At 36.5% G+C, this 72,089-nt stretch overlaps 1 pseudogene; it reads left to right on the top strand.

Annotated features, from left to right (window-relative positions):
• The first annotated feature begins 17,307 nt into the window (after positions 1-17,307).
• Positions 17,308-52,018, top strand: LOC113925517 (annotated as a pseudogene).
• The last annotated feature ends 20,071 nt before the right edge of the window (positions 52,019-72,089 follow it).

Below are 72,089 nucleotides of genomic sequence, written 5' to 3'. Positions count from 1 at the left end.
TATAGCTCTTTAAGAGTGCTTATCAGCATTTTAGTATATTAATTATGTAATTTTAAGTTAATGTCTACTTTTTCTGCCTTATAATTCCATGAGGGCAGAGTCTCTAATGTCTTTCTTAGCAATATACCCTGCTTTGATATAATGCCTGGCAACTAATAGGTAGGTACTCAATAATTATGTATTGGTTGAAGAAATGAATGATTATTGAGTGCATATTGTGTTTTGAATATGTTTGCCTTACTGAGGATAGAGACACCACCAAACAACATAATCGGTTCACATTAGAATGCTGTAAGAGTTTATATGAGCACAACAACTTATTCAAAAATAGCATAACTTTTGTGGTGGTTTCTTTGAAGGGCCGTGACCATTATGCACCTTCAGTTAAGAAGACTTAGGGATTCCTCTCAGCTTATGAAATACCGTATCAGTCACCTGTATGACCATCATGTACATCACCTACAACAGAGACTTCTGTCAAGGACAAATCTGAGGTGGTTGGTTACTTTAGCTTTGGGAGTTTCTAGGTAAAGCAATTCAATTTCCCATCAAATCTTAAAGATTAATTGCCACAAATGGTAAGTTTCTTGAAGCCAGAGATTTCAAGTTTCTTGAAGTTTCCACTATAGTGTTAGCTCCTTGGTTTACACATAGGAGACTCAGTAAGATAAGTGTTAGTCTGCATGAAGACAGCTTACAGTACATGGAAAAAGCTGGATTATATATCGGAGTCTATTATTGCATTGACAGCCCTTGGGTGCTTGAATACCTGCAATTATTTCTTGAAGCGAATATTCTTTCATGATGAGGTGGGGGCGATACATATTATTCTAACAGATACTGTGAAGCGAGCAAGAGGGATGATAACTAGATACTTCCTTTAGTACAAACCCATGATCTCTTTTCCTGCCCTTGCTACATGGAAGATAATTTCAAAAAGAGAAAAACAATACTAAGCAAGCCTTCCAGAAATGTTCTAGAAAAAGAATTCTCAAAAGGAAGATAATCAGAAGAGAAATGATACTAGAAGAACACTCAACATAGAAAAACTTTTGCCCATTTTATTGTCCCACTAAATATCCCCATTCTTGGTTCTTGGCTGAGTCATTTCCCTGAATTTCCTACATTAGCTATCTTTCTCGTCAGTGGGGATCAAGGGATTAATCTTAAACTCCTGCAGGGGACTGGAGCCTAATAGTACGTACACTCTTTTCCAGCTCCAATACTCTAAAATCAGCAAATGTGGATCATTGCCTTTTCAAATTTGTCTATTCACTTGGCGAGTGAATACCGGCTGCCTACTTTGTGTCAGTCACTGTTCTAGGTGCTGAGGATCCACTGATGAGCTACACAAAATAGTCTGCTTTCATAGAACTCAGTAAATGTGATCTTTGACAACAAGGGCTTAGATGCTAGGCAAAGTGTTTTATGTCGATTATTTGATGGAATCCTTCAACTCCTTGGGGTAGGCACTGATATTATTCCCATGTTACAGATGAGGAAATTGAACTTTGATAAGGAGAGCTATTGCAAAAGTTGCATAGCTCGTATATATCAGGGTCAGGAACCAAACCAGTCAGCCAACAGAGTAGTCACTTAAAACAGCATTCTACATTGCTCCTAACGTATTTGAGAATGAGTGCAAAAGCAAATCTTTTGTTTTGTCTGATCTAAGAGCATCAGACTCTCCACTTTGAGCTCTATGGCTTTTTTTCTTTAAGAAAATAGCTGAAATTTTGGATAAAAGGCCGATTTCCTTACCAAGGAGGCCTTTAGTAGATTACTGACACTTGCCCAAACAATTACGGAAGAAAGAGCTGAAAACAAAGGGAACATGCTTCCAGAACGTCGTGGTGATCAAATGATTGGAGAAAGCTAAAGACCAAAAAATTGTATAGCTACTTGACAGCAATTTTAAGTCAGCGCTAGACACAGAGGGAAATGAAAATGCATTGTATTTTCAAGTTATTTTGGCAATCCGTGAAAATAACGGAATGATGGATGAAACATAAGTCATCAATAGTAAATATACTCATCGTCATCAGTTATTATTAATAGTATGTTTCTGTATACAAAAGTCAATTTCATCTTACTGTATCAAAGTTTACACATTCTTATAACATTGGGAAATAAGAATGTAATTTGGTTTGAGTGAATCGTTAGGTTTTGTGTAATATCATAAGCATCTCTTCTGCTTATTATCTCTCCTCGCCATGGTACCGAACCCCCAACAGAGCAGCTACTGCTTCACTCCTCATTGTCTGTATCTCTAGCATTATTTTTCTTGCATTTATATCACCACCTCTAAGGCAAACATTTTTTCTCTGGACCCCATCAGTCTTCCAATCCCTTCTGAGGTATGCCCCTGAAATTCAAGCTACCATCATCAACAGCCCCCCCCCCCCAAGTCAGTGTTCTCTATCTCTAGCAGCAGATAAAATTCTATGCTCCTTCAAAGGATCATCAGCCACAAAATTTTGGCCTCCTAGAAATGCTTCTAAGGCATTTAGAATTGCCCCCATCAATTTTCAAAATAAAAATAACAAGGTAGGTCACACCAAATAAAAGGAGGTTCATATGCTCTAATATTTGTGTTTCAGGGAGGCAAGAAGAAGAGCAAGGTTTACTCCAAACATGACAATAAATAACATTTTATTTAAGAATTATGTGTAAGCAAAAAATTATCCCTTATAACGTGCATGTGTTTCCTTTGCATTTTCTAACTAACCATAAGTTTCTTTCTTCATGCAAACCAGTCATTGGGAAAGCAAAACCAACAAAATTCAAAGTGGTCTCTGTGTGGATAGAGCCTTAGTCTAGTTTATAAGCTTGGACCCGAGGGACGTTATCTCAGATGCCTCTAGAATGAAATGGAATTAACAATTACACAGATCTCCTCCACTAGAATTGCATTAAAAATAATTTAACATACTTGTTACATATGCTTTAATCATATTATCCCATAAGTAACCAGCTGCTGATCTCAAAGGTCAGTATATAATTACAATGTATGTACAAGGGGGAATACAGCTCTAGACACTGGAATGTATTCTTGCCTCTACAATTCTTTCTTCCTTCCTTTCTTACACATTTTGTATGAGGAAGCTGTCTTCCTACCTCTCTTTGTAGAAAATATAGTCTTAGAGGTGAGGCACTCTAGACCTGGCACATTGCTTGAAATATAACAGTATGTTGTCTTCTTAAAGAAATAATATCATTAAAATAGCTTTGTTTCTGTTGTTTTAAATCTAGTATGTTCAGAGGTATTCATTCTACCATGGAATAAAGAATCTTAATTAGCCACATGTACATTAAACTTATCACCTTTGCCAGATATGCAAAAATAAATGTCCGTTTTTTCAACAATCTTGATTGTATGCTTGCATTGTAAACTGTACCGCATCTTCACAGATATTCTCAGAGTTATACCGTCCTTTTTGAGCATGGAATGGGAAAATGTCCTTTCTGTTAGTTACCTATCCAGGAATCTGTTACTGAAACTTATACCAAATAAGCAAGAAAATGATACAGCCACCTTATACTGTTCTCTGGAATTAAAAAATTAGTCATACATGTCCCTTTATAGAGTATAAGAAGCTCTATTACTGCACACAGAAAGCCAGAAATGATGTGATAGAAAATATAGCCTAACTTAGTCTCTGGCTCTTTCTGGCCCTTACTCTTGGCACTACCCAGCAAACAAGGCTTACTACACAAAGGATGAAGATATATATATAGAGAGAGAGGGCCTGATGCCACTACCTGCTATATAAAGCTAACTCTGAGCACCAAACAAAGAAATGCTAAATGCTTTACATTAAAAGCAACATTAACAAAAGTCAATCAATGCCTGTTGACCAAAAAATGGAAGCAGTGATGGGCCTAGCTTCCAAAGCTCAGTGAGAAGAAAACAGGAGAAAAACCACCATTCCCAGAGTGAATTTTATGGTGAAGAGTTCTAGTCAGTCATACATTGGTAATCTATAAACAATCAGATTTGTATCTCTCAGTGCTGATAATTCTACCCAAAACTCTCTCAAATTATGCCCATAAATGACTTACTTTGTAGCTCCTAAACTTCTGACTTTTTTTTCCAAATTAAATACGTCTCCAATTTTATATTCCTCAAAACATATAGATTTTTGTCTATTTAAGGAAAGAGATGATAGATAGATGATAGATAGGGCATTAATAAAAAACAGACCAGTAAAAATCCAGATTTTAAGTCAGGTTTGATCATTAAAAAAAATAGAACCTTGAGCAAAAACATTTAAATTTTTTTCCTTGAAAATAAGAGAAACATCTCAACGAATCAGAAAATTATATTATTATATAATTATTTCTTTCTCCCGAGTATACTGCCTTAATGATAGAGTAGCCATAGTAAACTCATATATTTTCTGGCTTTCTCCCCAGTTCGGACCATATTTTGACTAGCTGCTTGTATGTCTTTCACATGTATTATACATATATGTAATGGGTATCATTATACTTTATAATATGAAGAAATAGCCTATGTAGTTGTCTAATTCAGATTTCAAATGCTGTTTCTGTTTGTTTGTTTTTGTCCTTTTGAGTATCTGGCAGCCTGTTGCTCTATGACATTTCCATTTTAGGTTGCCCCATGTCAGTGTTAGTCATCCAAATGGTTTTAGCTGCTGTGAGTCACTGTTTGCCAGAGTTGCCTGTTACCACTACTCAAACATTATAAAAGAGATGTTGTTCTCATGTATGAACCTTAATGTTTGCAAATGCAATATTCTGATTGGCCATCATGAGTTCAAGACTTGACCCCCATGTTTAGGTTTTATGAGTTAGCAAAATATGGGATTGATGAGATCATTCTTCTCAGTTTTCTCAGTGGTTTCATTCAACTTTTCCTTCCCTCTCATTTCAGAGAACTTGTTTCCATGACTAAATTTGTAATTTGTACACTTGAGAAGATGCTTGCTCCCTTATTATTGGCTTTTTCTTCATCTCATTCTCTCAATTGCATTTTAAATCAGTCCTTCTTTCTCTACTAGATCTTCCCTCCCAGCTATAAACAAAGTCAAGCTTCCACATCTTGGGAAAGAAAATTCCATTTTCTACCAGCCATCATTATACATCTTGCCTGAACTATTACAATAGCTTCCAACTTGGTCTCTCTGCTTCCAGTCTTTCTCCCTGTGATACAATTTTAATACAATAATCATAATGATCTTTTTAAACTATATATTAGATTATTAGCTCCTTTGCTCCAAATCCTCCAGATGATTTTCCTTGATTTTCTCACATTCTCCAGTCTGAGTCAAGTGTCCCTACTTTGTGCTTTTATAATATTCTTGTATATTTCTACTATGCTATGCTGCAATAATTATTTTACTTGTGTCCCTCCTGCACTGAGATCCTTGAATTCAATTTATAGTATATTATCTGTTGTTGTATCTACAATACCCAACAATAATGAGTGTTTAGTAAATGTTTCCTCGAAGAGTGAAAGAATAAATGAGTATATTCTGAAAATGTAGAGCTCACAATTTTCTTTTACCAACACCTAATGTTACATTTACATGTTCTTTCTCCTTCTTTAGTATTCTCCGCTCTAAATACAGCTTTTCATTTCTTTCACATGTCATGCCATCAGAGCAAATGATAATCAGTCTTCAAAGATAGACAAAGATTGTTCAAGGGGAAAAAAAAAGCAAAAATTGGACTTAGAAACAAAAGACCTGGATCAAGTCTTTCAGGATTTGCTCATTGTGTGCCTTTTGTCATCTTAAATGGGATTATTTCTTAGTTTCTTCATCTTAAATGGGATTATTGACTTGTTAGAAGATTCAAATGATAATATTTGAGAAAACACTTTGTAAGTTGTCAACTTCTACATAAATAGTAATATATATAAGACTTTATAATTTAGGCAGCTGACACCATTAGAATGGTGTCAACTATTTTAACTTAGTTAATACAACAGCTTTACAAGGTGACATGTCCCCATCTAATGGGGACATCTATATATCCCCATTTTACAGATGAGTACATTGAGGCACAGAAATGTTATATGAAGCACTTATGAAAACACAGAAAATAAGTGACAAAGCCAGGATTTGATCCCGAGGGATCTGGCTCCAGATTCTGAGTTCTCAACCTCTCTTTCTTTTATTCACTGTACAGTGATGGCATCTATCTCTGCCAGAATGTACTAATGGGCCTTTGAGATTTCTGGCCCTTTTTTGCCTCTGTAGTGTTGTTTCTCAGGAACATCTCTGCCATACTTTTTGAGTCTTTCTATAAAGTAAGTTTGAAGAGTGAGATGAAATGATGAAAAAACAATCAAACAAAAAACCCCAAAACAAACAAGCAGAAGTTCAAGAGAAAGAAAGACTCAGAAACATCATGGCATGACTGTAACCTGCCTCACTGTCTGATTAGCCTGCTCTTCCTGAAAAGTATGTTTGAGGAAGGACAAGGCAGATTGAGGAAACCAAAAGTGTAAGTTATTTTTTTACACCTCCATGTTCTCTCTCTCCTCTTTCCCCATATCAAGTCTTCCTGGATTTTTCTTTTTCCTTGCAGTTCACAGAGACATTGGAGCCAAAGGTGAGTGGTGGGGCTGGAGCTTGGCAGGCAGCTGCTATCAGGGCCTTTGCCAGCAGGCAGCCAGGATCCCCGCAAGGCTGGACGCACATCCCACCTCACTGCAGGCACTGAGAGAAGCATACCAAGAAAAGACATGTCAGGCAGAAACTCATGAGAAGGACAGATCATCTCAAAACCTGGAAATAGTAGTGTGTAGTCACTTCCTGATACCCACCCCAGTGATGAATTCAGAACAATATTCAGCTCCCAGTTTTCACTGACCTGGAGCTCAACCCTTGTAAAAAGATAAGAGTGAGGAGACTTCTTAATTAGGCAACTTCTCAGCCACTAAAGAAAAATCTACTTTCATCCAGTTTTTTTTTTCCTTGAATGGTAGAGAGATATTTAGATATTAGTTTTAATTTATAAATTTTAGTACCTCATAAACTCAAGGATAAAGTAGTCAAGGCATCAGAAAGGAGTTTTGTATAATCACTTGGATTAAAATAGTGCTTCGTGCAGTAGTCCAATCCGACAAACTAAAGAAAAATAAATATACTTTAGCAAATGCAACACAACGGTTGATCATTTGAATTAAGAAACTAAATTTAACAGTTATATGGAAGGAGCAGAGGAGAATTAATGATGCATGTCCCACAGTGATATGCCACAGTTCTCACTAGACAACTTTATTCTGACTTTAATAAAAGAGTCACTAAAGGGGCGCCTGGGTGGCTCAGTCGTTAAGCGTCTGCCTTCGGCTCAGGTCATGGTCCCAGGGTCCTGGGATCGAGCCCCGCATCGGGCTCCCTGCTCCACGGGAAGCCTGCTTCTCCCTCTCCTACTCCCCCTGCTTGTGTTCCCTCTTTTGCTATGTCTCCATCTGTCAAATAAATAAATAAAATCTTTAAAAATAAATAAATAAATAAATAAATAAATAATAAATAAATAAAAGAGTCACTAAAATCTCATGGCCATTTTCAAGGACTGCAACAAGAAATACAATTAAAACTGCTCACTGGAATTTTTGTACTTTCTCTGTGATGTGTGGGTAAATACAGGTCCTAAAAGTTCTAGGAGGAAAGGGACGAAGGGGATACAAAAAGAAGAATTATTACTTCAATTTTCAGTTTGAAACAGAATTTGATTTGAAAATAAAATTTTCATTGTCTTAGATGTAATTTCTCAGTACAAAACAAAACAAAAACAACAAAGTTAAATATATTAAAATACAAGTCATTTAGAGCTTCCTAATGGCAAACATTATCTCATAGTAAGAAATCTTGGTTTTAAAATTTCTTGAAAGTAATTAATTGCCAAGAACGTATTTCATTCTTTTAACCCAAAGTACTTCAGCAGGGGGGGTGAGAAAGAGAACAGGGATTGCCCCATTATTTTCCTTGATATAATTTCTACAATTTAATCTGTTTGCTATGCATTACTTCTATAAGATACATACTCGCTCAATGCAAAATAATAATTCTAAAGAAATCTTATTTTTCGGTGGTGTGCATGAAAAGTATCCATAGTTTCCAGTGTTAATGGTGAAAAGTTTGACTGTGGTTATAGAAATGGCCAGAAATTCAGAAGCAGAATTAAAAATACATTGAAAGGAGCAATGACAAGATAAAATAGTGTCAAAAGCTTATCACAGTGAGCAAAATATTAAATACACGAGGATAATAAAAAGGATTACAAGAGGAGCAGTCATTAAATATCACAGTATTATAGTATCCTAAGTAAAGAATAGAGTACAGATTATTATGAACATTTTCTACATCCAGGATCCAAATCAACATCGACAACTGAACATGATCAGTATCAGTTTGAGTTTTGTCACAGTTAACAAGCCAAATTGATGCAGATCAAAACACCTTTTTCATGTTGGGAATAGAGCTTGGTTGTCAAAAAAGCATAGTGATGAGTGACCGTGGGGAAACATCCTGGCAATAATCAATCGTCAATCAGTCATGGAAAGTGCTTATTCTGCTCTTGTACGAGCCTCTTCATTACTGGCTGTGCACCGATCTCAGGAGAGAGAAGATACAAAGGTTCCTTTCAATGAATAAAGCAATAGTTTCTGCTCAGAGAGAAATGGAGAGAGAAGCAACCTAGGATTGGGTTTAGAAATCACTTTTGCTTTCTAATTGTTTGGGTTTTTTTTTTTTTCCATTTAAAAAGATAGCTTTTTAAAAAGTGGCAATAGAACTAACTAAAACAGTGCTAAAATTTGCCTTCTTCAAAACCAGTAATTCATCATTTCCTTAAATAAATGTCATAAGTCAGAGATCTAAATCTGCACAGTGGGAGCTGATTAATTGGAGTGAATATGTTCTCTTTAAATGTATACATAAGAATATTTCTCTACGTGTATATGTGGGGAATGGAGTGATGGTACATGACAGCAATATCTTAAGAATATTAAAAGGTTAATCATAATATTAGTTTTAGGTAAAGGTTACATAGTTAAATAAAATGTGTACGATTCGTAAATGTAAATGCAAAGGCAGAACACTCAAGTGGCTTGAATTTACAGATGCCCTTTTTTGGGGATATTAAAATTCTGTCCTCTTGGGATCTGTACATAATAACATTGAATCCCACCAGAAGGCCCAAGGGAAAAAAAAAGTCATTTCTTCTCTTCTGCCTGTTTATTTTTGAAGCAGATGCATTCTTTTTCCCTTAAGTGAGTCCACAACCGCTTTGGCACCTACCCTGAGCTACTAAGCATAACTGAATGCTTATGGTAGGAAAGATGGTAAGGGAAATAATTTTCAATGTATTTTCATAGTGGAAAACAGGTTTGCCAAGATAGTTTGACTTTATGAAAGAGGAGAACAGCTGTATTTGGTTTATAATAAATCTTTCACAAATCAGTAAAAGCAAATAGACAGCACAACTGCAACCCATAAAAGTGGAAAATATTAAACAACAGGCAGTGAAGTTGTTAAACTTTCCCACAGACACTGCAGGTTCGGGGGGGTGCGGAAAGACCGTCTAGAAAATCCACACATGCAACTCACATGAAAAGTGGACCAAATCACATCAGAAGAGGAGAAGGAATTATTGCTGATTAGAGGAAAAATGCTGTTAAGGTGACTTTTCTGGGCATCAAGATAAAGGTGTCCACGGCAGTTTCCTTCTCCTATTACCGAATGTTAGTGCAGAATAATTACTTGCTTGCCCAAAATGACAGGACATTGACCCTGCAGACTTATTGAATTCTCATTGCTTGCCTCCAGGCCATGTCGGGGGTTATTCAATTTTGCCTGAGGAGGACAATCTATTATGAGAGATGAGTCAAGAAGGCAGCCTCCTTGATTGCCCACCAAAACCATTATCCCAGTACAGAGAGGGCATCGGCAGGGAGTGGACAGACAACACAACACTGATCTCGATTACCCAGGGACAAGATACAATTTACATTACTTGAAGCCACAGGACAGAGGGCAATCAGCCCTGGGAATAGGGCGGCAGCCCTAGCGTGAACAGGTATTAACAGCAGAGCGGCATCCGGGCTCCTTGCTTATGCTAGATGTGACCTTTAGCCTGACAAGGTAGGAACTGGTTTGATCTGTAATTATGTAAATAATTTTACATTTATAACCAGAATTGTTCTCAAAAGCTAGAAGCAAAAACCAGAATCCTAAAATATGAAAATCTATGGATCATATTTACTTTATCATGTCTGGCCTAGATTTTCTGTTCTAAGGCAATTTCATAGCCATAGGGTTATTTTGACCCATGGAACTTGTTGCAAACCAAATTGCCTTCTAGTAGAGAAAACAACAGCCTCAATCCTAATATGGTCACAATCCCCACAGCCTACAATCCCTTCTGCTGCTGCTGCTGCTGCTGCTTCTTCTTCTTCTTCTTCTTCTTCTTCTTCTTCTTCTTCTTCTTCTTCTTTTTTAAGTTCTGGATAATGAATGAAAGTATGAAAATATCCTTTGAGCATAAGGCCCCTGTGTGCAATGTGCTGGGAGGGACGTTGTAAAATTTTGATTTGAGATTCTGCTCAATAAGCCAATTTTACGGGGCTAATGATAACATAGAAAGAAATCAAGTAATGTTTCTCTTTAGACTTGATCATCAGCTAAATCTTACTGGATCCCAATATCTTGTTAACCTATTCTACTAAATTGGAAAATCGTACACTATTTTTATTTCAATCAATGAGAAATGCTTTATTACATGTTCTGAAAAATGATTTAATTGAGAAAAACAAATGCTTACATTTTTCTGTGGTTATAAGGGTCAGAGACTATGGCAGGGTTTCTAAATGTAATGATATGTTCAATTTAACATATTGGAATAATAGTATGCTCAAAAGACCTAGTAATGGGTAGATTTTTCTAATCTTGGGAATTCCTGTCAGCACGAGATAAAATTCCAATAGAAACAAGGGTTCACATTTTCTAGATAATTATATAAGAATCCATGGGAAACTGCCTCAAATATGGAAAATAACCCATGTTATTTCAGAATTCTCCTGCTATGCTATTAGTATATCTGCAGAAGCTGAAAAGCAAATAACCTCTCATTCCCCCATGAACACTGATTAATTAGGGCATGAAACCAGGGTGATTTGTGAAAGAGCTTTGCAAAACAAAAGCTTTGTGTGATTTTATGCTTGACTCCTATTCTGAATCAAGCCAGCAGCTAAAGAAAATTATAGTAAACCACTGACTTAAAAATTAGAATATGTGTTAGCAGAGGTTCAAAAATAACTGTCAGCCCCTCTTTTCAAGTTAGAATTTGTTAAAAGATCAAAATGCTTTCTTTGGGTTCAAGCCCTGCGTATGCACAGATTCATAGGCCCTCAATCCTGTGTCCAAGGCAAATGTGTCATTCAGTTTAAATGGTTTATGAAATTGGAATCTAGAAAAAGAAAGAGAAAAAGATACTACTGAGTTTGGCACGTAGGAGGCACTGAGTAAATGTATTGATTGACTGATTATACAAAACGTAGATTTTTGGCAAACCTTGTATTAAAGATCACAGTGTAATAAAATATATAGGTGGGCCTGCATTTTACAGTTGAGGAGATGAGTCCCTCGTATTAGGTCGGGAGGGCATGTACAGTTTAGGGGTTTAGGGCAAGTCCCTGGAGTTAGATATTTTGAGCTGGAATCATACTGTGTAGTTTGGGGTAATTTATTTAACCTCTTTGCACTTTACTTTTCTCATACACAAACTAGGGATAATAATAGAACTTACTTCGTGTGGATGTTGTGCAGATAACTGGACTAATACATTCATAAGAGACATTTATTAGGCACTTGGCACAAATTCCGCTCTTAATAAACTTTAGTGTTTACTGTTAACTGTAAAGCCAGATGTCATTCAGTTAGGTGAGGTTAGGCCATCAGTTGAAAAACAGGCTACTCTTTTATTAAAACACAATAATCACCTCTCCTGTGAGGCTTTTTGCCGTCGTTGTTGCTAATTGCATCAATTTCATACATCCAGTTTAGACAATATAGAAAATTCAGATCAACAAAACATATATATATTTTGAAATCATCCATAATCTCAACACTAAGAAAGAAGCAGAGTCAGCAGTTTGGCATCTGCTTTACCAAATAGATTTACTTGTATGTGATGTATATACAGTAAAACTCTGTCATATAAATGGGGTGTAAAATTTCCATTATATAAAATATGGATAGAGTTTCTTGCAAGATTAATGAGAAGACTAGGATGAACCTGCACAGCTAGATATCTGAACAGAAGAGCAAAGGATCTGGTGATCAACTGCCAATCACAGGGGCTTTATCACATTTATTTGACACACACACGTGGGTGTATATGTGTTTGCATTTTTATGCATTTGAGATCACACTATGATTTATACAGTTTGGCTACTCGCTTTTTTATTTAACAATAGATTATGAGCATCATTCCATGCCCAAACTATATCAAAACCAATTCAATCTTCAGCTCTGGATTCAGACAAATCTGGGTTCAACTGTTAACTCTGACACTAGCTGTGTATCTCTGAGGAAGTTACTAAGCCTCTATTTTTGCATTTGTAAAAAAAAAAAAAAAGATTTTAATCATCCCTACCCATGTTGGAATAATCCATACTAAACACATAGTACAATTGCATGACACTTAATAAGCTCTTCAAAAAAAAATTAGTTTTTTGAATTTTATCTCTATGGTAATCTTACATGCCTGTCTAGTAGTCCATTTTGTGGCTAGAACATTTTAATTATCCAGTCTAGTCCTCAAACCTTAGATGTTTAGAGTTTTCCTGTCTTGCTTTCATCCGTATCATAGAAAATGCTGTAGGTGGCCCTGCATTTTACAGGTAGGGAGATGAGCCCCTTGTGTTAAGTTGGCAGGGAGGTTGCAGTTTAGGAATTTTGAGTCACCTTATATATGCATTTTTACCATTTGTCAGATTCTTTCCCTAGAAGCAGTTATTAGAAGCAGGACTTCCTGGGTCAGAGAGTATAGGCATTAAAAAAATAAAACTTTGTATCATCTTTGAAATTGCTCTGAGAGATTATAACTACTCTATTTCTACCAGCATTATATAAGATTCCCATTTCCATATTGTCAATTTTCTAAATTGAGGTGCAATCTATACAATGTAAATTGCAAGATCCTAACTGTACAGTTTGTGGATTTTTACATATGAATACATCTGTGTAACCACAATCCCAATTAATACACAGAAAACCTCCAACACACCAGGATTCCTCTTACCTTTTTCCAGTTAATACATTTCCAACACAGAGTTAAATTCTATTTTGACTTCTAAAACTATAAAAGTCATTTTGTTTTGTTTGCATCTTCTTGAACTTAAAATAAATGGAATCATACAATATGTATTTTGTGTATGCCATCTTTTGCTCAACACATGTTTTTGGGATTCATCCTGCTGTGTAACAGCAGTGTCTTCTTTTTTATTGTAATACATTATTCCACTCTATAAACATACCTCAATGTGTTCATATATTTTCATAGGTTTGGACATTCAGATTGTTCCCAGTTTGGGATATTAAGAATAAAGCTGTTGTCAGCAGCCATGTATATCTCATTTGGTGGACCTATGCCCTCATTTAAAAAAAAAATTAATCTATGAGTGGAATTGCTTTTTCATGAGGGTGGACCTAAATTTGGCTTTGGTAGATAGTAACAGTTTTCCAAAATGCATAAAACAATTTGTACTCTCTTCAGCAAGATTCGAGAATTTTAGCTGTTCCACATCTTCATGGACAAACTGATATCATTCAGTCTTTTTAACTTTAGCCATTTTGATGGGTACATACCTCACTGTGGTTTTAATTTACATTTCTCTAACGAGTAATGGTATAAACACTTTAAAAATATGTTTTTTTTTGTAATCCTTTTATAAATTACTTATTCAATCTTTGCCCACTTTAATTAGATTGTCTTTTCTTATTGACTTGTAAAAGTTATTTATACAATGTAAATACAAGGCTTTTCTCAGATACATGCATATCTGACCCTTTCTTTATACATATTATGTATCTCTTTCCAGTTGTGGCTTCACCATTGTTTAAGTGATATGAAAAATGATATGTTTATATAGCAAGAATATTTGAAAAATTTATAAACATATTAAAGTAATATATGGCTCTTAGCAAGATCTCTAGTTTTCAGGTCAATATAGAAAAAAATCAATAGAATTTCTGTCAACAAAATAAAGAATTTGAAATTGAAATCTAAAGACAATACCAATTACAAAAGTCAAAAAAATATCAAATAACTAGAATAAATCTAAAGAAGAATATGGAAGACTTCACACTAAAAACTAAAAAAAAAATTGGTGAAGTTAAAGATGATTTAAATAAATGGCTAATTAGAATATTTTAACAGATTAGAAGATCCAATATTGTTAGTGTACTGATTTTCCATAATTGATCTAAATTTATTGATTTAGGGTCAATAAAATGGAAATCAAAATCACAGCAGGAATTTTAAATAGATAAGTTGATTTTAAAATCTATTTGGAAGTACTAAGGACTTACAATAGACAAGGCAATCTTTAAAGCAAAGTATAAAATTTAAATAATTATGATAGAACCATAGTAACTATGGGATTGTGATATTGGTGTAAAGGTAGATAAACAGACCAAGATAACAGAACAAAGAACCAAACTGTAGACTAGCATGTATGTATTCACTTGACTTATGACAAAGGCATCAACACCATTCAAAGAGAAAGGATTTTTTTTAATAAGTCACACTGAAGCAATAGGATATTCATAAGAAAAAAGAAAACCTTGATCCCTACCTAACAGGTGCAAAAATTTAATTGGAGATTAAGGGTTTTTTCTTATGAATATCCCATTCCTAATTTAATACATAAAAATGATGTCTTGGTGATACTTCTATTTGCATTTCCTTGAATACTAATATAGTTTAACTTCTTAAATTTTTACTTATATATTTTTTTCTTTATAATATTCCTCTTTGGGATTTTTTTGCTTATTTTTCTAAGACACTCATTAATTTTGTAAAAGCACTCTAAGAACTAAGAATATTAACCCTTTTTTATTATATGTGTGATTAATTCATAGTTCATGGTATTTCTGTGTCTCTAAAATTAACAGATAAATTTTATTTATGCAAATTTATTAATGTTTTTCCTTTATGGCTAATGTCATACATAGAGATCCTTCCTCCAATGTAACGGAGAAAGTATATTTTCTTCTTGTATTTTATGGGTTCATTCTATGCATTTAAATCTTAATCCAGTTAATATTACCTTTGGTATTTTATTTGAATTATGGCTATAACTTTATTTTTAAGTAATAGTTAGCCTGTTGTCTCACTTATTGAATGGTTAATAATTTTTTTCAATGTTTTGAGATGCTATCTTCATCACCTTCTAAAATTGTATGTATTTTTACATCTGTTTCAGGACTTCCTTTTTATTATTTTGATCTGTGTGTTTTTACCTGTGACAAGAGCATTATGTAAAACTATCTACTGTTTGAAGGGGATAGATAGAATTGTATCTAGCATTGGCTGGAATGTAAACAGAATGTTAATAAAATTGATAATAATGGCAATCCTTGCATCGTACCTGACCAAAGCTTCTAGAAATGATTAGAAGACTCAGATGACTGACTCAGACAAGAAAGAAAGAGAATCAAAAGTCCTGCTTCTTCTAGCACAACTTTATGGCAGCAGTGTGACCAGGAGAGACAATAGTTACCATATTAACAATAGTCGGCAAGTAAGAAAGTTTTCCTGTGGGTCTTCTACAATCTTTAAAATTTTACTGAAGTACGGTTGACATACAATATTACCTTAGTTTCAGGTGTACAACATAGAGCTTCAACATTTATATACATTACTAAGTGATCATCACAATAAACCTAGCTACTATCTGTCACCATACAAAGTTGTTACAATAAGAAACGCCAAAAGTTCGGACGCCTGGGTGGCTCAGTCAGTTAAGCAGCTGCCTTTGGCCCAGGTCATGATCCTAGGGTCCTGGGATCGAGTCCCACGGCAAGCTCCCTGCTCAGCAGGGAGCCTGCTTCTCCCTCTCTCTCCTTCTGCTTGTGCTCTCTCTGTCAAATAAATAAAATCTTAAAAAAAAAAGGAACACCAAAGGTACTATACATAGTTGAAACTTTGTTATAAAAACAAAATAAAACAAAAAACATTCCCTTAGTTTGTATTTTTCATACCACATTTTTCTTACTGTGATTCATAGAGCAAAACTGAAAAGTTCATAGTATGGATAGATATCTTCGTCCCTCAAAATGAACATAGTTAACATTTTAAAAACCAACGGTCTAGAATAACGCATGAATCTTTTGCTACTGATTCCCAAGAAAGGCAAAAGGGAATAGGAAAAGAGTAATTAAAATGATTAAAATTAAAGATACTTCCATACATTTAATTTTAAATTTCACTTATGGTTTTAACCCCATGGATAGTATAAAAAGGATAAAATACTAGGTTGAGTAATGTATTCCTGAATGGCAGGAAAAGGAGGAAATCCTTTAGCCTTGAAAGGATTTATTGTGATACTAATACAAGTACATTACATATTGAGAGGTAAATACACAGAATTCATTATTTCATGATGAGATTACAGATGCTAAATAGACAGGTTCTAACAGGGCCTTAAAAATTCAATAGTGAGATGTACAGAGTAATTTAGCAGTGGAGTATGGAAATGGTATTTTAAGCCCTTTGAAACCAACAGTTGGGAGGATTAAACCTTTGCTTTCCTCAAAATATTCTCTGGTACCTTCAGCAAGAGAGAAAACACTGAGATAAGAGGCATTGTCAGTGTGACAATCTAAGCATGTCCCCTCATTGTCCCATTCATTTCTGTAAGTTACTGCTTTTGATGGAATGAGATAGCATATGCTGCCTTATTTAAATTCCACTCTAAACTGAAGAACCGGGCTTATAGTCCCTACAGAGGGACTATAAGAATGGTATTACAAGTCAGCTCTCCCCAAAATGTCTGTAAGGTGGTGAAAAAAGAATGACCCTGTGGTTATACATACAATAATTCTTATCATACATGTTTCTATTTCTTTAATTTGTCTATTCAATTATCTATTCAGCAATCATTGTGGAGTTCTAGGCATATAAATTTGGCAAGGCTTTGGGGCTATCAAATACCTTTGGATTCAGGACTACTCTGGAAGAAGTCTACAGTCGAATGTGTCTTGTGACCAACAAAAATGAAAAATGTAGGTTCTCTCTTTCCAGACCTGGCTGAGTGGGAGAGCCATCATGGGAGTTGACACCTGCCACAACAAGGACCAAGAGTTTCCGTGCAACGAGCCCAAGAGCCAGGACATCTACCTGAGACTGTTGGTCAAACTGTACACATAGGTTTCTGGCCAGATGAACCAACTCTACCTTTAACCAAGTTGTGTTGAAGAGGTTGTTCCCACCAACCTGCTGCCTCTGTCCCTTTCCTGGATGATCTGGAAGATGAAGTTACCTGGTCAGGAAAACAAAACAGCTGTGGTTGTAGGAAGTATAACCAATGGTATGTATGTCCAGGAGGTGCCCAAACTGAAGGTGTGAGTCCTGTGCTTGAGCAGCTGGGCCTGGGTCTGCATCCTCAAAGCTGGAAGCAAGATCCTTACTTTTAACCAGTTGGCCCTGGATTCCCCCAGGGCTATGGCACCATCTTGCTCTCTGGTCCACGCAAGGGCAGAGAGGTATACAGGCATTGTGGCAAGGCCCCAGGAACCCCTCACAGCCACATCAAACCCTACGTGCGAGCCAAGGAACGGAAGTTCGACGGCACTGGAGGCCGCAGGTCCAACCGGGGCTACAAAAACCAACCCCAGATCCTGCCTTGTTACTATAAGATTTTGAATGCTGAAAAGAAAGGAAGGAAGGAAGGAAGGAAGGAAGGAAGGAAGGAAGGAAGGAAGGAAGGAAGGAAGGAAGGAAGGAAGGAAGAAGAAAAGGAAAAAAAGAAAAGAAAAAATAAGAAAAGAGAAAAGAAAAAAAGAAAAGAAAAGGAAAGGAAAGAATATGGTAATAAAGATAATGGGCAGACTAGGCACAGAAGATGGAATAATCAACATCACCTACGAAGGGAATAATTATAAATGGTCTTGGAACCAAAAAGGTCAGGACTTGCATTTTAGCTGTGCCATGAAATAGCTGTGTGATTGCGGGCACTACCAGCTTACTCCTCTGTGAAGTAGATCTTTACTGACTACTACCTCCTAGGACTCTTGGATGGACTCTGTAGACAGTACAAAGTCCTTAGCAAAATTACTACATGAAAGCTATTTTTAGCAATTGACAGTCCTCAATTTTAATTCATTTTTGCAACAATTTGACTCTGCTTATTTTATTCTGACAACCCCAAATTACTTTTTAAATATCCAAATGAACCATTGATGCCAAGACTATCAGTGGCATAGCAGGCCAATCAACCATTCCGTTTGTTTAGTGTTATCATTTTCCTCTGTTCAACAGTTTGATTAATTAGTTGCCTCTTTAATTATAAACTACCTTTGCTTTCTTACAAAAATGTTTAAAAAAAGAAAAAAATGTTTAAGAAGAAAAAAATGAAAGTGACAGGAAGGCATTAGCGATAAGCTGCTCATTCTCACAAAATTATTGTAATTTAGGCAAGTTTGGGAATTATTAGGATTGACAGAGAAGCTGACCTTTAATCTCAAATTGAAGTCTACTCTGCAAATTTGATGTTTTATAGATATTTTAGAAATGTGTCATGGACAGTAGGAAAATACTTGTCATATTGTAAAGAGTTAAAGATGATTTAATCATGAGAATGGGAATGTCATTTTAAAAAGAAAAGGGGGATCTATCCAGATAGAGGAAATGTGGGTAAAACCTTAAAGGCATGGGTCATTTACATCACATGTCAATAGAGTTGTGAAAATTCAGTGTAATGAGAACACAGGAAGCATGCGGGGAAGAGAAGAATATTAGTTTAGAGAGGGAATGGACAAGTTTATAAAAAAAAAAGTGTCTGGCTAAGGAGTTAGAATAATTTAAGAACATTTGAAGAAATGATAAAATTGGACTATTATATAGCTAGGATATTACAAAGAAACTTCTATTTGTGTCTATATATAGGGGACATGAGTAGGGGATAGTTAGACTCACAGGAAGGAAAGGAGGAAGGGATTGTGAAAAAGCCATGCTTGGTAGAGTAATTTTAGAACAGCCCAGAATCCAAAAGCTAGCATGGTACCTGGTTATTAATAGGCACTCAGTAAATTACAGCATGAATATAGAAAAGAGTTTAGAAATAAATTGGGGCTTATCTTTGATCAAATCCAGAAGCTATGATCTTACTAATTTTGCTGTGAACCAAATGTCTTGATTGTATTACTAGGGCATCCTTCCCCCACAATTAAAGTAAGAAGATGTTATGTATATACATAACTATTATAACTTTTCTAACCATAACTATTACAAATAAAGACCCTTGTCTTAAAGGGTCTTTAATTTACTTAATTTACTTTGAAGCTGAAGTAAATTAAAATCCTTCATTTCAAAGTTATGTGTTTAAGAAACATATTTTTTAAATGTTTAAAATATATTTCCCACTTCTAATTATTATTTTTTAAACTAACATATAATGTATTATTTGTTTCAGATCTGTGATTCATCAGTCTTACACAACAGCCAGAGCTCACCATGACACATACCCTCCCTAATGTCCATCACCCAGCCACCTCGTCTCCCCACATACCTCCCCTCCAGCAACCCTCAAGTTTGTTTCCTAAGATTAAGAGTCTCCTATGGCTTATCTCCCTCTCTGGTTTCATCTTGTTTTACTTTTTCCTCTCCTCCCTTATGAGCCTCTGCTTTATTTCTTAAATTCCTCATATCAGTGAGATGATATGATAATTGTCTTTCTCTGATTGACTTACTTCATTTAACATAATATCCTCTAGTTCTATCCACGTTGTTGCAAATGGCAAGATTTCATTTTTTGATGGCTGCATAATATTCCATTGTGTATATATACCACATCTTCTTTATCCATTCATCTGTCAATGGACATCTGGGTTCTTTCCATAGTTTGGCTATTGTGGACATTGCTGCTATAAGCATTGGGGTGCATGTGCCCCTTCAGATCACTACATCTGTATCTTTGGGGTAAAAATATATTCCCCACTTCTTTAAGGGTATAATTCCTTTGTATTCAACTATTAGATATATTTTTTTTCAGGTTGAGGTGCCATATTTATTGTAATTCTTGTGAATTTCTTAACCACTTAGCCAGTGTAAAAACTGTACTTTTTTTAAAATTAGGTTCCTGTCTTTTTTTTATTAGCTTCCTGTCTTTTTTTTATTATTATGTTATGTTAATCACCATACATTACATCATTAGTTTTTGATGTAGTGTTCCAGGATTCATTGTTTGTGTATAACACCCAGTGTTCCATGAAGTACGTGCCCTCTTTAATACCCATCACCAGGCTAACCCGTCCCCCCTCCCCCTCCCCTCTAGAACCCTCAGTTTGTTTCTCAGAGTCCATCGTCTCTCATGGTTCATCTCCCCCTCCGATTCCCCCCCTGCTATCTTATTCTTCTTGTTTTTTTTTTTTTTAACATATATTGTATTATTTGTTTCAGAGGTACAGGTCTGTGATTCAACAATTTTACACAATTCACAGCGCTCACCATAGCACATACCCTCCCCAATGTCTATCACCCAGCCACCCCATCCCTCCCACCCCCCACCACTCCAGCAACCCTCAGTTTGTTTCCTAAGATTAAGAATTCCTCATATCAGTGAAGTCATATGATACATGTCTTTCTCTGATTGACTTATATTTTTTAAAGACTACTTCTCAAGATCCACAAATAGCAAAGAAATTCACAAAACTAATACTTTGGAAACTTCCACACATTCTTTCAGAACAATTCTCAGTCATTCTGTGATTTGGGGCAAGTGATTTAACTTTCCTGAGTTTCACTTCCCTCTTTCCTTTGGTAGAAGTGATACTCTGTTTCCCAAAGACTAGCTTTATTAATTAGTTAATATTGGCAAAGATTAATAGTATGTGAAGATGTAAATTATTATTATTTTAATTTTTATTCCTGAATTCACATTTCTAGAATGAAATTTGGCTTGGCTAATTTTGGTAATTATAAAATTAAACTTTATTTTTTTAGCTATCATTTATTTAATTTCCACTATGTGCTGAACACGAAGTTAAATCTATAAAACAATTATCTACTAAAAAAATCCAGATAAGTAATATTCTCATTGTATAGAATAGAAAAAATGAGGTATAGAGGAATTAATAATCTGTTCGAGATTACACAACTGTAAATAAAGAGATTTAAGACCTCTGCTCAAAACTAACATATTAAATTAGCTATTATTAATATCTGATATTCTGTATCAATCATGAATATTAATGGATCTGCTGCCTCTCACAGTCTCTAAAAGTTAAAGCTTGGCTAATCAATTTAGTTTATTCCTTTTAATCAGATATCATGTAGGTAATATGCAATCACCCATTGCTTTTTTTTACTAAATTTATTAACTGTCTGCATATACCCCTGTAAAACTTGTTTAGTAAAATAAATCCAGTAAAGTAAAATAAGTCTTATTTAGTACAATAAGTTCAGTATCTTTATAGGTTCTTTATTATTTCCAAAACATAAAATAATTTTTATTATTACCAATACCACCCCCATTAATATTTCATTGCTCTAGGCCTATCAACTCATATGTTTGTTGAATATTACATGAGTGAATATACATAAATATTATTCATTTGATATCTCAATATGTAGCAATTTTTTATTTTAAAGAGTCCAAAATAGTCCCTGGTCCAAAATTTTAAAGGGCTAATGAGTTGAAATTGTCACCACCTATGTTTTAGTATATACCTACTACAGTCTTTTATTTTCTTCTTTTGTATCTTTAAATCAAAAGACTTTCCCCAATATTATATCCCCATTTTTAATATAACGAGCCACTTTTTTCCTTCTCTTCTATTTTTTGGATCTCATATACAACACTTATTCCTCAAGTTCAATTTCTTCTTAGTCTTCTTTATAGAGTATATTTCACCTACCAGTTTTGATATTCCAATTAAGGAAATGTTATCTTTCCATTTTTATTATGCTCAACAGGTCATATTCTCCATCATTTAGAAACATTTCCAGTTAATCTTTTTAATTTCCCATTTACTTTGTAGTTACTTATAGACAATTAAGTCCAGTATGTTAATATTACTTATCACTTATCTTATATTTCATCTTAGCTTGTAGAACTCCCTATTCTCTTCATTGTGCATGTTGAGATTATTTGGGCTAAGCAAAAGATCCTCCCTTAATACCCAATTTAAAGCCAACTTAATGAGCCCTGCCAGTTCCGAACACAACAGGGAGTTTGGTATCCCATCTGGTTAAGTGGAGACTACAATAACTTCCATGATGAGGACATCTGTTTAGAAAAATCAGAGTTCCATAAATCTAAAACTCTCCTTCCTGTACCACTAACACACCCATAATTTGTGCTTTATCTTTATTCTCCTTCATGTGTGATACCAAGGTCTTCAAGATGACTCCCTTTCCTCAATTCCCTTAACTAAACTTCTTGGTACATATAAAGTAAAAATAAAACAGCAAAGTTGAAATCATGTAACCGGTCCAGACTTGTTCTTTTCATCCACAATGTTTGTTTCTGTCAAATACATTTAGAAGATGATACAAATACAGATCTGCCGATGATGACAGAAACCATACTCAACATCTGTACAGTGTTCACTAAGTTAAGCCCTAGAAATTCCATATGCATTATTACCTTTAATCCTGACAATAACCATAAGAAGAAAGTAAATGAGTATTCTGATCACTTCTCCAGCACTCATTCCATTCCTCATCAATTCTGTAGCAAAAAAAGGACAATTGGAAAAAATACACTATAAAACAGCAGCAGCGACAACAATAAAAATAAATAAAACAAAGACAAAACTTTCTGCCTTCATGAAGTTTACATTCTCTCATTCTCCTGAAGCTTGAGCAACTGTGGACTCTGATGTATGAGCCAAGAAATCTCCTCATGTTATCTACTTAAATGTTATTGACACAATTTTACAGGGAAAACAAATAAGCGTTGTGCTTTAGTTAAATAGATATGGGAACACAATGAATACCTTAACCTACCAAAACCAAAACAATAAGAGATAACAATAACAACACCTTTAATGTGTCAGATACTATAATCATCACTGAAAACACAAATAAAGTGAAACCCATGCCCATGTTTTCAAGCAGAACACATAAGGTACCAGAAAACAATACTTACTTACTCTAAAGTAAGTAAAGGTGAGTAAAAACTTATCTCAAGAACCAACACGCATGAATATTACTCATTAACAAAAGACTCAGTCTCTCTCTCTCTCTGACCTTGTTTACCTCTATGTTACATATCATTTTAACCTCCAGAAAGCCGTAATGTCTAATATAAAAAGAAATTAAAAGAATCACTTGCTTATTTTAGTGAAAAGTGATTCTTTATAGCAATAGGAGAAAGGCAAACTTTAAAGGAAGATCTACATAGTTAACATAAAAAAAGTAAATGGAGAGACGTAACAGAGAGGCCAACAAATGGCAATAAACCCTAAGGAAAATACTCTTCTATAAACACATTGAATGATTAGTGGTGGTAGTAATTTCAAGTCATGTAATAGAGTGAAAATTATGACGAGTACATTACACTTAACAATTCAGGGGAGTATACCTTTTAAGTACATTTCTATTAAAATGAATTCTGTCTTTTTAAAGGATTCAGCTTAAAGGTGTTAATCATCAGTTTTCCAGCAAACCTGGTCATGCTAAATATAGGTAGGTTTATTTTTGAAACTAAAATAATCTCAATAATTGTGAGCAGTCCCCAATGGTATTATGTACCTTTGAAACCTTCACTCCACTTTCCTTCCCCACTGATTGTAAACATTTCCCAGGAAACCCTCAGGAGGAACCTGAGCTTTTACATCAATGCTTTTAGAAATTAAAAAAAAAAAAAAAAAACACTTTTTTTTTGTCCACATACATGTTCTTTCTTATAATCTTAACCCTTTTACTCTTCCTAGAAAGAGTTAGCTCTACTCACTATTTCTAGTTTTAATCTACATTTCCATTCTAAGCCTACGTCACTCTGGCTTCCAACCATTTTACAAAAGACATAAAGTACCGTGCATATTCTTTTCAGTTTTCATCACACTTCAACAGCAGTATTCCCCATGGTTGACCATGTCCTCCTTAAAATCTGCTATTCCTTTGGCTTTTGAGATACAGATTTCCCCTGCTTTCTGAAAGTAGAGCATTCCCCTGAAACCTTTTGTAAGTGGAAATTGCATAAAGCGAAGGAGAAATTACCATTAATTTATAGGGAAATTTTTTAATTAAGTTTTTTTATTTTAATTCCAGTATAGGTAACATACGGTGTTATATTAGTTTCAGGTGTCTAACATAGTGATTCAACAATTCTGTATATACGGAAAATTTTTAGCACTCCCAGACCCAGTAATCAACCTCTCCTAGATTTTTCTGAAATCTGAGGACACATCTTGTGAAGGAACGCACGGAATAAATTGAGATAAATCAAAGATGCTCACAGACACAGTTCAAAGCTGTGGTGGCTGGATGCTGAGTGTCGTTCCCAGGGAAGGAGTTTGGCGGTGCCACTCTCACTGCTTAGGGTGTGTGCTGCTTCAGTAATATCTCACTGCAACACACAATGCGGAATGCTATTTTTGCTTTCTGCCTTTTTTCATAAAAGCAAAAATCTTCTTTGGATTCTTTCAGTTACCAAAAAGGTATTGATGTAAGTCTTTCATAAAAGCAAAGTGGCCTAACGTGAGCTTTTGAAAAGCAGATACCTGTATAATTCATGTTTTTTTACCTATCTGGCTATTCTTCTCCTTGCTGGACTCAACCTCCTCTGCTTGTCTAGTGCATGTTAAATTCCTTGACCCGGAAATCTAATCCATCTCTACCTCTCATTCTACACTTTTCCCCCAGATGGTCTCATTCAACTAGATAGAGATGACCCATAAAATTTAACTCCAGGTCAGGCATCTCCTCCGAGCTTCTGACTCATAAGGTTTTCTAACGGTTTAACATTTCTTGACTCTCAAAAGTATCACAAATTCAACATAACCAAGACTACATTCATGATCTTTCCATGGCTTCCTTCCTCTAATCAATGACCGACCTCATGTTCCATCTAGTTATACCAGCTAAAAAACTAGGACTCATTTCTGAGATCTCCCTCTCCTTCAACATCCTAAACAATCCATTCATAATACACTCTGTCAATTTTACCTACTAAATATTTCTTGAATCTTTCCATGTCTTTGTTTCCCCTCACCACCTTCTTAGGGCAAGTTGTCATCCTTGTTCTGTTATATCCTACTAATTTGTTTATCTCTACTAACTTGTCTATCTCCATCTGTTTTGGTATCCCACCCACCCATTCTCCACAAGATAACCAGAGCAATCTATTCTAGAAGTAAATCAATTTATATCATCTTCCTACCTAAAACTCTCCAGTAATTTCCCCTTGCTCATAGGTAGGCACAACTGAGAATGGTCTATAAGGACTTAGGGGGTTCGGATTGTTATCCTACTCCAGTCTTATCTTGAACCATTACTAACTATCCTTCTTCCTGCCCTGTCATATTAGACTTCTGCTCGTTACTGTGTATATGCGCCACGGTTGGTTCTGTCAAGTGTTTTTATCTGTACTGTTCTCTCGGACTGATACACTATTTCCTCCCCTCTTACCTAGCTAAGTCCTATTTAACCTTCAGATGTCAAATCACACGTCCTTTCTTAAGAAAAAGCTTCCTTGGCTTCTCTGAAGATATTAAATCCCCATATATTATAATATCACTCTATTTTTAAAAGTACTTTCCCTGTTCAATTTTACATTTGTGTGTGTTTGATTAAGGCGTATGTCTCCCTCTAGAATGCACACTACCTAAGAACAGGGATTAGAACTAGTTTGACTCACTATTTAATCCCAAGGCCCAATAGAGTGCCTAGAGCAGAGTTTCTATTCAATAATCAATAATCAAGGCTGAATGAATAAATGAATGACTATCTTCAATCTCCTGCTTAGTCTGAATAAATGAATGCTTTATTGAGCTTCCACTTGTGCCTAATTTTCAATATCTTCTTCCATTTCAGATAATTTAAGCTGTAATGAACCTTAAGTAACTTAAGGAGCAAAATCTTGAGGAAAAAAATGACTTTATTTGGTTATATACTCTTTATATTCCTTATCACTTTTAATCTTGATTTTACCAATTTATATTTTCAGAAGCTTCTACCCCCTGTATTGTCCCAGATTAAACAGATATTTTTGGTGCATAAATGGTATCTCTTATTAAGTGACTTAACCACGATACAACTAAATTGTGGTGGATAACGGATCTAAAATGCTACTTATCTGACATCTAATTCCATTTTGTTTCCTCCAAATGGGCAGCTATGAAGTAGCCACTAAAAGAGAGAACAGACCATAAGAATTGCAGGTAATTCTTCTAAAATATTATGTAGGTCTATTTATCCTTTTCATGATCCACTCTTTCTTTCACTTATAGGAAACATGAAGACTGCCATTTTTCTACGAGATTTAGTTCAGGCCTACAGGCCCCCAAAAGATTTGACGAGATACTCTTGTGGCTTCATGAGAAGTTGTGTTGAATCTTAATGTCTGGTCCCATCCCTTCCTATTTTGGTAGTCCTGTGGGTCCTTTCCTACTTTTTAAGTAGAAGATAAAAATAGAAAATGCTAGCTTAGTGTGTGGTTTCCGAAAGATTGCTGATTCTTTGTCTATACCAAACTTCATTAAAGAAAAGATGTCCAAGAAAAAAGTGGTTCAAAATCATAGATTCATATCCAAGCACAGATACTTCAGTTAAAATGGTATTTCTCTTTGATGGAAATATTGTATCTAAAATACAGTATATATTGTATCTAAAATCTAGTGTATATATATAGTATATATTTCATGGTTTTAATAAACTATATTTTTCAAAATGGAATGAATTTTGGTAAATATTCTCATTATGAAAATCATACTGGTCCCATATAATTGGCATGGCACTTGGCAATTTTCAATGTTCTCTTTAGTATTTTCACTGCACTATCCTGGGATTTACAATGCTCTAAGATGGCATTAATATGTGAAGAATATTTACCCTTGACAGGATATAGACCTGGGTTATTATGGACCTTGAGACTGTTATACAAATTATACATATAACCCACCAGTCTTGAATAATATTGGGAATGGAATCAATGTTTGGAGTGATACATTCAGAAAATCCAAACTTGTGTCCATCCCTTATTTCTTGTTTGTTTGTTTGTTTTCCCTCAGTCATTTCTCCTATTTCTTCTGTTCCTATATTTGCTTTTATCCAGTTGTTTTAATATGGCAGCAACTGCTTTTCACTTCATAGTCACTAAAGAACAAAACCGAATGGTGGTAAGGGAAACTAAACAAATTCTGTGTGTTTTCCATTAATAATACTCATTTTTATAATGACACTACAGTTAGAGGCAAATTTCAGGGATTTAGAAAATTCATTCCCGATAATATCAAATGAGATATTATTATATGTTTATTCATATTATGTATGTTTACTCACATATTACTGAGCAGTGTTTCATAAATACTTTAATTCATTACTTTTTAGACAACATACAAATTCTATATCAAATTTGTTATTCTACTTGTTAAATATTGGAAAATATATTCCAAATGTAAACATATCATATATTCACTGTCTCTTACTCCTTCAGCCTCTGTTCCTTGATGATCACCGATCATCAAAAAACAAGCTTCTTTTCTTTTCTGGAACTTACCAGACTCCATTTTGTCAAACAGTGAGACATTAGGTGGTCCTTGAAGAATGGACAGGATTTCAAAGGGTGGAATGGTGGCAGATAAACATTTTTCCTGATGGGATCATGGCCCAAGGGAAAAGGGCTGTCATGTTTATCAAATGATATGGCTAGGGGCACCTGGGTGGCTCAGTCGTTAAGCGTCTGCCTTCGGCTCAGGTCATGATCCCTGGATCCTGGGATCGAGCCCCGCATCAAGCCCCGCATCAAGCCCCGCATCAAGCCCCGCATCGGGCTCCCTGCTCAGCGGGAAGCCTGCTTCTCCCTCTCCCACTCCCCCTGCTTGTGTTCCCTCTCTCGCTGTGTCTCCTTCTGTCAAATAAATAAATAAAATCTTTTAAAAAAATGATATGGCTAGAATGCAGGGTACAAGAATTTTATTATTTAAATGACTTCTCAGTATACTATGGAAATTGTTTTTGTTTCTTTTTTGTTTTTGTTAACAGTTTTAATGAGGTGTAATTGACATTTAATGAAACTTGTTTTCAGTGTACAACTCAATGATTTTTGGTGTACTTACAGAGTGTAATTATTACGACTATGTAGCTTCAGAACATTTTGAATTTGTCTTAGACTATTCTAAAGTGATTTAAGATAGAATACAATTTTTAAGGAGAGAAAAATCCCCCATAACATTAATATATTTCAAATATATAAAACAGCATCAGAATATAGATCCAGCCCGAGCTAATGACAAATTTTCTGTTTTTTAAGAAAGTCAGTAAAGTGGGTAGTTTGGATTTAATGTATTGTAATATCAGCCATGAACGACAGCATGCCCACTATTATCAAAACCATCATCCTACCATTCTTTTGTATAAATTAGATATGACAAATGAACTCTAAAATTGTTTTCCTTTAGATTTTAAGACTAGGTGTAAAAGCCAACCATCGAGGCATTCATGTGAAGTTCGTGTCTGATGAGGGTGTGAGAGTGTTTACACAATCAAAGTACTAGTAGTTGAAAACTTCCAGAGAAATAAGGGGAAAAAAAAGATGATATATGTGAACCCACAAGTGGCTAAGCTGATTTTAAAACACTAGAGACTTATCAGTGATATTCTTGTCAGTTATCAGGTGTTATTCTTCCTGAAGCTACAACTCCCAAATCAGTGGCAGCGTATTGAGACTTTTCTTCCCAAGATCCAGAAACATTCTCACTTGCCAAAATGGAGATAATCTCCCAAAAAGTGAATATTCAGGAAACTTCAATTACATGAATCTCATTTATATCCAAATCCCTATCATAAGAAATTAAGCCATATACTCTGAATGAGAAACTCTTTTGCGTTCATCTAATCCCAGTGTTTATCTGAATGAATTCACTGTCACCCCACTCTTTTACTCAAGGATTTGCAACGGGTTCTACATCATTCCCTAGGCCCGTTTTAAAGCCGATACGAGAGTATGGGTGCCTTACACTTGCAGGTCCACACACATTTGCATCTGCTTGTGCCTTCTAAAAGCTCTGAATCATTGGTTCTCAAATTTGGCTGCACATTGTCAGCACCCGCAGAACCTTAGCCGCAACTGGTGCCCAGGGTCTCTGGTTTTATTAGCATGGCAAGTTTTCATAGCTCTCCTGGGGATTCTAAGAAGCAGCAAAGTTTGAAAATCACCGCCCTCAACCACTGAGGGAAAAAAGGTAGACCATGCTCATGCCCTGCTCCTGGTACTAAGAACTAATTCTGCTCTGAATGCCATACTGAGCACATGGAAGAATATATATTCTTAGTCTGAATATGAGACACAAAAGCTTCCTGAAGCAACAACAGTCTTTGCCAACCTCTAAGTCTTTGCCAGAGGGACTGATACACTTTCCATTTCAAAATGTTTCTTCCTTGACCTTTTGCTGTCGACCAGATGCTTCGTTATTTCTTATTATGAGTTTTACAGAATCAGATGAGTGCTATTTGCATTGGCCTCCATCACTTCCTGGTAAGGGGCAGATTAAAATCCCTATACTACCTTTAGAAGAATTTCTCTGTTGGCACCAGCTATATTCAGGAGACCTTTTAAAAGTAAACAAGAAAACCTTTCCTAATATAATCTCCATGGAGATTATTTCAGAGGATGGGATTTGTGGTTGATTTCACTCACATTATTATTTAAAATAAATGCAAAAGAGAAGCCACAAAATATAGAATATTAAGACAAAGTTTAAGTATAAATTAAAATAAAAATTTGAGTTTTGAAATTCACTTATTTTGACTTATTTAACAATATTATTTGAAAGATCAGTAAAAAAAAAATACTTTTAAGCTGTTGAATTTTAAGTTTTTCCGAAGCATCTTTTTTTTTTACCCCCTGCCAGCGGAATTCTCTGAGGCAAATCGAGTGAAATATTTCGCTGGAGGGGATACTTTACTTTCAAGAAGCATTCTTTTGCATCATGAAATATAGCGAGGGAAGGAAAAAAAATCAAAGGCAATGCTATAATTTGTGGCAGGCAAGAAAAAATTAATATTAACATGGTCATGAGATCTCTTAATTTTCCTACAGCTTAAGTCATGATTTAAAAATCTGTTAATTATTCAGATATTAAAACATGCACCCACATAGTTTTTACTTCTTTCATTTAAATATTCGTTGTTTTTCCCTTTGATGGCATGTCAAGGGAAGAGAATGCCCTTTACGACTTATCTCAGACATCTGCTGCTGAGGAACCTTCTGTTAATTATCCTGACATATCTAACCTGTGAGGATTTTTTATTTTTATGAGCTGAAGACTAAAAGGTAAAGAGAAAATAAAAGAAGAACTACAGTTAAAGCATTCCATAATTGAATGATACACCTAAGTCATTTTCACATTATTAACTTGGTTCATACAATTCATAGTCTCTTTAACAATTTAAGATCTAAATATTCAGAACATGCTTCACGAGCAGTTGTGAGGCACGTGAGGTACAGCAAATGGATGTTCTTTTTGTGTTTGAGGCTCTCTGTCTAATATATTGTGTGTATGATTTTTTTTTTTTTTTTTTGCCATAGTTAGTACCTTATGCCCTTAATAGTGCCTTGCGTTGTTATTGTTAAGGAGGTTCTTGCCTGAAGGAAAAGAGAAGATTTATTCCTATGAGATTTTCTAAGATATTCTGTGGATTGCAGATGGCATAGTTTTACATTTATTGAAATTGTCTTTCCCTTGGGTCTTAAGAAAATGTGCCTAAAGCTATTATCGTAACTATCGACTCTTTGGGATTTCACGGACGCAGCTCTCTGTCCCAAGTGGTTCCAAAATGACCTTTATGAGCCAAAGTTCAAGCTGAGTGAAGGTTCTAAGATGGAGATTAGAGACCTGTCAGTTGTCTGAAAGGATAAAAGTGTAAAATCATATGTGATGCTCAGTTCAGCCACATCAAACACTAAGAAATGTTTACTGAATGAACTACACCATCTCTAATCATACTTTTCCCTTAAGTATCCACGTTATCATGAGCCCCAAACACGGAGAGAGGCTGCAAGTGAAGAGCTCCTAATAAGTATGCACCAATTAGAGTAGGCATGTGCTTGCACCTTAATTTCGCCCCGCAATTATTTTTACTGTTCAAATGAATTTGACTTGTTTTTAGAAACTCTCCATCCCATTCTGCCACTTCTTTTAATTAACTTTTCAAAATTAAGAGAGAAAAATCTGAGACATAATGACACATTAAATATGGTGGGGAAAGCAAAGGCAAAATACGTGTTTACCAGAGCACGATATGGAAAATCTCTCAACTGTGGTGCTTTGCAAGAATAAGTTCCCTTTGTGCATAGTTCTATACATCTAATTTCTAGTAGTAAAAAGAGGGGCGTCAGTGACAAATGCAAAGTAGGCAACTGTGAAAGTACGACTTGCAATTTCCGGAGGTCAAATACTAGTCTCCTGCTGCAGACACCACTCCCGGTGAAAATGAATCAAGCCGGAGTGGAAAGCCTCGGTAGCAATGCATCCCTCTCCCTACCCACCACCCATGGTGCTGCCACGATCTTTTAATTTGCCATATCTTGGTCGTAGTTTTCTATTCTCTGAACACCTGAACGCATATTGCATGCCTCATTGATGCATCATTTGGAAAAAATTAGCACTTATCATCTTGTTATATTACTAAGAGGCAATATTATAGTCATTTAGCTACCTGACAGGTACTTACCTTTGTTGGAAAAATAATAAATTAAACTAGTGAACTATTTGGGATAGTGATCTAACTACTGAAAAGACAAATACTAAGAGGAAAAAAAACGTTAAACACATAAAGCTGGACCCTGGAAGTTCTATTATTTAAACAGTTGCATATTTTTATTAGCTATTCAAAAGTAGTTTTACTGTAGTATTGTACATTATGTGTTTAGAGGTCCAAATATTTTAATGCATTGTTCTCCTCATGAAATAGCTGTCAGATTATAATTGGATTCAGTATTGCCTTAAAGCACATGTGTTTCCTTTAACATTTATCTTTAAACAGATTTCTACCTTATTATTAGTTCCTTTTTTTTAATGCTTACACAGAGAGCTGATTTCCCTAAGTTATAATTTAAATAACTCTTGGTCTTCACTAATTCCAAATTGTGTAACATCATAAAATAATCTAATTAAAAAAAGCAAAGGCCTCTACTTTACATAATGTATTCAACAACCAACAACTAAAAACTCCTGTGATTTTTTTTATCTGTAAGGGAATTATATAGACAAGAGCTTAATTAAAGTTGATCTCTCTCTATTTTATATCTTTACAGATAGAGGCTTGGAAGAATAATGCTTAAAATTTCTCCAACTAACATATCAATCTTCACCACCTCGAAATAGTTCTATTTTTTAAATGGAAGAAAGACAATTTAGAAATATCTTTTGTTATTCAAAACTGAATCATGAACACCATTTAAATGATACCTAGAATGCTTAAGCTGTTTAGAGCATCTTCGTATCTCCCATCAAAGCATAAATTTGTGACTTACCATTCCCTCTCCTTCAAAAAGGCCATGGACTTAAACAAAATATGGACTCTCTCCCTAACAGTAAATAGAATTATCATCAAAAATGAATTTTTAAAAATACGTAATAAATACTTGCAAATTTTTTTTCCGCTTTATCAAACTACAAAGTTACAACTTGAGGAATGTTATTACAAATCCTCACAGCCTAATGATCAATGGAAAATCCCCTCCTACTTCTGACAGCAGAAGAGGAAAAGTAACCATTCTGAAATATGCCCAGAACTTTCTGTTCTTAACAAGGCCTGCTCTTAAGGTAAACTATTTTACCAGAGCCTAACCAACTGAAGTTTTACCAAACCCTAAATGACCTGGAAAAGGAAGATACTGAACTCCAACCCCCTTTAGCCTTTAATGTGGAGGAAGAGAAATACCCAGCTTAGGTTCACTAGAAGATTGAGACCTAACGATAGGACCTTAGAGAATGCTTCCCGTGTCCCACACCTTACTACCACATTGATAGGGCTCCTGTGTAATCACAAGGATTAAAGCCAAAAGAACTGCAAATCTCAGTACCCAAGAAGGCTCTAGGGAAACTCAAAGACAACAGGGGAGACAAAAAAAAGGACACTAGAGGAAATTTTAGCCTGTGACACCACAACTACAGCAAACAGTGAACACAGTCTACTGCTAGCCATATAACCATAAACCTTACAATGAAGACCTATCTACCTCAGTTCCTTTCTCCTGATACACCATGTCTGACTTTGAATAAAGTCATGTTAAAAGGCAAAGACATAGTCTGAAGAAATAAAGCAAGTATCAGAACTAGACTCAGGCATGGCAGAGAATTTGTAATTATCAGACTGGGAATTTAAAATAACTTGATATGCTAAGAGCACTAATGGAAAAAGTAAACAGCAAAAACAGATGGGAAATGTAAGCAGAAGACTGAAATTCTAAGGAAGATCCAAAAGAAAAAGCTAGATATCAAAATCACTATAACAAAAATAAAGAATGCCTTTAATGGGGCTCATCAGTAGACTGGACACAGCTAAAGGGAGAGTCAGTGAGTTTGAAGGAATGTCACTAGAAACTTCCCAAAGTGAAAAACAAAGAGAAAGAAGAATGAAAAAATATATATGGAATAGAATATCCAAGAACTGTGGAACAGTTATGAAGAAGTAACATATAACATAGACCTAATGGGAAGAAGAAGAAAGAAGAAGAAATACATGAAGTAATATTGACTGAGAATTTTCCAAACTTAATGAAAGATCCAGTTATCTGAGGGAATACGAAGCAGGATAAATATCAAAATATCTGTCCCTAGGTAAATCATTTAAACTGCAGAAAATCAAAGACAAAGAGAAAATCTTGGAAGAAACTGGGGTAGGGATGGGGGTGGGGTATTACCCATAAAGGAAAAAGGATAAGAATTACATTGGACATCTTTTTAGAAATCATGCAAGCACAAAGAAAGTGGAGCAAAATATTTAATATGCTGATTGAAAAAAAAATCCCACCAACCTGGGATTTTATTCAGTGAAATTATCTTTCAAAAGTGGAGGAGAAATACTTTTTCAAACAAACAGAAATTTAGGAAATTTGTCACCAGAAGAACTGCCTTGCAAGAAATGTTAAAAGAAGTTCTTCAGAGAGAAAGAAAATAATATAGGTCAGAAACTTGAATCCACATAAGGGAGAGTGTTAGAGAAAGAATACATTTCTTTAAAAAATTAAAATGGGCAAAAGATTTAAATAGGCACATCACAAAAGAAATGTCTCAATGGTCGATAAACATAAAAAAAAGTTAACAAAGATATAAAGCTAAACAATAATGAAACAAAACTATATAACCCTCCAGCCAGTCACCCACTGACAAAAGCTAGAAGACAGAAATTATCAAGTGGTGGTAAGGGTGTGGAGCAGCTGTAATTCTATACACTGCTGCAGAAATAACAACTGGTATACCCACTAGGGAAAACCATTAGGCAGCAACTTTAAAAACTGACCATATCCACTACACTGTAGGACCCTCTAATTTCCTTCCTAAGAATATACCCAACAGAAATGCAAACATAAGTTCACCACAAGGCCTGTTGAAGAATGTTTATAGCAGCACTGTTTGCACTATCCAAAATCTAGAAATTATCCAAATGACCATCATCAATAGAATAGATACATTACTTGTGGTATAGTCACACAATAGAATATTATGAAGCAACGGAAAGGTACTTTACATAACAGAATAATATGAATGAATTCCAAATGCAATGCTGAACAAAAAACGCCAGATACAAGAGAGTGTATGCTGAATGATTCTGCTATGTCAAGTTCAAAAACAAATAAAACTAATCTATGGTATTGGAGATCCGGATAGTGATCATTTTTTGAGTAAGGATAGCAGTTGGGAAGGATATGACTGGGGCTTTTGGGATGTTGGTCAAGATTAGTTTCTTGGTCTGAATGTGTTCCAAATAGTAAAAATTCACTAATTTGTGCACTTATGTGTACTTTTCTATGTATGAATACATATATATATTCTGTGTATGAATATATATATACATATTCTGTGTAGATAGATATGTCAAGAGAAAGTTGACACAAATCTTTAATTTTTTAAAACAGAGATCTTTAAATAGACAGTGGTTTTCAAACAATTTAGCTGGAACTCTTTCTTTTTAATTAACATAAAATGTATCATTTGTTTCAGGGGCACAGGTCTGTGATTCATCAGTCTTATACAATTCACAACACTTCCATAGCACATACCCTCCCCAGTGTCCATCACCCAGCCACCCCTCCACTCCAGCAACCCTCAGTTTGTTTCCTGAGATTGAGTCTCTTATGGTTTGTCTCCCTCTCTGGTTTCATCTTGTTTCATTTCCCCCCCTTCCCCTATGATCCTCTGTCTTATTTCTCAAATTTCATATAGCAGTGAGATCATATGATACCTGTCTTTCTCTGATTGACTTATTTTGCTTAGCATAATACCCTCTAGTTCCATCCACTTGTCGTTGCAAATAGCAAGATTTCATTTTCTGATGGCTGCATAAAAATTCATCTGTTGATGGACATCCAGGCTTTTTCCATAGTTTGGTTATTGTGGACATTGCTGCTATAAACACTGGGGTGCATGAGCCCCTTTGGATCACTACATTTGTATCTTTGGGGTAAATACCCAGTAGTGCAATTGATGGGTTGTAGGGTAGCTCTATTTTCAACTTTTTGAGGGAACTCTATACTGTTTTCCAGAGTGGCTGCCCCAGCTTGAATTCCCACCAACAGTGTAGGAGGGTGGGGAACTCTTTTTTAAAATAAAAATTAGAGTGGACACCTAATATATATAATATATAATACAATATAATATATAAATTACATGGAAGTGGATAAACTCTGGATAAAATCAGAGGGCTTTAAACACTTAAGCATTAACCCAGCATCCGTATAATTTTCCCTCACCCCTTTACCCCATCCTACCCTTTTCCAGCCATAACGTTCTTAAAAGAACTCCAGGGACTTTGGAGAAAGCTGTTGAAAAACTAGTAGCGTATGGAAAGAGAGGAGTGCTTCCCCAAATCTAGTTGATCATTTGTCTTCTCAAGGGAGCTTGTTCAGGCATACAGGACTCATTCCAGACCTACTAATCAGAATGTCTAGGGTCATAGTAGAGGCTTGGGCATCTATATCCCTAATGAACAGTCCTGGCCATTTTTATGCTAAGGCAAGTTTGGAAAGTGCTGCTCTGGAAGCTGTCATAGAGCGGTGGTTCTCAAACTTCAATGGGCAGAATCATGAGTGTACTTCTTTTAAAAAGCTAATTGTAGAGCCCCATCCCAGAAAATCTAATTCACTACCATGGGGTGGAGTGCAGGAATCTGGATTAACATTTCCTTACTTGCAGAAACATGCCTTAGACACTGTATAACTATAGCCAAGGGAGGTCCGATCCTGAGATCAGGTACCAGGTAAGGTTATAAAGCCATGGAGGAGCCAAGAAGGGAGCTGAAGTCTCCTGACTCACAGTTCAAGACTCCTTGCCCATCACCCCTCTCTGTGGCCCATTCATTTTTATCCCCTGAACAGAGACTACCCACATGTCATACGTTCTCCACTTTTACTTCATCAGGAATCCCTTATGAGATCACATTTCACATTACTTCTTCAGACACACCAAGCTACATGGAGACACAGAACTGAGAAACAGTAAAAAACCCTTTGGACAATTAGGAAATGTATTACTTTCAGAGGCACTCTATGGATTATCCGTTTTCCCCTCTCTCCTGATAATGCCGCCATAAACATAATGGCTTCTGTGTGGTATCTTGCTTTTCGTATTATGAGAAAAGAATAGAGAGTTTATAAATTCATTAAGTCTCAGGTCAGAGGTGAAGTGGCTCTTAAAGAGAGATCATTGGCGTGCATATTATTTATTTTTTTCTGAGAAAGGGAAATCTGGAAAAGAAAATTCTCCATCAATGCCAATGGGGACTTTTAGGCCCACTATGATTAGTCATGAAGTTCATACCTACCAAAATGATGGGCAAAACTTTTTGTTACATTGGGATTCTGCTACATAAGATAGTTAAGTCATCTTTACTACAAAGATCTTTTACAAATATTTTTTCCCAGATACAAGGAGTGGTAACAATAAAAATGTGCAATCAAAACCAATATGAAAAAAAGAAGGAAAATACCAAATGTTGGTGGAGGAAATGGAGCTCTCATGCATTGCAGGTGGGAGTATAAATTGGTACAAACATGCTGTAAAACTATACAATTAGTTTTAAACATATGCTCACCTTATGGTACACAAATTCTGCTTTAGAAATATACCCCATGGAAATGCATATATGTGTTTACCGAAATACATGAGTAAGATATTCATAGTAACACTATTCATAATAGACCCAATCTGGAAACTATCCAAATGTCCATCAATAGTAAAATGGATAAATATGCTGTCCTATCATTACATTAAGGGATACTATCAACAATGAGAATGAGTAACAACAACTACACACAATAAATTGGCTGAAACTTGTGAAAAGTGAGGGTAAGAAATCTGACATGAATGAATACATACATTATGACTCCATTTACATTAAATTCAAGAATAGTCAAGGGCGCCTGGGTGGCTCAGTCGGTTAAGCGTCTGCCTTCGGCTCAGGTCATGGTCCCAGGGTCCTGGGATTGAGCCCCACATCGGACTTCCTGCTCGGCGGAGAGCCTGCTTCTCCCTTCCCCTCTGCTGCTCCCCTGTGTGGGTGCTTTCTGTCGAATAAATAAATAATATCTTAAAAAGAAAGAATAGTCAAAACTAACCTATAGTGTTCAAAGGCATGATAGGGATTACCTTTGGGGAGATAGTGCCTGCCAGGGGAGGATAAGGAGGTTTCTGGGTACTGGTAATGTTCTGTTTCTTGATCTGGGTGCTGGCTACATGGGCCTTTGGCTTGTGAAAATTCAAGGTGTTGTGTATTTATAAGTTATGCCTTTTTGTGTATGTATATCACACTTTGATAAGTAACTTTATAGGCGGATGATATACATATACTGTGCGTTACAAGCGAAAGTCTTATAAATGTGTTACTGAGATACTTAGTCCTACACAATTAAGGTTGATATGGGCCCTGATTCCATCTGAATGCCTGCCTTGTTTCTGGATGATCAGTTGGGATGTACATCCATATTTATAATTGCAGAAGGTGGGCTTAGAATCAGATAGACTGGTATAAATCCCTGTTGCATCTCTTCTTAGGTTTGTGATCCAGAGGAAGTTAGGATATTTAAACCTTAGCTCTCTCGCGTGTAAACTGGAGATAATACCACCAACCCTCTAGCATTATTGAGAGGGTTTATTGAAATTATCAAAGTATTTAGTATATGCCTGACACATAATAGGTGTTCAAAACTATAGTTATTTTGACAAGGAGATGCTTATGGAAGTATTTCTGTTTACCTGCTAATCTCTGCCCTGGATAAATACATTTACCTCAATTAGACATCCCTTACTTGAGGAAGGGCTCTTCTTGATGATCCCATACTGATATTCAACATTCTGACCTCCAGGCGGTTCTCAACTCTTATGTATTTTTGCACTTAGGTGGAAAAACTCTGTTTTTGTCTCTGAGCTTTTTTTCTCCTTTTCACTTTAGTTGTCTTTGCATTTACATTTTAAAAAATGTTTACAGTGCTAATTTTTTGCTTGGAGCCATCACTAATGAAATTACCGTTCCCCGGGACTCAAACACCCTCTCCCTGATGGTGTCCGCTTACCTAATGCTTCATAAACAACCTGTTGCCCCTGAAGAGAAAGAGCCTGAATTGCCCACCCCAGGGAACCACCCCTCACTCCAGAGTCTGGTCCTGGCTGCGTATTTGTTTAACCTGCTTCGCCTCAAATACTGTGTGCATTTCTGCCATCACCTAAATGACCTTTCTTATTTTTTTTTCACTTTTCATTGGTATTTTTAAAGTGCTTTTCAAACATTCACTGCCAAACCTCCCAGCAGTCAATAAAACAGGTCAATGTTATTAGCCCCATTTTACAGATGAGGTTAAGAGAGTTCCCAGAGGTCACAAGTGAGTTAGTGGGAAAGGAGCTAGCAATTGACATATTCTTGGATCCAGGGTTTTATGCATTCAGGATCCAGGGCTATCAGGAGAATGTTGTTCACTGCTCGGTGGGGTGGGGGGGGGGAAGCAGAATGGCCGAGGGTAAAACTTGACAGAACAGGAAGCTTTTCCTGAACACTTTTTGTTATAATGGCATTTGCAGTATTAAATTTCTAAGAAAAGTCTTATTTTTTTCAAAGATTTTATTTATTTATTTATTTGAGAGAGACAGCCAGACAGAGCATGAGCAGGCAGGAGGAGGCAGAGGGAGAGGGAGAAGCAGACTCCCCGCTGAGCAGGGAGCCCGATGCAGGACTCGATCCCAGCACTTTGGGATCATGACCTGAGCCGAAGGCAAATGTTCAACTGACTGAACCACCCAGTTACCCAGACAAGTCCTATTTTTATGATGTTCTACTACCTGTAGTTTTACAACTGAAATACCTACCAATCTGCCTATCTATCCATCAGCTAGCTAGCTATCCCCTTCCTCTCTCTCTCTCCCTCTAATATTTCAATCACTTTTGCTTTTTTCAATCACTTTTAAATTACAGATTACTCATTCAATATCATCTCAGCATTCCTAAGAACAAGTTGTAGGAAATTCTTTTCATATCTAGAGGGATAGCGTAAGTAATGAAGACTACTTGTTCTGAGCGACTAGGAGATTTTACTAAAAGGTCTGTGAAAGGGAAGGAGAGACTGGAAAAACAGCTCAGCTCTTCCCATCCTCCTGGGGGTGGCAGTTTCAAAGAGCATCTCTCGCTCCTCTTTCTACCCCAATTCAAGGTCACTGGGGACACCTGAGTTACAGGGAATGGGATTACTCTATGACGAGGCACAGGGAGACTATTGCTTGTTATTGCGATTTTTTTTCTAAACTAATAGTTGTGTGTTTCATTTAGTTACGTGCCGATTTAAAAGATGCTCGGTTGAGTACAGTGATTTCAAGCATTGCAGATTGAATGGAAGATGATGAACACAGAGTGACAAGTAATCTAATGTCCTTTCTTGAAGCTGCTTTAGATAACCACAGGAATAATACAAGTTTCAAAATCTTTGTCTGACATTTTATCCTCCAAATGTGCAAGTTAATTAATTAGTTAATTAAGTGTGAGGTAATAATGTCATAATCTGATGACAAAGCTCTAGGAAACCCAGCATGTAATGTAATGGTAGATTATATTTCTATGTAAAATAAGATAAACGATGTGTGTGTTTGGTGTGTGAGGGGTAGGTGATGGAAAGTGAGAAAGGAAGAAGATGGTCATTTATCTGAAAGAGGCAAATTATTTAAATTATTTTTGAGCTAATATCAAATGTGAAGCAATGGCAGTATAAGGCTCCCTAAGAAACAAGATTTAAAGTGGATTTCTAGATATGAAGATATGTAAAAATAAACAAATAACATGCCCACAATTTATTTGCTAAATTTGTATACAAATAGAGTTGTGGACTCAGTACGATACTGTGAAAGCGTATTGGAAGGAACACACATAAATAACACACTAATATTAACAGTTACATATCTTAACTACATATACATTAGTGCCAGATAACTAAAAATATAAATAAAATAAGTCTCTTTTCAACATATCCCCATTAAAACACTATCACGTTTCTTTAAATGTTAAAATTTAATATTTGTGTTTCATAAGATTAGGGGAAAGTAGTTTCTCAGCTTGTAACTTTTTCATAAAAACTGAAATTTTGTAAGATATGTACTTAAAGAAAACTTTCTGAAGATTTTTTAACTTGTAATTCAACAACAGTTGGAAGGTTTGCTTTGGGCTTAATCTAGGCCAGGATAAGCCATGCTAACTCTTCCATCATATGTTTCCAGCTCTAATAAAATGACTTCTTTTTCATTCAGAAGTCTTACTGCTTATATGGAGTCCTTTTCTATTTATACTATGACAGAAGCGATTAATTTTACCTGGGTACTCTCACCTCAGTGAATCCTCTTAGTTTATTCATTCTAATTTTTGTAGAGGCACAAAATATTCTATGAATTGATGTCAATAGGCTGTTTCTCTTTGACAGCATGAAAGGGTAGGGGGAAATCCCTATCAAAAATTAAGTGATCTGCAAGGAAAACTTTTGGGAAACCAAACGAGATTTTCCTTGCTATTTTGTCTTTTTTATATTAGTTTCTAGTCATGTCAAATTTGTTTTCTGATTTCTCTAGATTTAGGTGGTTCTTTTTATTACTTTTTTTAAAACTTAAATTCAAAATTTAAATCATTAGTTTCAGGTGTAATGTTCAATGATTTATTGGTTGTGTATAACACCCACTGTTCATCACATCACGTGCCCTCCTTAATGTCCATCACCAATTACCCCATCCTCCCACCCTTCTCCCCTCCAGCATCCCTCAGTTTGTTTCCTGTAGTTAGGAATCTCTCATGGTTTTTCTCCCTCTCTGATGACTTCCCATTCAGTTTTCCCTCCCTTCCCTTATGATCCTCTGTGTTGTTTCTTATATTCCATATTTTAAAACAAAATTCTATTATCACCCCTTTATGTGGAATTGCTCTTATCATTATATATTAAAATATAGATATTTCCTAATATCTATCTTCAAGACTTGCTGAAAATGACCACCATTTCTAATAATATGAAAGTTATACAGTTATAATTAAAACTTTGCCTTCTTCTGAGGTTTAGGCGCTAAGAACTAAAAATATTAAAAAATGTGAGTTACCAGGGCCTACCCTTGAAGCCCCAGGCAGTTATTCAACTATGACAAACCAGAGAGACATAGATGGTAATGTTTAGAGTGGCCTTTCAGGAAACCGAACTGGCACGGGAACTAATTGGTATGTGGACAGCTGCACATGCAGGTGAAGATTCAGAATTCCATGAAGAAATTGTCTGTGTTAGTTTGCCAGGGCTGCCATAACAAAGTGCTACAAACTGGGTGGCTTAAAACAACAGAAATGTACTGTCTTACTGTTCTGGAGGCTAGAAGTCAGATAACAAGGTGTTGTCAGGGTCATGCTCCCTCTGAAACCTGTAGGGACATTCTTCCTTGCCTCTTTCTAGACTTTGGTGGTTTTCTGGCCATCTTTGGCATTCTATAGCCTGTAGATGCATCACTTCAATCCTTGGACTTCACATGGTACTCTTCCTGTCTATTTTGACATAATATTCCTTCTGTGTGTATCTATATCCAAATTTCCCCTTTTAAGGACACCGCCATATTTAGATTAGGGCTCACCTTAATGTCCTCACTTCAACTTAATTACCTCTATAAAGACCCTCTTTCCAAATAAGTTCATGTTCCGAGGTACTGAGTATTAGGACTTCCATATATCATTTCAGAAGGACATGGTTTAGCCTATAAAACTCATAAAAGGAGTCCTGGGGAAACATGAGAGCCATGGTTCAACATGTAGTTGTAGAAGCAAGATTTTGAGAGCTGAGCGAAGAGAAACAGCTTGCAGAAATGTTTTGTGGAATAAGTATTCCCAGAGGGGAAGCAAGTTTTTAAAGACACACACCAGGGCACAATCCTCTCATTTCAGTGAGCAGTACTATTATGGCACAATAAATATGACCACAAGTCCTTGGCAGCTTCTCCTGACAAGAGGTAGAGTTCATTTTCCTGACACTTGAATCTGGGTTGGGCTTATCAATGGATTCTCAATAGGCTGCAGGGGAAATAACATTGTCTGAGTTCCAGAGCTTAAACCTCAAGAGACCTTCAAACATTTACCTTCTTTTTCTTGGAAATTGCCCTGAAACCGCCATGGAAGGAAGTCATTCCAGCTTTTTAGAGGATGAACAGACATATCGAGAAGAACGGAGGCATCTTATGTGATAGAACCAACTGCCAAACATGAGTGAAGCCATCTTGAACCTTTCTGCACAAGCAGCCTGCAACTAAATATAATCACATGGATAACTGCAAGAGAAACTAACAGAGAAACCACCCAGTAACCCACAGATTCATGAGAAATAATACATCTTTATTATTTAAGCTAGTAAACTTTGGTACAATTTATTACACAGCAATTGTTAACTGATATAGAAATGTTTACTGAAAGAGGGGTGTACTATATGTTAACTAACTGGAATTTAAATAAAAACTTTTAAAAAAGACCAAAAAAAAAAAAAAGAGAGAGAGAGAGAGAGAGAAGATCCTCAAACATGTGGCACTGGCTCATGAGCAGCAGTAGCAGTTGGAAAGATGGAAAAAATCTGTGAAGTGGGAAAATAGAAAAAGGACTATTGGAAACTGGAGAAAGAGTGACTTGTGTTATATAGTACAGAACAATTGAAAAATTGTCACCTGTGGTAATTTGGAAGACAAGCAGTATACCTAATAAATTTCTGGTTCATTCTTCATTTCACAAGCCAGGACGTCTTTATATGGAATCTTGAAAGTGGCAATTGGATCGTCTTAGCTGAATAGGGTAAGATGCAGGAAGAAACAGATGAGCTAAAGGAAAACTTGTTCAGTGTGCAAAAAAAATTTAGGGAAAATATAGAAGGCCCCGGGACCTATGGAGCTTGAAAATAAGTCTTTCAGACCCTGCCTCCCCAGCTGGTAAAAATTCTTAAAGGAAAATAATGCTTGGGAGCAAAAATCAAATCAAGGGTGTGTTGAGAGCTGAGCTACCAGAATATCAAATAAGACAATAAGCCAAAACTTGGTTCAACATCCGCAAATCAATCAGTGTGATACAATACATTAATAAAAGAAAGAACAAGAACCATATGATCCTCTCAATAGATGCAGAAAAAGCACAGCATCCTTTCTTGATTAAAACTCTTCACAGTGTAGGGATAAAGGGTCCATACCTCAATATCATAAAAGCCATCTATGAAAAACCCACAGCAAATATCATACTCAATGAGGAAAAACAGAGCTTTTCCCCTAAGGTCAGGAACACAGCAGGGATGTCCACTATGACCACTGCTGCTCCATATAGTACTAGAAACCCTAGCCTCAGCAATCAGACAACAAAAAGAAATAAAAGGCATCTGAATCAGCAAAGAAAAAGTCAAACTCTCACTTTTTGCAGATTATGTGATACTTTATGTGGAAAACCCAAAAGACTCTACCCCAAACTGCTAGAACTCATACAGGAATTCAGCAAAATGGCAGGATATAAAATCAATGCAAAGAAATCAGTAGCATTTCTATACACCAACAACAAGACAGAAGAAAGAGAAATTAAGGGGACAATCCTATTTACAATTGCACCCAAAATCATAAGATACCTAGGAATAAATCTAACCACAGAGGCAAAGGATCTGTACTCGGAAAACTATAGAGGACTCATGAAAGAAATTGAGGAAGACACAAAGAAATGGAAAAATATTTTATGTTCATGGATTGGAAGAACAAATATTGTGAAAATGTCTATGCTCCCTAGAGCACTCCACACATTTAACACAATCCCTATCAAAATACCACCCACTTTTTTCAAAGAAATGGAACAAATAATACTAAAATTTGTATGGAACCAGAAAAGACCCTGAATAGCCAAAGGAATGTTGAAAAAGAAAAGCAAAGCTGGTGGCATCACATTTCTGGACTTCAAGCTCTATTACAAAGCTGTCATCATCAAGACAGTATGGTACTGGCACAAAAACAGACACATAGATCAGTGGAACAGAATAGAGAGCCCAGAAATGGACCCTCAACTCTATGGTCAACTCATCTTTGACAAAGCAGGAAAGAATGTCCAATGGATAAAAGACAGTCTCTTCAACAAATGGTGTTGGGAAAATTGGACAGCCACATGCAGAAGAATGAAACTGGACCATTTCCTTACACCACACACAAAAACAGACTCAAAATGGATGAAAGACCTAAATATAGACAGGATCAAAATCCTTGAGAACACAGGCAGCAACCTCTTTCACCTCAGCCACAGCAACTTTTTCCTAGAAACATCACCGAAGGCAAGGGACGCAAAGGCAAAAATGAACTATCAGGACTTCATCAAGATAAAAAGCTTTTGCACAGCAAAGGAAACAGTCAAGAAAACCAAAAGACAACTGACAGAATGGGAGAAGATATTTGCAAACAACATATCAGATAAAGGACTAGTATCCAAAATCTATAAAGAACATATCAAACTCAATACCCAAAGAACAACTAATCCAATCAAGAAATGGGCAGAAGACATGAACAGACTTTTCTGCAAAGAAGACATCCAAATGGCCAATAGACGCATAAAAAAGTGCTCAACATCACTTAGCAACAGGGATATCCAAATCAAAACCTCAATGAGATACAACCTCACACCAGTCAGAATGTCTAAAATTAACAAGTCAGGAAATGACAGATGTTGGCGGGGATGTGGAGAAAGGAGAACCCTCCTACACTGTTGGTGGGAATGCAAGCTGGTGCAGCCACTCTGGAAAACAGTATGGAGGTTCCTCAAAAAGTTGAAGATAGGGGCGCCTGGGTGGCTCAGTTGGTTAAGCGACTGCCTTCGACTCAGGTCATGATCCTGGAGTCCCGGCATCGAGTCCCACATTGGGCTCCCTGCTCAGCAGGAAGTCTGCTTCTCCCTCTGACCCTTTCCCCTCTCATGCTCTCTCTCTACCTCATTCTCTCTCACAAATAAATAAATAAAATCTTAAAAAAAAAAAAGTCCTTAAAAAAAAAAAAGTTGAAGATAGAGGTACCCTAAGAACCAGCAATTGCACTACTGGGTATTTACCCCAAAGATACAAATGTAGTGATCTGAAGGGGCACATGCACCCCAAAGTTTATAGCAGCAATGTCCACAATAACCAAGCTGTGGAAAGAGCCTAGATGTTCATCAACAGATAAGTTGATAAAGAAGATGTGGTACACACACACACACACACACACACACACACACACACACACACACACACACAAAATGGAATATTATGCAGCCATCAAAAAATGAAATCTTGCCATTTGCAATGACATGGATGGAACTAGAGGGTATTATGTTAAGCGAAATAAGTCAATCAGAGAAACACAAGTATCATATGATCTCACTGATATGAGGAATTTGAGAAACAAGACAGAGGATCATAGCGGAAGGGAGGGAAAAATGAAACAAGATGAAACCAGAGAGGGAGACAAACCATAAGAGACTCTTTACCTCAAGAAACAAACTGAGTGTTGCTGGAGTGGAGGGGGATGGGATGGATGGGGGCTGGCTGATGGACATTAGGGAGGGTATGTACTATGGTGAGTGTTGTGAATTGTATAAGACTGATGAATCACAGACCTGTACCCCTGAAACAAATAATACATTTTATGTTAATAAAAAACATAAAAAAAAAGATAATAAGCCAAAACTAAAGGAACAGTCAAGACTTCTATCATTTACTATGGATCATATAAATAAGAAGCTAAACAAACAGAATAAAGTACCATCGACCTCAGTGTTCCAGTTTTCCAATATTCCCAATTTTTCCCATGGTGTGATTCTGGCTGAGGGTCAGGTGATTCTGGGAGGTGTAAGGGATCATCTCGCTGCCCAGGGAGCCCAGAGTAACACTTCTTGCTATTTATGAAACTGAGTGTGGAAGTGGAAAAGTACTGAGTGCTGAATTACAATAGAGAAAACTGCTTTCGAGATACTTCTCTCTCCCTAAAAATAAAGTCTCAGCAGAGATACCTGTGGAAGGAATGAGCTGAAGCTCCTGATAAAGAGGCCTCCTCCAAACAGAGGCATCTAGGCTAAGATGCAGATATGTGTAAGAGTGTGAGCAGCCAGGGGTCCCAGGTCCTTCCATGATGGCAACTCCCTTTAGAGACTGCAGTGTGATTGCTGTGCCCCAAGTCTAGTGTTGGGGGGCAGCTTTATCCTGTGAGGCCTGCCAGGTACAGTCTTTGTAATTGCCTGCAGTCAGGCTTACAAGATCACACATAGGTTTGGGGCCTATAGCCAGACTCCATGGGGTGTGGCTCTTTACTATTTTTATAACTTTTGTTAAAATCTCAGATGGTACCTGATAGACCTTCTCAGTGATAAGAATCTTAAGGACATTGTCACAGAGCAGCCTCACACAGAGCTCAAAGTAGAGTCAGGCCTCTCTCAAAAAGAATTATGGATGTGGCTTTTAGAACTTTTGGTGGAACCCCATCAGATCCATAGAAAATCCACAAAATTTTAATATAATGGTATAAAAAAATACTCTGAGTTTTAATTAAATGAGATTAAGGAAAAAATAACAAGAAACCTCTAGGTTCCCAACTTTCTATGAGAAGGAAGCAGTCAGAGAGCCACTCAGCTGCTAATACATATGCTTCTTGCCTAAAACCTAAGACCTCTTAGAGAACAGAGCCAAGTTCCACTCCCAGAAACAGAAACAGAGCCTGTCAAGGACTATTCCTTGCTCTCAGTCTGAGGGTGTCGCAGAGCCCAGACATGAAGAAAACTTGCAGCCCCACCTTCTCTCTCTCTCCCGGGCCACCGTCTTGAGACTGTCTTAAACAACAAATGTCTTTCATATCTGTACCTTGAAAAGTGGGCACCACCTTTATTTTACATCTGAGGAAACTGAGGTGTTAAATAATTGATGAATTATGTGAATAGCAAATGGTGAAGCTGAGATTCAAACACAAGTCTTTCTGGATCAAACAGGTGTCTCCTTTTACTTTTTTTTTCCTTTCATTTGTTATGACCTGCCCTTTTCTGGAAAAGGATTGTTATGGAATAAATACATTCATAAATGAAGTTATCATATATGATGTCTGACCATGCTTTTATTCTTATAATGTTAGGCATCCCTAGAATTAATCACAAAAGTGAATTCCTTGCTATAATGTCGCTTTATTGCAAAATTGATTGATAAAACATCTCCAAGGTTGTACCTAACTTTTGAGGAAATTTTACTAACGATGATTATATCAAAGTACTTTGTATCTATTAACTCATTTACTCCTCATATCAAACTTATAAAGAGGAGCTATATCTTTAATTTACAGATAAGGAACTTAAGCACAGAGAAGGTAAGCAATTTTCCAAAGCCATATAGCAAGAAAGTGGTAGAGACAGACCCTTTCCTGTGATTCACTATTCTATGTGGTCTCCAAAAATGTCACTTTGATAAATATTACCTCCACTTTAAAAAGAAGAAATCACTCTGAAAGTAAGATAAACATTTCCAGAAGTAGAAATGCTTAATAAATGACATCTTATTAAAAGAGTTGGAAATGTTTCAAAAGAGGGCTGGGAGATTCCTATTACCATATGTTGCTTATGAAGGTGGTAGAAACATGGATATACTAGTAAGACCAGAAGAAAACAGTAGGAGGTGACTTCCCCAGTTCTGATGGTTGCCAGTAACTGCTCAAGGCATATAATGAAAAAGTAGACAATCAGTTCAACCCTGTGTAATTTTTTTTTAAAGATTTTATTTATTTATTTGACAGAGAAAGACACAGCGAGAGAGAGAACACAAGCAGAGGGAGTGTGAGAGGGAGAAGCAAGCTTCCCGTGGAGCAGGGAGCCCGATGCGGGGCTTGATCCCAGGACCCTGGGATCATGACCTGAGCCGAAGGCAGACGCTTAACGACTGGCCACCCAGGCGCCCCAACCCTGTGTAATTGACAGTAGTCCTGCATGGGAAAGTTACTCACCCTGACTCTATAGAGAATCAAAGTTTCATTCTGATCTAATTTTTGCCATCAAGTAAGTGCACCACAATTTTCACCGTTTTCTGATTTACTTGTTCATATTTTTAAATATGATTGCATATATTTTGTTAAATTCTTTTAAGTCCTTTTTGAGACAAAAAGGAAAGTAAAAAAAACAATATCTAAGCAAAGATGATAGATAGATAATGGATGATAGAGATACACGTATCTCATCTAGCTGTAGAGATACTTTTTTCAGATTAAAAGGAAAAATAAAACAAAGGGATAACTTGAATTAAAAGTAGAAGACATAAATGGAAGAAAAATATCAGTACGGTTATAAAATGAAGCCAGGAAGGAGACCATTAAAAAAACTCCTATCATAAGGACTTGCTACTGGTAGGCTGCAAATCTGGCCCTAAGCTCTCTCGGTCAGTGGGAAAACAGAATCCTGATCAGTTACACAATTTACAAGGTACATAAGATAAAATCAGAACAGTTGTTAGGAGAAGCAAAATTATTGCTGTTACTAATATCCGACAGAAATGTTTCCCCATGGTCCTCATAAAACCAGTAGCATGTAATATACTGGCTTACATGTTCAACTGTGCTTTTAGAGTAGACACAAAGACAAGTTTCATAGTGCTGTTGGCATCACTCTTTCAGCAAAGGCAATTCTATAAGGTCAATACAATACTTCCAGGTAGGCAGCCATCCTCTGATCTGACCAAATCCAGGAGTAGATTTAAAGTGTCTGGGATAGGGGCGCCTGGGTGGCTCAGTCGTTAAGTGTCTGCCTTCGGCTCAGGTCATGATCCCAGGGTCCTGGGATTAAGCCCTGCATCGGGCTCCCCGCTCAGCGGGAAGCCTGCTTCTCCCACTCCCCCTGCTTGTGTTCGCTCTCTCACTGTGTCTCTGTCAAATTAAAAAAAAAAAAAAAAACTTTAAAAATAAATAAATAAATAAATAAATAAATAAATAAATAAATAAAATAAAGTGTCTGGGATAATGGGCAGATTCCATCTTTTAAGCAATCCTTTCTATATATTGTTTCTGTCTACAGATCTTTTGATAGATACTGGGAAGCAATGAGTTTGAAATTAACTTTTTGGCAAGCACTCAGAATTCAGATAATTTGTACCCGTGGTTAAATATGGACCTGGTCATTTTAACCAACAGTTTATCTGATACAGAGGATTTTCCATCTCTTAAAAAAAAAAAAAAAGCGGAGGGAGGGGGTGCCTGGATGGCTCACATGGTCAAGTGTCTGCTTTAGGCTCAGGTAATGATCTCCAGATCCTGGAATCGAGCCCCTCATCAGGCTCCCAGATCAGCAGGGTGTCTACTTCTCCTGCCTCTCCCCCTGCTTGTGCTCTCTCTGTCTCTCTCTCTCTTAAATGAAGAAATAAAATCTTAAAAAAAAAAAAAAAGGAAGGGGAGGAGGGGAGACCAGGGAAGGATCTATAACTGAATTAAAGACCAATTCTTCTGTGCTCAAAGATTAACTGATGGAGAACCCATAGCCTGTTCTAAAATTCTCAGGAAGTCTATTTAATACATAGACAACTGGGGTGATAAAATACTAGCCTGGACACTTGTTTTAGCTTATACAAGTGCTTTAACTTCCAGGTAATTTTAATAAAGCACCTGGACAATGATTAACTTTGAGCTCTCCTAATAAATAATATTTTGAATTTTTGCTCAATTTGAATTCTATCAAGAATAACAAGTTTTAGCTCTGGAAGGAAACTTAGAGATCACTTAATCAAATATGGAATTTAACAGATAATAAACTTGTATTCAGAAGAGGTAAAATCACTTTCACAAGATTGTATGTACCTGAAGAATGACAATGCAAGAGGGAAAATCCAGGTCTTTCTTCACATCATTCACTGACTGCTCTCAGTCTGCGGACACAAGGTCTCATAGCTTCAACAATTCCAAGGAAACCCTTTGCGCACTTCCTCTAGTCACATCTAGTCCATCACCATGAAAACTGGTCTTCCAGGAGAGAATGCTAGTCCTTTAATTCATATCTTTCCTCTTTTCCTTCTTTCCTAGTCTGGGTGTCATTCCATCTTAATTTAAGTTGATTTTCATGGCTTACTCATTACCTGGAGTAAACAGATCACTGCAATCACAATATAGCTATGAGTTCAATTACATGAAGAAATATGCTTATCTGATAAAATACTTGATTTGGTTAACAGAAGGAAAAAAATATTCCCTGACCTTCAGCTGACAACGTATTACAACAACATACCAAGTCAAGATGTGCAAGACAAAAAAAACCCACATTTGATTAGCTGCCATACTGCGGAGAGTACTTAAAGCTACAAGAGCTGCCAACTTCAAGCCACAGTGGCTCACCCTGTGTTTTCCTGTCGTCCTCTGGGTCTCTCCGTACCAAAAGCTACCATTTTGGCATCACTGTCACTTCACATGTTCAGTCTCTAAAGCTGTTTGTTGTTCCATTCTGCTCTATGTCTCCCCTAGGAACACCTTCATTTTAATATAAATAGAGCGTTTCATCATGCGATGGCATGGACTCATGGAAGGTAGGACTCTCAGTATTACCGGACACGCTGCATATAGATCTATTCCAAAAGACGTCTAAAAAAGCAAAAATTAAAAAAAAAACAAATTTAATAAAAGGGTATCAATATTATTTATCTAAATATAATGCAAGCCATAGGTCTGTAACAGCCAAGAATAAAAACTGAAGGCGAGGCTATAACATTTTGTGTTTGTGGCTATTGCCAGGAAGCGGCTACGGAACAGATCCTACAGCTCTCAGCCATGTCTTTAAAACTCAGATTACCTTCATTGCCTTCCCTGGAATGAGGGTCACTTTTGAAGCCCTGGTAATTGATTCTGGTAAATGGCACTCCTCTGCGTTTCAGACGGTTACAAATATTTTACGAGAGATGTTCTGAGACATAATAACGTTAAGTGTAAATCCTGGCTTGTCTCATTCATCTTGATTTTGAGGGGATGGGGTAGGAACGGTCACAAATTAAGGTGACCAGAGCAGTTTTTTCTTGTAGGCCTGGCCTCCATAAGACTTCCTGGTGGTCTCAGGAGCCTTCCTGTAGCTCCTGACAGTCTCTTGGGCTAGTGTCTTTCATTGTTATTCCCCCTCTGCCTCCTAGTGCCCTGGCACAGGTTCAGGCCCAGCATCGGGCAGTCACCGAAGTGATGCTACCACCAGGACCCCGCAAGAATGACCGGTCACTGCCTTTGCCCTACCCACTGTCACTGATCCCCTCTCACATCATTCAGGAAGATGATTCTCTCCCTGACGTGGACTGACATATTTATTAGAATCCCCCAACATAAACCCACGGTCTCATTTCACACTTTACAGTATACATAGTATACACCTTCCCCCTGCAACAACAAACCATCCTTTTTTCCTACAGAGCAAAGGTGCAGCGGAAGATAGACATAAACAAACAAAAGAGGATAGATGGAACCATTTAGGAAGACAAGACCATCATACCTAACAGGATTCCTTTACACAAATCCTGAATCAGCACCTTGGAAGGTAGTCCAGGCAAGTACCTTAATTGTTTTCTACCTTAGAGGTGCCTTGAGATCTACCGGAAGCCTTTCTCCTTCCCTTACCACAGTTGGGTGTCTTATATTTCATTTTGTTTTTTGGTTAAAAAATATCAAATTCACTTTAAGTTCCCATATCCTTCTCTCTGTATCTCCCAATTGGAGTGCTGGTGGTGTGATAATACCACCAAAGTTTCCCAAGTTTGGCATATGGCTAGACTTCCTCCAGAAGTACTGAAGTGCTAGTTGTTATGTGTCAAACTAAATTATGTTTTGATTTTTAAAAATTTAATATCTCTATCGAAAACATTTATAATTTAATAGTATAATCACCATCTCCTAACACATATATACATACACTTAAAAATGATTTTGAGCTGTTGATTTTTAAATGGTGCTTCGCTGCTCATTTTGAAAATAAAAGTTAAAAAATATTTTTCTCTTTCCATTCTCTCTACCATCACATTTTATTTTATTTTACTTTTTAAAGATTTTATTTATTTATTGACAGAGAGAGAGTGTGAGAGAGAGCACAAGCAGGGGGAGCAGCAGAGGGAGAGGGAGAAGCAGGCTCTCCACTGAGCAGGGAGCCTCAATCCCAGGACCCTGGGATCATGACCTGAGCCGAAGGCAGACACTTACCCGACTGAGCCACCCAGGCGCCCCTACCATAACATTTTAAATCAAAGGAAAAGACATAAAATGTATCTTATATCCTTCTTTACTTAATCTATACTTTAAGTCAGTAGAAAAGGTTAGGGAGAAAGCAATATGAAGTTGAGTTTTGTTTAAAAGATATTAACAAAGTCCAAAGTGATAGAGCAAAAGACGGGCAATGGTTATTATTTACTGAATGCTGATGCTATTCCAAAATTATTTCATTTAATTTTTACCTAAATCCTTCTGAAGAAACTTTGTGTTCTGCTAGACTTAGATCACATAACTGGTCATTGGAGGAGCAGTGTACAAATCCAGATTCTATAATTCTATAGCTTCTGCTTTTTCTACGAAATTGCCCTTACTCCCACAAAAGAAATGAATCATAACTTGTTTTCCTTAAACATTTTTTTTAAGTTGAAGAGTAAAGCCTTGCATAGAATATTGTTTACTCTATATTATGTATTTTATAAGCTACCACTTCTTTTTCATCAGGAATAGATGCTTTTTACTCCAACTCCCTTTGAAGTTTCTGCTTTAAAATAGTTATCTTTCTAACCATCTTATAGCATTCTTATAAAGATATTATTTGAAATCACTGTGGTGTATGGGAAAACACAGACACGATATTTCCCAGCTACTCTCATCAAGAGGTAGGGGCCTTCTATCTGGGCGGGCCTGTGACTTACTTTGAACAACAGAAGGTGGCAGAATTGAGAATTCTCAAGCCTCGGCCTCAGAGGTCTTCAATCATGAGACCACATGCGGAAAGGGACCCAGACAAGAGGCAGCATCAATGCCTCAGATATGCTGGGGGGCCATTTTTGATGCTCTACAGATGAGCTGCCAAAAGGCTGCCGTCACATGACTGACTGTAGGCAAAACCAACAGAAGAATTGTCTGGCTAAGCCCAACCAACCTGTAGGGAACTGTGGATGTAACAAACCACTGCTATTTTAAATCACCAGGCTTTGTTTTGTTTTATTTTTTAATGTAGCAGAATTAACTGATGTAACATTTGTAAGGAAAAGAACTTTGGTATATAGTAGGTACTCAATAAATGTTAGTTTGGATCTTTTATTTCTTTATTTTCTGTTCCTGTACAACTAAATGGTAATTACTTATTGATTTAAAACAATGTGACTGTTTCTCTGGTCTGTAGAATACTATCAAGTGGACTCAGTAAATATAGCTGGCATCTAAATAGACTAAAGGGTTATAACAGTAAATCTTTATTTATGATGTAGATGTGACTTTATAATGTGAACATGGGCAGAATGTACAATTTATGACGATCCTACCATAAGAAATAGAAAATAAAAGTGTTTGATGAGAAAAAATAATTAAAGAGTTGATGCTTCCAGAGAGTTAGAGCAATTTTATTTGACAAATTCAAAGTTAACGCATGGAAATGTGTGATTTGGGCAAATAAAAAATGCAAACAGTAGGATGTTATAGCCAAGAGTAACCTGGGATTTTTTTGGGGGGGTGGAAGGATGTGAAAATACATGCAGTCTATTTCCTACAAACTGCTCCCTGGAAATAAAGAAAGGTAGGAAAGAAGAAACAAAATAGGAAGACTGGAAAGAAGGGAGGCAGGAAGAACGGAAGGAAGAGCCAAAGGTGTTCTGTCTGTTGCACAGTCCCACATACAATTAGAAAATGCTGTATTTTGTATCAACCCTCTTCTTGTAAATTCTTTTTTTTAATTTTTTTAAAAGATTTTATTTATTTACTTGAGAGAGAGAGAGCAGGGTCAGAGGGAGAAGCAGACTCCCCGCTGAGCGGGGAGTCCGATGTGGGACTCGATCCCGGGACTTCAGGATCATGACCTGAGCCGAAGGCAGTCGCTTAACCAACTGAGCCACCCAGGCGCCCGCTTCTTCTTTTTGTAAATTCTTAACTAGGATACTAAACCCTGAGAAGTCTTTTACTAGAGAAACCCATTTAACTTGATTAAAGCCACAAAGTTTTTAAGTTTAGTTTAGAATTGAACTTTTCAAAAAAAATTGTTATAAGCTACTAAGATTCTTTAAGATGTGCTTTAGGTAGTATTTTTCAAACTGCAGATTACCAATGGTTAGTAGTTTGTGAAACCAATTTAGTAGACATGCCCTTTACTTGAAAAGCATAAAATAAGGGTGCTTGGGTGACTCAATCGGTTGAGCATCTGCTTTTGGCTCAGGGGGATCAAGGCCCATGTCAGGCTCCCTGCTCAGCAGGGAGTCTGCTTCATGCTCTCCCTCTGCCCCTCCCCCAATCAACCCCTCTCTCTCCCTCTCCCTCTTAAATAAACAAATAAAATCTTTTTTAAAAAGCATAAAATAAAATGGGTTGAAAAGGAAGAGAATATAATAGATCAGAGCACAATACATACAAAAGCAACATTTTGTTTCACGAAAATTTTTTCTTCACTTTTTATGAATCAAGATAAAAAATTAGTTATATTTCCAATTTTTAAATAAATGAAACTTAAAAAGTCATCAAGTGATGACACAAATATATTTTTTCAAGGAAATAACATTCCTTTACTATAGATTAACACCTGAAAAATTGTAACAAGCTACATGATTAATAATTAAATTCTTGAATACACAGCACCATTCTTTAAGTAATAAAAGTAAGTTAGATGGTTAGATGGTAATTTTGAATAAGTGTCATTCTACAAACTAATTTAACTATTACCTTTGATTTAAGAACCTGAATGTTGAATGTTAAAAATGTAATAAGCATCAGAATCTCACTTTTTACAGATTTTTAACTTTGTTCAAAGTGACTTACTTTGTTTATTGCCTTTACCAGTAAATCTAATATTATTAATATTATTCATAACAAATATTATTTATTTATTATCTGTTATTTAGCTATTACCTATTTATTTATCATCTCTCATTTAGGATTTGTTTAGGGTATGGCAGGTACTATCCTAAGCAATTTATATTCATTATTTAACTTAATATTCAATAATCCAAAGTGATTAAAACTATTAATAGCCCCATTTTACTTCTTGAGGAAACTAAAGCCGAGATCATTTAAGTAACATGCCCGAGATCGCTCCTAGGAAGGATTGAAGCTAAAATTCAAACCTAGGTGTTTGCCATGAGACACTAATGCGGATACTAAAATCTCTGAATAGGAATCAAATTCCATCATCATTTCAAAGATTTCCTTATAATTAAGTAAAACTAAGATGCAAAACCCTTATGAAGAGACCGAGACTTTTCTAGCTTTTGTGCCTAATCTTATTATTAAGACAGATCACTTTCCATTGAATAATTTATCTTGAGACCCCAAAGAGACCTTCGTATTAATCTATTGATTTAAGAAGGAAGCCTCTTTTTTTTTAGTTTATTTTTTTAATTTATTTTATTATGTTATGTAGAAGCCTCTTTATATCAGGTCAGAAATATTCCTGAACAACACCCAGTCCCACCACTCCTACCTGGAAACTTATCTCTATTCTCTCACTTATGCCCTTAGCACCACAAGAGCAGAGTAGACGAGATGGTCAAGAGTTGGTGCAGAGAGAGCACTGTGAGGGGAAGCATTACACAAGATCCCTAAGACATATTGCCAGCATGGAGAAGGGTCAAAATCAACACAAGGGGGCACCTGGGTGGCTCAGCTGGTTAAGAGCCATACTCTTGATTTTGGCTCAGGTCATGATCTCAGGGTGGTGAAATGGAGCCCTGTGGAGGGCTCCATGCTCAGTGTGGAATCTACATGTCCCCCTCCCTCCCCACATTTGTATGCATGCTTTCTCTCTCAAATAAATAAATAAATAAACAAATAAATAAAATCTATTAAAAAATGTCAACATGAAGTCTAGTTTTTTAGAAGTGTAAGTCCAAATGGAGAACTAGAGAATTAGCCATAGAATCACTAATTCGAAATTTCAAGGGGCGCCTGGGTGGCTCAGTCGTTAAGCGTCTGCCTTCGGCTCAGGTCGTGGTCCCAGGGTCCTGGGATCGAGCCCCGCATCGGGCTCCCTGCTCGGCGGGAAGCCTGCTTCTCCCTCTCCCACTCCCCCTGCTTGTGTTCCCTCCCTCGCTGTGTCTCTCTCTGTCAAATAAATAAATAAAATCTTTAAAAAAAAAATAAAAAAAATTAAAAAAAAAAGAAATTTCAAAAGGGTAAATTCAAAATGTGACATTAAGTGTGACAAGACATAAAAGGGGATTTGGCTCAGTCTGTGGAGCATTTAACTCTTGTTCTCAGGGTTGTAAGTTCAAGCCCGGTTTTGGGTGTAGAGATTACTTAAAAAGAAAACCTTAAAAAAAATGAAAAAGAAAAAAAGAAATACAAATGCTCTGAGACATAAGAAAGGGGGTTCAACCTCATTAATAATAAAATAAATTCAGATTAAAACTACTGCATTTTTGGTGGGAGTCTCATACATGGCTTATACATTTCTAGAAGGAATGTGAAATGGAAAAAACAAACAAAACCAATCTCATGGAGCTCAACTGGGAAATATTCACCAAACTAACAATTGCATTTAGTTTTTGATTCAGCTATCTCACACGTAAATGTATGGGCAGATTCACTTGCACATGAGAAAACAATATATGTGTAAGTCATTCATTAAAGCATTACTTCTAATGACTAATGATTGGAAACATCTTAAGTACAGTTAATGTAGGAACCCAGTTAAATAAATCATTGTGCATGTGTACAATGGAAGATTTTGTCCCTATTTAAAAAAAAGAAAAAAGCCATTCTATAAAAAATGAGATAGAAAGATAACTAGGACATATTATTTTTAAAAATATACTTCAAAGTGGAAGAAATACTAAGGAAAAAATTACTGCTTTCAAATGGAAGTCAAACTCTTCTACCAAAAGCAGCTTATTATTTTTCACCAAATATGTTTTATCCCTCACATGAAAACATCGATGTATGATATATTGATCATACAATTAGAATTGACTTTATGTTTTATTTTGGCAGCTATCAGTATACAAATATTCCAAGCTTATGATAATTATTGATATCCAATTAGAGGTACATTTGTTTTAAGCATTTGGCTAATAAACTCAATAGTTACACTTGTAGGTTGTAAATTCTTTCACATTTCTGATGTGGCATGAATTGGACTGGCAGATGAGAATGTCTTCTTACATATTCTTGTCACCAAGACCCTCCTCATAGAAATCTCCAGGGCAGTCTACAACTCATAATAGCTTGAATATAAATGTGTTTCAGCTACACTGGAAATGAAATGATTACGTAAATTTTTACTTTAAGGATTTAGTAGTACCAAAGAAAGACTATTTGACATCTGAGCACATTACTATTATTATTCTGGGTATGTGCTTCTTTCAGAATTATTTCAGCTATTCCGGGAGTCTCATCAATGCTGGAAATAAAATAATAACTCTCATTCCAAATTTAGAATAAAGAATTCCAGTTACAAACCAAGCGAACAACTTGATGTGTTACTTTAGGGTTTCAAATTTCCATCATGATAGGTATCATTAACTGAAAGATAATAGATTTGAGGCAAACCTATCATGATGTCAATCCCCTCTGTTGTAATATTTGCAGTATATGATGAATTTGTCCTTGGAATTATAAAATCTCTACCTTTTAATCATTCTTTTTACTGTATTTTGTCTTGAAAACTAAAATGAATATGTCCATCTTTTTAGGATTTATTTTGATAATAATTATAATCTTGTTCATTTCATGTCACTTCAGAGTTGCTGCCATTGTTGGCAGAAGAAAATACCACAGACTGAGCTCAGTAGTCATGACATTTTCTCAATGTCCTTCATTGAGTATACACTCTTCTACCTGGTATTTTAAAATTTTAGGGTAAAACATTACACGTCATCCTGATTATAAAGAATGTCCAATTCCAGTTAGAAATTTACAAAAGGCAATCATGAAGCAATTATGATAAATGTTATTAACTCCAGAATAATTTTTAGATATGTTCATAAGGTTCTTTTGTGTGTAGAGATGATGTGAAAACTCACAAGTTTAGACTTAACAATAGGCATGGGGGACAAAAGAAGCCTGTGAACACAAAAGCAGATTGATATATTCGTTTTTCTTCTTTTGCACCATTTAGAGCAAATCCTTGGGTCAGAATCTTAGAACAGAAAATTTAATTGCTATAATAAAAGCTATAGTAAACATGAAAGTTCTTGGATTTCCTATTATGTATATGTTGCCTGGTGAACATGACCTTGTAATTGTTCAAATCTAATGAAATTTACATGAAAATTACCCTAATTGGGCTCAATAGAATTTGTATGAACCTAATTTTTTAGAATTAGATGAGCAGTTTTTATAACTATAGCACAGGCATTTAGAATAGTTCCTGGTTAGGAGGACCTGGGTGGCTCAGTCAGTTAAGTGTCTGCCTTCGGCTTGGTCATGATCCCAGGACCCTGGGATTGAGTCCTGCATCAGGGTCCCTGCTCAGCGGGGAGCCTGCTTCTCCCTCTTTCCCTCCTACTCTCTCTCTCTCTCTCGCCTGCATGTAAAAATAAATAAATAGAATCTTTTTAAAAAATAGAGCATGGTTCAGAGTAAATAGTCAAACATGTTAACTAATAGTAAAATTAATATATCAGAATAGGAACTCTGAGTTTTGTAGGCACTGCAATGTAGAGACTATTCAGAAGAGTCTGGAACTAAGAGGCTGGAAAGTAAGTTCACCTACTATTGTGAATCACGTGCTTGAGAACAATGCAGCAACTTTTAGGAAGTGAAAGTCAGAAATTGAGAGTGGCAGTAAGTGATATGTGTTAGTGACCAGGGAGGTCCAGGAGTGGTAACAATTGGTATAATAGCATGGAGGTCAAACAAGGCAGCATATACTCTAAAAATAGAAAATTTGCAGAAATTATTTTTTATTTGAACCATTCAATAAACATTACCTAAGCAACCACTATTATCACATATATATATATATATATATATATATATATATATATATAGCACATAGACTGCCCCTGATCTTTGGAGGTTGAAATCATAACTATAAAACTACTTACTTTACGTAAGTAAAACCATAATGATGATATTTTGTGAAATGTCCACTAATAAAGCCAAAGAAGGCAAGCATGTGGTTAAAATTCAAGAGCTATGGGAATACATGGTCACTGTTCCCAGTTGGGGATTCAGAAACATAATCCCAGCCTCACAGAGGAGCTGCAAGGACAAAGGACTATTCCAGAGGAACTATATAATCAGCCAGGTTCAAGGTTAAAGCAGGTTCAAGGCACAGACTCAAACATGGAAGAACAAAATAGGAACTAAGTGAAACAAAGATTTAAGGTGGGGGCTTGGTCACAGGAATCAGTCAGTAACCAGTTACTAAACCAAAGGATCAGCATGGATCACAATATGGTCAACTCTGTGCTGTTTAGTCTCCATGCTGAAATGGAGTCCTGCAAAATTTGCCTCACCCAAATCTCGTAAAGTTCCTTTGTAAAGCAGGAAAAAATATGGTTGCCTCAGAGGAAAAATAATTGGCTGAATAACTACTAAAAACCTACTGGCAAGTGAATTGATATCTCTATGTCCAGAAATTAAATATGATTTGTATCAGTGTGCTACTGACAAAGTGCCATTCAATAGTTTTACTAATAGACAATAACAATAAAATACATAAGTATGTTTCAAAAAGATCCTCATCAATATGATCAATGCACTTAAAACTAGCAAGAAGATATTGGACACCGAAAAGGTGAGCAAAAAATATAGACAGATATAGATATAGACACATTGATGCATGTCATATATGTTTTAGGAACAATTATGAAATTATTAGTTGATTTACTCTATTACCTAACAAATATTAGCCAACCATATAATAATACAGCTATTAATACTTATGCATTAGCAGTAGTTGTTTGCATTGATAATAGAAGATACAGCCCCACTCTAGGAAGAAATGAAAGATCTGGGGTCCCAAATGTACACAGGTTAACCTTGGTGAACAGGATAGAAATTTTTATTACTGGTGAAATAGACAAGGTGAAGAGGTAGGAGGTCCAATAATAATGCAAAAAAATAATATTATATCTCAGCAATCAACGTGGGGGAGGAAAGCGCTGAAGTCAGACAGACCTGGATTCAATACTGATCCCTCCAATAGTGAGTCAAATGTAGAAGTATATCAAGTTTAAGGGAAGCTTTGAATCAAGTTATCTTATAATTGGAATGCTGTAACAAAGATCACATATCATGCTTGGATAACTTCTTTCACATATAGAAAACTCCTTGAAAAACTAAACATATAATATTAAATGCATACAGAGGCAGCAAAAACCATCTACTACCAGTGACTGTTTCTAGTTGCTGCAGTTAGGACCTATATCCCCAGAAGTTGTATTGATATGAATTTTAAGCTATATTTAGTACTAAACTGGATGATAAGACATGGAGGACAAAATCCAAATTCCCAGCAGTGACCTGCTCTTCAAATAAAAAAATGTCTCTAGGCTGGCCCTCTATGGAAAATAAATAGCAAGAAGCAACCATCTAGAAATTGGACAGTCATGACAAACCAGATAATCAGACACCTTTTCAAAACCAAGTTGAGAAAACAACCTCGAAAGTGGGGAACTGAATGATTCAACAGTGCACTAGACAGAGTGACAAAAAATCTTACTTTTCCTGCCCACCACGCATTAGCCACGTGACCTTAAACAAATACTCCAACTCAATGTCTAGAACAGTGCCTAGCACATGGTAGGCACTCAAGAAGTGTGGGTTGGTTGAATTTATGAATAATCCTAGCTTCTAGGGGACAAATTTCCTCAACTTTGTAGTGAGATGTACATACTGGATGACAATTTATGTAACTTCTAGCCAGCATTGTTCCTAAATCATTTCCATGGCTATGGGTTGCTCAGAACACCTAATGCCCAGACACCACCAATTCAGGGCACTGAAGCCAGATAAAGTGGAAACTCATTTCTCACAAATGCGTTTGCCAAAGAGAGCACAATGAAAAATAGGCCGAGGCTCAGCAGCTGCCAACCTACAAATATTTTCAGTTTCGTGTTATTGTAAGCATTGAAGACTACTTCTTGCTTATTGTTCTTTTTAGACATACCTGCATGAGGCCAGCCTTAAAGTCTTGATAGCATACTTCTGAAAAAAAAAAAAAAGGACTTATGAGCATGCTCCTAGGAAAATATGAGCAAAACTTTAAGTGTTCATGTGTTTTTATTTTTCTTCACTTTATTTGGATAGTTCATGTATCAACCTGGCTTTCATTCCCTCTCCTTTGAAACCATAATATTTATTTTTGTTGAAATCATTTTCTGCTTGGTATGAAAATATACTTTAGTAAGCATTAATACTAGTTAGGGGTTCAGTTTTAATGAAATTTTAAGGCAAAAAAGTCTTAAATCCAGCATGATTCACTTCAAAAGCATAGGTCAAATATCATACTCCTTAGGGAAATCTTTTTCCCACCATTCCTTCCTTTACTCCTTAAACATTCTGACCTTCCATTAAAGTTGTAATATTAGGTGTCACTAAACAAATAGCTTCTTTTCTAGCCTCAATTTGGTCTTCTTTTCTTCTCTCCCTTCCTCCTTCACCTCCCATTTCCATCTCTGCCACCCTCCCGCCATCATTTCTGTCTTTCATTCTGTTTTCAAGATTGTAGGACTGCAGCACTCTGGAACCCATGTGCCTGGGGTCAAATCCAAAACCCACCATTTAGTGGATGTGTGACCTTGAGCAAGTTGCTTAAACTCGCTGCAGCTCAGGTATTCTGTTGATAAGTCGGTGATAATATTTAAGAATAGAACCGACCTCAAAAGGTTGTTGCAAAGATTCAATGACTTAATGTATTTACATTTAAAATCATGCTTCAACCACACCAATGTCATGGTGGGTGTCTAATATTACTGCTGTAGTTATTTCACAAATGTCTATTTGGCTCCTCTGGGCACCTTGTTCTACTCAAGATACTGCACAGTTCCCTATCTCAAATACTCCCGGGTGTTCTTGGCCTGCCTGTCGCCTCTCCCACCCCAGGTCATATTCATACATATATTTAAATGATCAAGAAACAGTATAAGTGGAATCCACTTCTATCCACCCCCTCACCTACCCATACCCTGCCCTCCCTGCTTGGTTGGCTTTTGCAGACAGAAGGCATTCTCTACATCTGCCCTCAACAATAAACCTGCAAGGAAATAGCTATAACTCACAGCCATGTATCTGTTTGTGGCTCTGAGTCTTTATATCACCTGTGTTAAAATATCACAATATTTCAGCTGTTAATTGAAGCACTCTGGCGTCTTGAGTTATTTTTATAGTCAACTTGAGATGATATGTGATAGTTCAGATTAATAGAAGCTGTGAGTCAGAAATTCTGTCTCTAGTTATGGTTATAACTTTTAACATGTGCTAACATGTGATATCTGTAGATCATGTGACCTGTAGTTATTTCTAAAATGGGTATTTGAAACACCGAACTTTTGTCATGGTAACGCTTTATGCTAAATGAAAGCAACACTTTAGTCTCATATTTTTTTTTTTTTCTGGTACCACATGTCTTAATAAAAAGCAGTCATTCTAATGTTTTTCAGATGTCTTCAGCAAACCCAAGGGTATTTAAAATAAGCAAATACCAGGTGAATAGGTTTACCAACCTTTACAAGATTATTTATAAAATGCTGATCATGAGTGAGAAAACAAAGAAAACTCGTCTGTGGGAAAGAAAGCCCATCTACTTTTAAAGTTCCTCTGATATGTAGAGAATAGATTCTTTCAAAGTCTAGGAGGCATTCAGGAAACCAATACAAAGAAAGTGTAAAGTCTCTAAGAAGGCAGCCTGGAGATCCTTTTAAGTGATGTGAGCAGTGAAGCTCTTAAAATGGGGCTAATTAGCTGTTTGATGTACTTGACAGAGAAAGATGTATGCAAGCAGAGAGAAAAGACTGCAAACACAGATATCCCTGATTGCATTATTGTCCAAAACTTTAATTAATTTCTTGAGGACTATCTTTTCCATAATTTAAAATGGTTTAAAAGATGTACAACTAACAGGTTCAAAGTGTTTCTTTAGCTAATCACTTGCACTGCAGGAGGCTGAAAATTATAGAGCACATTTTATACACTCCTCAAGACATCCAAGAATTACTTTTACAGGCTCTGGCTTTCATTCTTCCTCTGTTTGCGTAATGGCATTGAGAAATGTGTGACTTGACTTCACTGATATGTTGTTCAAAGCCCAAACAGCCACCACTCCACTCTTCACGGCACAGAAGGTATAACTGTCTTTTGGCATGAAAATGTTCTGTTGGCATATTCCTGTCGTGTCGTGAGAGATAAAACTCTAATACTGGTTATGGGCTCAGTTAAGAAACACGCTTTTCTAGAGTTTAAAATAAAAATGATTCCTTCAGCTAAGATGACAGCTTTCTGTAAAACATAGATTATAAAGAAAAAACAATTTGAATATCAACTGGAGACAACTTTCTGAACAAAAATTATAATGGAAGTTTGTAGCTATAGTAACAATCGAAACATAAACATGCAAAGAGGTATGAAGTTGTCTCCATTTATTTTAGTTATCCAAACGTAAATTACAAATTTCATTAGCTTTGCTTATTTTCTCTTAGTGAATAATTTTTTTTCATTTTTTTGTGAAGTTGTATAAGAATATTCAGGATGAGATATGTGAGGATAAGAACCTTAATGTCATATTCTCTTACAAGCTGTAGTGTCATTATGGAGCACTTGAAATAAACTAAGTTTAGTTAGTAGTCAAGAAATTATATTGAAAGGGACTTTTGTTAGAAGTAGCCAGGATTTTTGCCAAAATCATGCAGGACACAAATCCTATGAGTCTTTCAACTTCTACCCATACATAGTATTTTTATGTATGGGTATCCATGGGAAAATTCATTCATTCATTCAATACATATCTAGTGAAGACCTACTAGGTGTTCCTGTTATTGGTGATACAGCGGAAAAGTAAACAGAAACTTTCTTTATGGAACTCACATGTTAGAGTGGGGGGTTTGAATAAAGAACACAAATAGGTAATGCAAAGATTGTATGAGACGGTGATATGCTCCTTAAAGGGGATGGAATGGAGTGCATCATGCGGGGGCTTGTGGCCCGCTGGTGTCTACATGGGATGGGATGGAGAGATTCTGAGCAGGGGAGTAGCCAGATCTGACTGCATTTTAAGATTCATTGGCCGCTGTGCCGAGCTTTTTCTAGAGTGGACCCAGAGTACAAATAAGGAGGCCACTTCAGGGGCTATTACAGTGATCTGAGCAAGAAAGGATGGTGGCTTGGGCCACCACTCCATTGGAGCAGGAGAGCTGTAAGCAAACAAATGGTTACAATCCACGGGGGTGTGTAAGAGCAGGCACACAATGCTTTCCTTCTGTGCTTTTGATCTTACCTTTATCATCTCCTTCTGGACTGGGCTCCATCAATTATCCCAGCCGATCAATCTCTCCAACTCTGCAGCCTTCTTTCCCAAACAGGCTCAAGCCTCTCTCATTAAAAAAAAAAAAAAAATTTCCTTTAACCTTTGTAAATGTCAGAGAAGAGGTGATGTTTGAGTTGAGACTTAAGGAATGAGCAAGAGCTCAGCAGGCGGATGAAGAAGAGGAAGAACCCGGGCGAAGGCAACCACCGCATATAGTAGGCAAAGTCACAGGCTTGAAGAGGTGGGCACTCGGGGAACTAGGAGTAGCTCGCTTCTTCCGGAGTGTCCTGGGGAGGGGAAGAGGAAGGGGAGTGGGCAGTTTGAGACAAGATCCCCACGTGCATTGATATTGCTCTCAAAATTTGGTGTCCTGCTCTCACACAATAGTTTAGGGTGGTGGATAATGGCTCCGATTGGCAGAGGAAGAGGAAGGTGTTGCCCTGAGACCCTGAGAACCCGAGAACATCAGAGCAGAGGAGGATGAGAATTGACCCTGGCCGAGTCCGGGATATGGAGTAACAGCAGCCTCTTCTTAGAGGGCACTGTGTGTGATGGAAATCTTTGAGAAGACAAGGCCCAGCTATCAGGGGGAGAGCAGCTTATTCGCTGGGAGGGACAATTTGTGTTTAGGGGTCCATCTGTCCAGAGCACATCAGGGATGGCCAGAGATGGGGCTCCCACCCACAAAAGTAACCCACTAATCCTTTTAAAAGCAGCACCATAAGTCAATAACACAGGTATTTCAAACATAGCTTTGGGGCCTAAATTCGAACTATAATTTTACAAAGGAGAGGCGCTGGACTGCTTTCAGGGGACAGTCTAGTATCCAAAGAAAGGAATTCTCCCTAATAACATGCTATTTTCTTAGGGTCTCTTAGGCTCTGATACAAGGGGCCCCACTGAGATTGTGGAGAGCCAATGGGAATTTCTAAAAAGAGGAGAAATGTGACTAGATTTGTATTTTAGGAAGATGCCTCTGGAAGCAAGGTGTGGGTGGACTAGGTAGGCAAGAGACTGGTTCTGTTGAGACCAATGAGGGGGCTATTGCAATACTTCAGGCAAAAATAATGGAGACTTAAAAACGTAGTGGGCCAGCTCCTGCACATACATTAGTATCATATAAATGCCGGTCATAGGTAAAGAGACATTTGGAAATAAATTCTGGAGGAGGAAAACATAACAGCGGGAAATCCTGCTGGCATTGAACCTCCTTAATAGCGAGAGGCTGAGTACATTAAAGCAGCAATTTATTTGATGGGCAATTGATATCTGGCAGGCTCGTGACAGGCTTGTTGCCAAGAGAGCATGGTTACAGTCTCAGCCTGTGACTTTAAAAACTTCACTGGGGGGAAAATTACAGTCGGGCAAGCAGCAGCAGGGCATGGCCTACGGCACAATATGCCGATAACTAAGTCCAGGGAAAACTGATTTGTGGCTTCTGAGAACATGCGTTGAGAGCCTCTGCTATTGACCAGTTGTGGTTCATCGGGATGTAGATCTATCTTGGCTAACAAGAAAGCACTAGAGGTCTTCATTTAGCCACTGAGCCCATCTCCAGAGACTGCACGCGGCTGTCTTTACCTTCCTACCAATCAACACATCAAAAGCAGCAGAATATATTTTCACTTTCAAAAAATGCAAACTGCAAGCGAGATAAAGTTGCCAAACTAGACTTGAAAAGGGGTGAATGATTACAGCACGGCTCCAGATATAAAAAATAAATCATGTGTGCCCAGTCGGAATTTTCTTATGCACGTCAACAAGAAAGATAACTGAGTGTTTGTGTCCACAGGACATCCACACCACATTCATTCGACTAGAGAGGATTAAAACCATTTACACTGGATTTCTTATTTGAATAATTGGAAGCGGCACACTTTGACCGAAAATAACTGCTTGGAAAGAAATGATTAGGATATTCATCTTGGTAACCCTCACATAATTACTTTGCATGCGTTTTTCACTCCAGCCATAGAGCTCAAGGCAAGAATACATTTTGTTTTTCATTTAATTTCAGCCAGTTTAGCCTTTCCCGGGAGTTTGAGATTCCGTTTGAAATAAATTCTGAATCTTTAAATGTTTTCTCAAATTATCAGCTCTTTTGACATTGATTCTAATATTATCAAGACCTTTCCTCCCAGATGTTTTCCAGGAAGACTTAACTCACAAAAGGTCATCAATGTTTCCCAGCTTTCAAGGATCATTTAGTTTTGGCACTCTTGATTTGGGATGTGTGCAGGTGCATGAAAAAGAGAGAAGGTTACCCTTTGGTAAGCTCTATTTAATTCTCTAAAATGAGTGAAAGTTCATGCCGAGAAGGTAGTCTCCTTATGCATTTGAAGTAAAAGCCAGCGTTTTCACTTTAAATTCCAGGTGGCCCAGTAAGGAATGGAATGCATGGTTTGGACAGCTTCCCTTCCAGTTACCTCTTAAGGGAGATGCCATTTTGATTTACTGGGCTAACCGAAGCAGGTTCCTTTGGGGCTGTTAGCAAGACAGGTGCTGGAGTGGCACATCAGTGTATGTATTTCGAGGTGCTGTCAGTTCCCTTATTGGGAATCTGACTGGGAGGGGATCTCCTTTGGCTCCAAAATGTCTGGTCTCAGAGGTATCTCTTCACAGCATTTCTTCCCAACTATGTGGAAAGATTAATATTAATCCCATTATTTTACATATCTAGTACATCGATGAACTGATGGCAAGTGGTGATTGGTGATACCACATTGTGCACCAAATGCCCTGTTATGGTCTCCCTCATTTAAAAAAAAATTAAACATTAAAATTAATTTTAAACCAACAAAACATGATTGTGGTATGCAAAAACAAACAAAACTTTATGGTAGAATAAGAGTCAGGCCCAGATTCAACATCCAAATTTCAAACCTGCACTCTAATTCTAAACGTTTGTCAACTGTCTTGCCCGGATTTTCCTAGTTCAACCAAAGTGCCAGGTCTCATTTCAAAGCTTTTATTAAGAAAATCAATGTTAGTGAAGCTTTTCTAGCCCATTCATTCCACAGAGGTTCCAAAAACGCTTAAAGGAATGTCTCTTTCCATGTGAAGGACTAGACAACACATAAACTAAACTTGCAAGACATGCCATTTTACATACCTCTGTAACATCCGGATTAGACTAGGACAGTGCCTACCTCCCGGGGCAATTCTTAGAGACCACCCAGGAAATTCAGCCCCTGCAGAAGGCAGCAGCAAGTCTGTTGACTTAGGAACAGAGAACCTTTCAATTGTGTCTACACTATAACAGCGACCTGTTTATTTAGAGCACAATTAAAAATCTACCAGATGAAATATGAATATTTGCTTCTCTAGAATGGAGCTCCTTTGGAGGAACACTTACTTCCTCCTCCTCTTGTCAATATGCTGCTTATGAAGCAGGTCTTCGTCCAGTTTTGTGGACATCTACAAAAACAGCTCAAGAGCTTCAACAAGAATCCCGTTTAATTTGATGTCATACCTAAATCAAAATAAAATCCCAGAGTTACGGATAAGCCCCGTTGCCTAAGTGAGCACATTTAGTTGATTCATTTACAGATTTAATTGAATAAATAAAATACTTAAAGCTTACTAAAGGTTTCTGAAGGTAGTAACACCCACGTGGATGTTTTCTGTGTAGCTTAGCAAGGGTCAAAGGTCAGAGGGTTTGCATAGAAAGTAAACCTTTTCTTACATTTCTCTAATAGACAGATCGTCTGGTCTGTAAGTTTTTGGTACACTGATCTTTACTCTCCATTCTAACAAACACATCACCTCCTGTACCCAGGAATAGCAGGAATCGGGCTCTGTACTAGGAAGCAGGGAGCTGGTCTCTTTTAATTTGTTATCATGCCAATGTAAGATTTCCTTACTAACCACCACCACAGTCTTAATAAAAAAAATCCCAGGGTTGCATCTACAAGGAATGGCTCCTCAGAAACTGTCCTTAGATGTCGGTTATCAAAATGCGCATGAAATTCTAGTGTCACCCCCAACAACAAGGTCACTCGCTCTCAGCATTTCTCATTTATATGGGGATAATTTTAGATGAAGATGAATCTGAAAGTTAAGGTTTCATCTTAACCACAGAGTAAAAAATATATTTTTTTCTAAAATGAATCAACTTAATTTTAAAAATGCAGCATAGTCCAAGATATCTTTAATGTAAAACGTGCATAATGGTTTAGAGGTAGTTTTGTTTGGGGAGGTGTTGGTTTTTGCTGCGGAGTGTCAGAAGAAGGATTTGTTTTATGTTATGCAACAGATTGCTGAGAAAATAAGTCTCTGATACATGGGCCAGTGAGTTAGATCCTTTCTTTTTGTTCTCTTAGGTAAGAGCTGAAGAGAAGACCACGTTTAGTTTCATTGATGGCAATGTTCCTATTATGGCTGTTTTCCCCAGGCGCCTTGTAAACAGTAAGAGTAACATTATTTGAATAAACAACAGGGTTCTTGGGAATATAAGGAAATTATTATATGAAGGACTTCATATTAATAATTACAAATATTAATATACGTGGGAAACAAAATATGCTTTTCAAAATTTCCTCGGAAAGATGTGAAAACATCTTATAACTTATTCTGTTCTCCGTTCCTCAAGGCATGTGGGGCCATGGTGCTTCTTTCCTCGGGTGACCACATAATAGCAGACAGACCAGGACCACTGAGAGTGAGAGGAGAACTGTGAGTTCCTGGACAGGTTTAACTAACACTGCCATAGGCAAACATGTAATCAGTCTATCTACAAATAACTTCTAGACTCCCCCAAATAAACCCCCTCTCCACTGTAAATAATTGATTTCATTTTCATGTTAAACTTAGAAACAATGACCCAAAATGCCATTCTAATTTAATGAACAATCTTCATATTAACAGAACAAATTCCCAAATCTGTGTTTTCTCATATTTTTTATGGGTAATCACCAATAAATATTTTGATTCTGGAAGCCAGGAAATACTTACAAAGTTAAATCTACTTCTTATAATTTATCATATACATTAATAGATTTAAAAATCTATTTCAGAACTATTTTCATCTACTTAAGTAGCCCCAGAAATTACAATAAAATTATGAAATAAAAGCAATACCCATTCCTGAATTTTAACCAATAATACAGGCAATTTTCAGTCACTTAGCAGTCGATTTTACATACTAACTTGAGTGCCTGAGGAAGTCTGTGTATCTGAGTGTTTATGAGTCTGTGTTTGGTGGAGGGTAGGTCCCACGGAAGGAGACTCAGTTTTTCTTTGAGTAATATTTTAAAGGCAAATGCAACAGATTCACTGTTTTACTGTTTATTTTGAATATGAATATTAATTTATTTAATACACACTTTACATAAATGCAAGCAATCCGATATTATGGAAACAGCTTGAACTTTGAATCAGTATAGACCGGAATATGAATCCCAGTGCAATCACTTACTTTTAGGGCTTGGATTGCTAAAATATAATTCTCATTTTTCTAGTTTGTAAAATGGGTACTGTAATACCTGTTACTGAGGGTTGTTTAGAAGGCTGGCAGCACTCAGCACAGTGCCTGGCTCACAGGAGGCCTAAGTAATTATTTCACATTACCCAGGTTAGAAAGATAATAAAGTAAAATATAGTTTGCTAAACAAAATTTAACTTTACTCAACTGATTTCAGAAGGCATTTCAGGGTCATGGTTTTTTGCAAAGCATTGCTATAACCACTCACTTTTAATACACCAGAGTTTTGTGTCCCAGCTTTAAAAAGATATGTGATTTTAAAACAGTATGCAAGAGAAGTCTGACTTTATTGTTTAATAGTTTGAGATAATTGTATTATAAACAAACAAAGAAAAGATTCAATTTCTCATAAAAATACAGGCCCTTCTCCTTAGTCTTGTGGTAGAGAAAATGCTGAATTGGGAATCAGTGCAAATGTGTTACAATCATTTGTATAGATTTAAGCAAATTAAAAATTCTTTTGTGAGCCTCAGTTTCCCCATATTAAAATGAAGGCCTAAAATAGGTCCCTTTTAGGCTATTTCTAGCAATAAACTTGACTATCTTTATTACTTTTCCTTTTAAGAAAAAAATTTCAAAGCTATTATTTTGTAGGTCTTCAAAAGACGGCTATTTCTGACACTTGCTAGTGAGAACAGAGAAGTAACCAGGAGCTGAAACACAGCTGATAAAGAGTGTCCATTTACCTTCTGTATTTTTTTTATGAAATTGTGGTAGAAGGAAGAGAACATGAACAATAGTGGGTTGGCCTGATCTAAAAAAAAAAAAAAAAAAGGTACACATACACGCAAAAAGAAGAAGAAGAAAGGAAGAAAGAAAAAACCACCATTAATCAAAAAGGCCCTGACTGAAACTTCTTGATAGAAGACTTATCTCGCAC

Source organism: Zalophus californianus, chromosome 2, assembly GCF_009762305.2.
Source record: "Zalophus californianus isolate mZalCal1 chromosome 2, mZalCal1.pri.v2, whole genome shotgun sequence".
Lineage (NCBI taxonomy): Eukaryota > Metazoa > Chordata > Mammalia > Carnivora > Otariidae > Zalophus > Zalophus californianus.
The sequence above is the reverse complement of the archived record's forward strand: the minus strand, read 5'-3'. Positions and strand labels throughout refer to the sequence as shown.